This window comes from Terrapene carolina, unplaced genomic scaffold (genome assembly GCF_002925995.2).
Source record: "Terrapene carolina triunguis isolate 2854851 unplaced genomic scaffold, T_m_triunguis-2.0 Scaffold310, whole genome shotgun sequence".
In the NCBI taxonomy this organism is placed as follows: Eukaryota; Metazoa; Chordata; order Testudines; family Emydidae; genus Terrapene; species Terrapene triunguis.
In genome coordinates, this window is record NW_020664661.1 from 4,103,412 (window position 1) to 4,175,500 (window position 72,089).

Here is a 72,089-nt window from a genome sequence, read left to right on the forward strand (position 1 = left end):
TTGGGATCCTGAGGTTGAAAGGCTCTATAGAAGGGCAAAGAGCAGTGTGTGTTCTTACAGGCATTTTATTTTAGTAAGACAAAGATCCACTATCAGTCATTGGCTGACTGTTTCTTTTCTGGTTAAGATAATAACCAGAAAAGAAATTGTTGATTTTGTGCATGAGAAATGTTAAAAGCATCCATTGCTTTGAGCTGTGTGCGCCTGTTCCTTTTGTGATGTCACAGCCCCAGGGTTCTGTGGGTGGAGTTATGCAGAGGAGCAGGACCTGGCCACTTGAATGCACAGCATGAACCCTACCACAATGATTTGGAGCCCAAATCATCACATACAATCTTTTCTCCCCTTCCAAATTAATAAGAAATGTGTTCCCTCCCCCACCACATTTTTAGTTTTAAAAATCCAATTACCCTGTTTCTCAGTGGTCCCCAATCATCCATTTTGTCTTTCAATGGGTAAAATTCATTCAATGGGGGAACAAGCTCTATGCACCCCTACAAATAGGGCTTATGTGGCATCTGTGTGTAACGCCGACAGACCCTGGTCGTCAACGGGCGGGATCGAACCTGGGAACCTCTGGAGCTTAGTGCATGAGCCTCTACCGCATGAGCTAAAAGCCAACAGGCTGTTAGTTAAGGCTGTAGAGCAGGCTCATTTTACCTCTCTCTCTAAGTGGTCTCAGTGCTACTAGCTGGGACAGAACACCACACCTAGGAGATGTGTGGGTTACTTGTGCACAACGGTGAATTATATTCTTTTGTCTAGACCCTCAAGTAGTGTAAACTGCTGTCAACGCATTAGCATCAACAAAGCTGCAGTGATTTGTATAAGCTGGGGATCTGGACCTTCGAGTCCAACAGCCCTCCATGTTTTCAATGCCTGAACATCGATATCTCCCACTAATATTTCATTCATCCGAACAATTTGTCCAGCCTCTTTTTGTCAAAGCAACAAAACATAATAGACATCATTGAGTCTAATTTCCCTGAAATGTCTCATGCATATAGATCTTGCCATGAACTAGGGAATACACTTTGTTTGAACTTTGCAGCCTTCATATTCCGTGTATTAGTCATTCTCAATATGTTTCTGTTGCATTAATGGAAAAATATGGGAGCCCTCCGGTGGTAAAAATAATACCTTTAATTTCCCATAGATGATAACCAGAGACTGTAACCTAGCAGATAAAGTGCCTACTTCAGCTTTTGAAGGTACAGCCACGAGTTTAAGATTGTACTTTCATTAAATGCTCTTCACTTTATTTTATTGGTCATTTTAGATTAATTAGCTCTCATTTTTCTAAGGCAAAAATAATAATAATAATAATAATAATAATAAAAAAAAAGACAGTGGGCCAAAGTCAGAGGTGATGTAAGAGGGTGTGGGGTACAGACAGGCAAAAGGTGTGAGTGGAACAGAGCATGGACTGCTGGCAGCTGGGGCTTGCCTAAATTAAGGACATATTCATTGATGAAGGTATAGCATTGCACTGGTGCAAAAGTAAATTACTAGGCTAAATTGCAATAGTGCAAGCACCAACTCACACCAGTTCAGTGTGTCTACACTGAGGGTTTGCACAGCTTTTGCTTCACCAGTGCAAAAATACCCCAAAAAACAAACAAAAAAAACACCAAACAAGATAACCTCTGGCATAGATAAGGTTGGAAAAGGTTGAGATGGGCCGGCTAAGGCTCTGATATCAGCCAGGTGAGAAAGGGGCTGGTCATTTCATTTAAACCAGAGGTGCCCTAATGCTCCAGAGGCAGTGGTGTTAGATCACAAGGCTGCTCCTACTAAATCCAGGTAACTTAACGATCACCATGCTGCATGCCAGGATCACTCAGAATCTCCGGGCAGCAGCACCCAGAGCTCAGTTCCTGTTGATCTGCAAGTACGTCACTGAGGCAATTCACCACACAGGGCCTATGACACACCATTGAGCAGCTCTGATTCCATGCAGCGGAGGGCAGAATCTCAAGCTGGGCACCATAAAAACAAGCTAGTCAGTGACAACCTTTGAACATTTTCACCTTAAAAATGCAGTTTTACCTTGAAAAGCGATGGAAGAAGCTGTACAGGGTTCTGTGTGTTCTCTCAGTGACTCTAGATCAAATATCAGGAGGTAGCCGTGTTAGATCAAATGCAACCCATCTGCAAGTAAAAACATGGGTCTTTCTAACTGCTAGAGGAGGCATGGCCAGGCTGCTCCTAGCTTTTTTGCAATGGTGCAAACTCTTAGAGGAGCACAAGGCTCCCCCTCCCTAATCCTGAGTCGGGCTCAGCACCATCAAAGGGCGGAGTCATGGGCTATTTCAGCATCACCCCACCGCGAGTCAGAGCCTGTAACAGCCCCCACCTCTTTACAAGGCAGAACTGTGCTTTGACTAACATGCCTGTTCTTACGTGCGTGGGATACTTTGACTCTCGCACTCAAAGATTCCAGCCCCTAAACAGCTCCAGGTGCAGACCTAATGCTGAGGGGGAAGAGAACTCACCGCTAGAGCGCCCCCTTACACCAGGACATGGCCTTGCAGGGCTTGTTCTCCATGAGCACTCCGTCTGGCTGCCAGTCCAGTTCCCAGCCTCTTTAGGTCCTTCCCTGCCCTGTTGTAGACACCCAGGTCGCTTTCCCTGGAGTGCCTCTCACTCGCTGAAGTCCTCTGCTCTTCAGCCCTTCTCCCAGGTCCTGCAAGGTGCTTCTTTGACTGAGCACAGTCTCCGGCACTTTCGCCCTGGAGGCCCTTCCCCCTAGCATGTCCCCACTGCTGCCCCTCCCAGGGGACTGCAGCAGCTTTCCACAGGGACCTTCCTGCAGGCCCTACCTCCGAGCCTTCTAAGGAGCCCAGTCTGCACCCTGCAGCTCCTCTCTCCCCTGTTGAGTAATCTCAGCCCTTTTTTATACAGCCCAGGTGTCCATCAGGCGATCATCTCACCTCATTAGCCCTGCCCCCTCCGCCTGGGAGACAGCTAATTATGGCCCAGGTGGGGCAGGCCCCATTTCCCCTTAAAGGGGCCAGTCGCCCCATGACAATGACCATAGCTGATGCATACACACAGAGAAATATGCACTTGCCCACCTGGTGCCAATGGGTGCAGTGTCCCTACTTGGAAGGCAGGGTAACGTTGCTCCTTCATGGCTCCAAAGCCTCTTGATGTGCCATGGTGGGAAGGCCTATGCTGGAGAATGCACCAGGGGGATGCGCCTTGCAAACAGGGTGGGGTCAAGGCTGCTCTCCAAGGAGATCCCACCCGAATTCTGTCCATGGATCCAGCAGCATGAGCTCCCTGAAGCAGCTGAGCTTGCTGTGTTTCCAGCACAGTCCCAGTGGACTGTCAGTACGGTGAGGTGGAGCCCTTTCAGCTGGACACTAATGACTGACAGATGTCGCATCCTATAGAGCACCCTGCTATGCATCATGGTTATATGGCTATTGATGGCTGTTCCTAAGGGCCCACATCCTGAACCCCTGCTCAGAGCCTCCTCATTCGTAAACCACCTCACTGACTTCATGGGGACAGAATGGGCCCCTGTTTTCCCCCAACCCTCATGCAGGCCGACTCCCATTGAGGGACCAACGCTGAGGCAATTACCTCTTTGCGTCAGTCCTCACTTAGCCAAACTGCTCTCAAAATCAACAGGAGTTGGCCTGAGTCAGGACTGAGTAAAAGAGACATGATCTGGCCAAAGGGCAGAATCTTGCCATGTCTTGCCACCTCCTACCACCGTTTACCCACAATGCATCAGCCTAGAAACACGACTCCCTGTCTCGGAATGATGTCCCACACCTGGCTGGGAGCCTTGCTTTCCCTGCGCTGTAGTATTTCCCACATGCACCATTCTGAGCATTTCCCCATCCTGGTACCCACACGCCACTCAGGCTTCCCGACGGTGAAACCCTCTAGTTTGAGCAGACAGACAGATTACTGGTGGCCCTTGTGGGCATGGACTAATTGGGACCTTCTGGCCCTTTCTATCTCTAATTCCTGTTACTCTATGGTCTAGGGCCAAATTCTGATTGGGGCATACAGAGACTGCTCCCTCGCCACCCTACCCCCCCCCCCCCCTTCGCAGGTGCACCTAGCCCCAAAGGGGACAGGAACAAGGCAGAGCCAGGGCTCCATACCGGAGTGGAGCAGCCAGCCCACTCACCCCCTTCCACACTGGAATCCCTGGGGAGGGATTGTGCCTTGAGGGCTCCAATCTAGATCTTAGTGTCTTGTTGGGCACTGCTGGGGCCCCTGCATTTGGAGTGCTCCAAGTTTGCCTCTAACTTCATCGGAGCCCCACCGTGGCAAGAGTTCTCATCAAAACCCAGCATGCCTGGATTATGAGAGTGCCAGGAGCCAAGGACGGATGGTACGAAGGCCCCATTCTGCCTTGACATACACCCTCTCTGAGCCCATGGGAGTCAGTGAGGCGGCCTGGGGCGTAGGTAAGGGCAAGATATAGTCCTGTGTCTCCAATTCAGATTTAGTGAAAATTTTATGGAGCCAAATTTTCTCCTTGGTTACACCTGCTGTAACCCCATTAGTGCATCACTAGCCCCTACGCTACCTTCTGGGAAAAGTCATATACAAATCAGCTGACAAACGAGCAGAGAGGTGAGGGGAAGGAGCACCGGGATTAGTTGTTATCATTTCACTGCATTACCAAAAGGCAGCTACTCCCAGCCACAGAGAGCAAAACACTCCTCTCAGCTCTGCCCCGGGGATTCTGGACTCTAGTGTCCTGCCCTCCCAAGCATGTACGGATCTCTCATCTGGTAAGCAGAAAGCACAAGTCAGGATCCACTGTGCAGATTTAAGAGCACAATATTGTCCCAGTGGCAGTGGCCCTGCACTGCGTCTGTTCTCGCTGCTATTAAATAGGCTCAGCTCACCCTGACTATCTTCAGAGCCAGTTGCTTGATGCAAACACCGGAATGTTTTGCATCAAGGTTTTTCTATTGCTCACTGTGCCGGGAAAGAAATTTCTCAGAACTCCAGGGCCATTCTGAGCTGTGTGTCAGGCAAGGGAGGGAGCAGACTGGGAAAGTCTGTGCAGATTTCTGGGTTCACATTTCATCGTGCGAGCTCTATGCCCAATGCCTGGCTAATTCACTTTGGGTCCCAACCTGGTTAGTGCTGTGGATCAAGTGGTTACACAGAGAAACAAGAGGGAGCTCACATTGGTCCACATTAAAGTCCCTGAGTCAGAATGCGGGGGAAGGAAATATAGTCCTGGTATTCTACCCCAGTCCCACCCAAAATCCCAAATTCCACCCACAATTCCAGAAGACCTGGATGTTTCTGCTGAAAGAATCGGCAACTAAATAGTTTAGGTTGAGATTTAATTTGTCCTCTTTCAACTTCAGAGTTAACAGGCCATGGAGAGGAATAGGGACAGGTCACACCTGTGTTATACCCTCCTGCTCCTGATTTTGAGACATTTTCCTTCTGCTTTCTGCTATTCTGGGACCATAAAGTAGGAGGAAAGCTGGTTTAACCAGCCACCAGGGAATGGCCTCAGGTGCAGAAGGCTTAGAGCTAGTGAATGGCTCCATGCCACTCCCTCTCTTAGCCCCTAGCGTAGGGGCAGGATGGAAGTGATGCCAGGGGAGAAGGGAACCTGTCCAGTGCACCGTTGTACTCAGGCGAGTCTGAGGGCCATTGCTGCCAATCATCAGTTTGAGCATCCCGTAGGGTCATAGTACGGTCCATTGTAGACAGGACACAGCTGGTAAATTTGGATCCAGATCCAGGTTTGGATTCTGAAACTCCCAAAGTTCAGGGGTGTTTTGATCTGGTGTTTCAGATCTGGCCTGTCTCCTCCCCCATGGAAACAGTTTCACACTGTTTAACAATGTCACAGCTGCATGGTTGGGGAGCACCACCCACCTCAGAGTGGGAGGGCCCAGTGGGGTCAGAGGCCTGGGGCCACTCTGGGCATGTTTTTACAAATATTTGGGGTTTCACAACACTCTTTTGAGGCTCCCAGACCATTTCCTTCGACCTTCAAACCATCATTGGCCAAGGGATGCATAACAAAAAGTGTGTATAGAGCCTCAGCTGGCGTAAATCACCCTTGTCTTGCTCCATTGGAGCTCTGCCCTTTTACACCAGGTGCGGATCTAGAGTGTCAGGGATTGGGTCTTTCTTGGATCATCATAGAAATAATATATTTATAACTGTGCTGTAGCTCTCAGCTCAGCATTGCCCAGTTCTGTTCTCCATCTACATCCCAACAGATCTATAGTCACCTGTCAATACTGGGCCCAGGGAAATGTCCACTGTGTGAGCGCGGGGGGGGGGGGGGGGGGGGGGGGGATGTGCATTGGCAATGAACTAGGGTAGGGGAAGAAGCCCATTAACATTGGGTGCACATGGAGGGAGGTCCCCACTGATGCCAGTCCTGATGCCTGTGAGCACGAAGATCAGAGATATCCCAACACTGGACAAGAATGGGGCACCACGCTCAGAAATATCCTTTTGCCAGGGGAATGGAGAATCCCAGATCCCTTCCCGCATCTTCCTAAGAGCTAACCAAGAACCGCAAAGGAAGGCAAGCCTGTCAGAGCCATCTCTTCAGCCTTGGAAGCCCAGGAGATGCAGAAAACAGAGCTCTTCTTTTCCTGAGGCCTCACACGTCTCCTCCATCCACTCCCCACATTAAAGGCATGTTGGCTTAGATTAGCGTGTCTCCAGCCCTTTCGTTCTGCAGGCCACCTTTCTCTCAGCTCATCTTCCTTCCCTACCTGCCAGCCCCCCATGCCTCCCAGGACCTTCTCTGTCCATTCGGGAGGTCTCCATGGACAGCACTCTGAGCTGATTGGAGGGAATTCCCCAGCAATTGCCAATTCTCATCCAAAAGTCCGTCATTAGAGCCCCACTCGAGTGGTGGGAGGAGATGTGAATGTGATTGGGTTTCTCCAGGGACTGAGCTCTATCTTTCTCTAAGGCCCAGCAAGGAGGGTTTCCTACACTTCCCCAGGGGCCTGCAGCAGGGGGTAGCATGGCAGCCTACAGTATTCCAGCCTGAGATTTATTTTGTTCACCCATCTCCAAACCCTGTTTCTAAAACAGCATTAACAGCACAGCCGCCGCCGCCGCAGCAGCAGTTCCGTACAAGTCACATCAATCCCATTCCCAGGGGGGCAAACCAATTTCTCTTGTTTTTCCGCCCGTCTCTCTGGCTGAACCTCCAGCAGCCTTCAATCCCATTAATCCAAGCACTGCCGGCGATGACGAAGACTGATTTCACCGGCAAACGATCAATTTGTATCTCTCTCCCTTTTTTTTTGGTGCGGATGTACAAAATATCATGAAAAAGGTGTTAGTGGTGATGGTTCCACAGCGGTGAAATAATAGAGTAATAAGGCAATCCACTTTTGACCTTGCAGGACAGCTAATTCATCTATCCATCTATCTTAATTATTCCCTGGGTTACAAAAGAGAAACTGTACAATTCATTCATTCCATGGTGACAATTCCATTTTCCACCCCCAGTAAAGCACCATCCTTTCTCAGCATTGATCCTACCATAGGACACATCCCCCAGCCAGTCCACCCACACCAACATACTCATTCGCTTAGGGCCCTATCCAAAGGCAATGGAGATGCTCCCGTTGACCCCATGGGCTTTCTGCAGCAGATCCTTCCACATTTTCCCAAGCAAACAAGAGAAAACACCTTTATAAGTTGCATCAAAAGTAATAGCTTCAGCTCAACCCAACCAGCAGCAGCTCTGATCCGCAAACCAAACCCACCCCCTGCCCTCCAAAGCTGGATCCTCTCTATCCAACAGCCCTCATCATATGGGACTACCTGGCAGGGAAGAGAAGGGGGCAGAAAGCACCATTGGGCTTGGAGCAGAGAAGAGATGCTTCGGAGCCAGGGGAAGAGCGGGCAGATAGAACTGAAGGTAGAAAGAGGAGGGGCACAAAGATCCTTGAGTGTATAGTGAGACCACATGGTGCTCCAGGTACAGAAAAGACATAGCTCAGAGTCTGGAGATGGCACATGAAGCCCTGGGCACAAGAAAGCAGAGAGAGCCTAATTTCAGAGGGAGAGGCCTGGACGTACTGAAGAGACACAGCTGTGGCACAGAAAGGGCACACTGAACCGAGATACTGTAAAGGCATTTAGTGCTTGGGCTATTGCTCAAATAGTGTCTGCTTGGCCAGGTCCCCAACCTCCATTGCCCCCTTTCTATTGGCCCCGTTCTAGGTCCTGCCCTCTCTCTGTCGCTGCTGTATTTTAATGTGCCCATCACCTTGCTATCTGGGCACCAAATATAACATTTGCAGCTTCAAGGCCATCCTGGCAGGGCTGTGTTCTCTGCTGCCTCCTCCATCGGCTGCCCTTCTTCAGGGCTGATGTCTATGAAGAGGAGGAGAGGATTTGCTGGCAGAAATGTCATTGCTGCTATTGAGATGTAAACAGATGTGTCTTGCATGGTTCTTGGAAAGAGGCAAGGTTCATCCTAATCCCCTATGGCAGAGGAGCTCACAGCTGGGTGACCATCCCCATAGCTGCCTCATCCCCAGCACTGGTGGGGAGCTTCCTCGCAGTGGCATCATGCCAACCGTTCACAGTATGGGAGCGGAACAAAGGGAGAGATGGCACTTAATCTAACTGGGCCCTACCCCATGGAGGGCCTTGAAGGTGAGGATGAAGGCCTTGGATTGGATCTGGTACTGAATGGAGAGCCAACAGAAGGTGCCCAGTAACTGGAAAGATGTAATCTCATCCACATGTCCTGCCTAGGAGATGGGCACCTGCTTTCTGGAGAGCTGCTGCTCCGGCATGGCTCCCACTGTCAGCCCCAGACAGAAGGCATTGCAGGAGCAAAGGTGTGGATCACCGTGCCCCAGTCTGGGTCCGAGAGGAAGGGGCACCATTTTCATACCAATTGAAGATAGAAATAAGTGGCCACCTGGGCATTCAGCTGTAGAGCTGGGAGTAACTCCCTGGATGTTGCCAGATCCTCTCAGTGCTTCCCCATGCCCTCTTCAGCACCTTCATCCTGCTGGGGCTGAGGCTGAGCCAGTGTTTGCTCATCCTGGTGCTGCTTTGTGCCCCTCCCGGGGGGCGCTGAGTGACGGCTTTGCTGCCGATGAGGAGGAAACCTACAGAGATGAGTGCTGCCAATGTATGGCTGGCGTCTGAGGCCCCGCATCTCACAGTGCTCTTGTGAAGAGAAGGGAAAGAACTGAGCCCTGTGGGACTGCACAGGGAGGAACCTGCCTTAGAGGCATGAATAGAACCACCCGAGAGAGACTCCATCGACTGCTGCTAGGTTCTGCCAACGGGCTAAGAATGCCTGTGTCTGAGGCAGAAGACAGCTGCAGTGGAACTGTAGCCAGCTCTGTAGCCTTGCTGGGAGGAGTCCTGGCTGCTGGTGGACCCTTGGCAGCCTTGACTCACTCCCACTGTTTCAACTACCACTTTTCTGTGGATGATTCTCAAAGTAACATCTCAGCTCCCCAGCCTCTCCCAGTTTCATGGCTCCAGGCTCCTCTCTGACATCTCCTGACTTAGCTTCCCCCCAAGCCACTGCCTGCCTCCCTTCCACCACTCCACTCTCCTGCCCTCCACACCTGCATCCCGGTGCCGTCTCTGACTCTTCCCTCTAATTCTCCCGCCTTCCCTAATCTCTCGCATTAATGTCCATCACTCCTTCCTCTTTAATGTCACTGAAACCTACCCCTACCTTGTCCTCAGGTCCTCTGTCACCTGGGTGGTTATTCCTGGTGTCCCTGCCTCTTACCAGCCCCCTTCCGGTCTGTGTAGAAGACCCCCAGGAAAGTCACCTTCCACCCTGACCACATTGCCTCTCCCCTCCATTGGCTTCCTGTCTCTGCCCACATCAAGCTCTTCATTCTCACCTACAGTATGGGACACAACCTAATCCCACACCCACCTAGATCTCTGGTTTTACGTCCCCCACACCTGCTCCCAGCCCTCCTCAATAACCTCTCTTCCTTCATCTCCTTCTCCCACTCCAGCTTCATGCCCTGCCTCATGCTGCCCCTTATACCTGCAACAGCCCCTCTTCTGGTCTCCCAAGTCCCCTCTCTCCCTTCCCCTTAACTCACTTCTTCCAGGAGTCTTTCTTCTTTCGTTCTCCTTGTCAATAATCCCTACACGCTTCCTGTGCACTGGAATCCCATTTCTGCTCCGAAACTCTTTAGGGCAGGGAACATGGCTTCTTACTCAATGTTTGTACAGTGCCTGGTGAACATACAATGCTGTAAGGGATTAGTAGTAGTAGCAATAACCACAAATGATCATAATATTGGCAAATACAGAGAAGACAATTAACATGCTTAGTGCCGGGGACAGAGTGGGTACATAGAGAATGAAGGATACACAGAGCCTACAGTAGAGAGTTGGGACCTAGAGTCTGGAATACAGAATTAGGCAACACCATGGATGTGAATGACTCACAAATGCACATGAGATGATCTGGGGCCAGAGGGCCCAGATCACAGTGAGCAGTAAGCCAAGGGTCTCTGGTGAATACTGGAGTACTTGCTGGAACAGTGGGGCACATAGAGTTCAGTTAACAGGAATCGTGCATGGAAATGAGACACAATAGAAAAATGTATGTTAAAGCTTTGCAAGTTTTGATGGATTCAGGGGGCTAGAATTCTCTTCCCAGCTCTACCAGGCCTGATTTGGATCTAAAATACACCACTGTTAAGCAGGAGTAACTCCCTCTAGCATGAGTTCGAGATCACAGCTAGGCCCAACTTGCCAACCTCTGTAAATCCTGAGTAACCCCCTGGATTTCAACAGAGTTACTTGGATTTCATACCAGTGGAGCTGAATGCAGAAAATGGCCAAATTCTTTCCTCCTGTGTCAACGTTTCTCTATGGGGTACTGCAGTCTGGACTTTGGATTTCCAGGTGCTCTTTTCCATCATGTTAGCCTGCTTCCTGGCACTGGATATGAAGTGCAGCTAGACAGGTTAAGGCTTGCAAATAGGCTTATCGTTTACCACTCGTGTGTAGACAGCATTCCAAGCAATGTCTTTGCTCCATTTCTGCCTCTTGCTCAGTTGAAAGTTAACTTTAGGGTTTCACCCTTTGTCCGTCTCCTCTCACTGATTCTCAATAGCCTGTGAAGCAGCTCCAAACACGTTCTCTCCCAGCAACCCCATCCCCAATCTCCCTTTCATTCTCTGCACGACTACCAACTCAGACAAAAGAAGGGACGGAGAGGGGGATGCAGGAGGAAGAGAGAAATCAAAGGAGGGAGGACAGAAGGAGGCAAGGGGAATGGGCAGAAGAAAGTACTAGAGAGAATGGAAGTTTAAGAGAGAAGGAAAGAAAGAATGAGAAGGAGGAAGTGAAGGAGAGAAAGAGACGGAGGGAGAGAGGGACTGGCAATAATAAGGTCATTTGTTACAGGAGCTACTTCTAGTCTGTGTGTATGTAACACAATTTGAGCTAATTGTATAGTCCTCACTTTGGGGACGCTTCTGTCTGTCTCTGAAGCTTTTTCTAATTTCCCCCCTTAATGTACGATTTCAGAATCTTTCATTCTAATGATTTTAATGCAATCAGCAAAACTATGCATGTAATTGGCTTTGGCACGACGCTCGGGTGGAGTGGCACTCGGGGAGCGCTCCCTGAACCCAGGACTCCGGCAGGAGAATGCAAAACAGGCCCGTTTTCAATCACCGCGGCAGAAGGCAGCCGGCAACGTCTGCGAAAGGCTGCCGAAAAAAAACATTTGTCGGAAGACAATGACAAAAAAGGGGGTCTCAGCTCGGTGCTATTCAGAGACAATTTGTAAGCACGGCTGTTGAAGTCGATCCAAAGGCTCCTGAACAGCTGGAGCTCTGCAGTGATTGATAAGTGCGCCCAGGAGAACTTCATTTCTGCCTGAATGAAGACAAAAGCCCCACGATGCAGGGCGGATGGGTAATGTCAGTATCATTAAGTAGTGAGAGTGGATATGCCAGACCTTCAGATGGGGACACAGTCAGGGCTACGACGAGAGGTCAGGGCACCCTCCCCCCCCACCCCCCAGTCTCAGCACAAACACACCCTTTGCTAATTGTAATCACGGTGTAATAAAAGGCTCCCCGTCCTCTGAGTCCCACACAACGGGTTTGTCTCCGTGACTACTGGTGAGGCACTTCTTCCTGACCCAGCCAATGGTGGTTCAGAGCAAGCTGCCGGGAGTGTGGCCAATGACTCCTGCAGGGAGATTTGTGCCACCAAGCCTCCAACAACCTATGGCAAAGGGGTGGCTGCCCACGTTTCCACGCCAGAAGCACCAACCACACTCTGGAGGGCAGTCATCATTCATCTATGACTGGATGGCTCCCCCATGGCCGCCCCACCCCCACTGCCCATTAGCACCAAGGGTTCCCTAGCCCTACCCCGACACCCATAGATTTGAAGCCAAGCTAGTAAGGGGGGCAGTCAGTCAGAGTGAGATGGGGGCAGGTCCCAAGTGATCAGAACCTGACCAAGATGGTACCCAATGGGACCATGTATATATGCTTTGCACAGACCCCCATGAGCCCTAGGACCAGCCCTGCTTGAGCCATGCACCATTGCTCACAGTGTCTCTTCCTGAAGCATTGCCAAACCTCTTTGCAATATTTGGCGTTTTCCTAAAGCCCAACTCCTGGAGCCATGTGATTAGGTGAGGATCTCAGCCTGCATTTTACCAGTCAGTCTCCTGTCAGCCTTTGTTACAGAGACAAGCTTGAAAATGTGTCCCAAGCATTTTCGACAGGTTCAAAAACCAGAATGTAAAATCAAAAGTACCCAACGTTTAAAAAAAATCTCTTGATTTTTAAAAAAACAACGAGGAGTCCGGTGGCACTTTAAAGACTAACAGATTTATTTGGGCATAAGCTTTCATGGGTAAAAAACCCACTTCTTCAGATGCATGGAGTGAAAATTACAGATATAGGCAGAACTATATATTGGCACATAAATATTGGCACATATATATTTATGCCTGTATCTGTAATTTTCACTCCATGCATCTGAAGAAATGGGTTTTTTACCCAGGAAAACTTCTGCCCAAATAACTCTGTTAGTCTTTAAGGTGCCACCGGACTCCTCATTGTTTTTGTGGATACAGACTAACACGGCTACCCCTCTGATACTTGATTTTTAAAAATCTCACGATTTGGGGGCTCCCCCAAATTCATGATTTTTGAATGCTCGGGGTTGGAATACTGCTCACTCTATCAAGTCGAATTAATGCACGCTGTCCTGACCTTCAAAGGGCTCAGTGATCTGGGCCTAGGGCACTTAAAAGCCCTCCGAAGCTCCAGGGTGAGGATGATGTTTGACAACTCCACCCGTCAGGCATGATGGAACTGCACACCACAAGTGTACAGTCTGTGCAGGAGACAGCTGTTGAGGAGTCAGTCCCAGAGCATGGAACGAACTCCCCCAGGAGCTAAGAACAGCCTCAAATGTCGCCAACTGCTCACTCCAAGTGCCAGGCCAATGTCCTACACCTGCCTTCTCTAACACACACAAAGCACAGCAGGTAGAAAACAGAGATATTTTTAACATTCCATAATTTTCCCCTTAGAGAGAAAGAAAGGAGACAAATATTAGTCACATCACTTAATGCATTGCTGGAAGGTGCTCAAGGCGAGATCCTCAAAGATATTCAGGTACCTAACTCTCTTGGATTTCAAGGGGCCAGCAAATTTACTCTAATTGTGAGTTCGGCTGTAAAAAGTGAGTAAGTTCATAAATTGTCACAATAACCCTTTAATCAAAAATGTTAATGGGAACAGGAGCAAGGAAATGAGACAGAAAAACTATATTAATCCAAGCAAAACAGCCTTCTAATGTAACTCAAGGACTGTGTCAAAGTCATGCATGGTAAACAAGACAATGTGGGCCCACAAATTAACAAACCAAAGCTGGTGTGTCAAATATTAGGCCAAATTGGTGAACAAAATAATAACAGAGTGGGCTAGTCCACCCATCACTCCTTTCCGGGGCCTTAAAGAAAGAGACTTTGGGGGGGAAAGAAGAAGAACAGATGGAGGCCAATGACGCAAGCTTCACAATCATGGCTCCCACCCTCACGTTCCCCTGGAATAGCGCCGAAATATATCTGGGCCTCAGATATTAGGTGATGATGGGGGGATAAAACCCACAAAAGAATGTAGCAGAGGGTGTCTCTGCTAAGGTAGCCCATCCAGCCCATCTCCAGTGGTTTCCCTATAGGCAAACTGGGCCAAATTCTCCTCCCGGTTACTTTGGCTCTGGTGGGAGTACATGGGGATAACTGCGGGAAGAGCCACTGTCCACCCTTGGGGTTTGTCATCTTTGCTTCCCCTTGCCCCATGTCAGGCTGGCAGTGCAGGAACTAAGCAAGCAGAGAAGCAGTGTGACCCGCAGGACAGGACTTTGGCCTAGGACTTCTGTGAACTGTGCTTATCCCTAACTCCGCCACTGCCCTGCTGTGTGACCTTGGGCAGGTCACGTCCCCTCTCTGCTCCTCCACTTTCCCTCCCACTCTTCATCTGGCTTCTCTGTTAGATGGCAAGCTCTTTGGGGCAGGCCGGACGTCTTGCCCTGTGTTTGTACCTGTGCCTACCACAATGGGGCCTTGTAGAAGAGTGGACTCCCTGCTGGGGTATCCCTAGGGACTGGGCATGAGGTAGCAGCTTTTTCTGCTCTAGTGCCCCCTCCCGAGGCCATCTCAGTCCCGGGCAGTCCACCTCAGCCCCCTGGTTGTTTTAGTCCCACCCCTTTGGCGGTAACAGAAAGTCCAACAAAAAAAGTCCAGTGTCCTTACAAAAGGTCTTTGGCCCTGACTCTGTGCCGTGTGGCCCTTGCACCCCGCTCTGGGGCCTCATACCACCCTCCCCAGCAGCTGGTGGGGGGACCCAGGCCCTCCCAATACATCAGGGGCCCTATAAACAGCAGTCAAGGTCTGTTCCATCAGAATACTTGCTGCTGCCTCCCTGGACTTCTTCCTACCGTAGCCTTCTCCCAGGCCTTCTCCCCACAGGTTTTCCCTTCTTTCAGGGCAGGATTTGCAGGGCTCTCCCCTGGAATCCCCCAGCAAAATCCCAAACCAACAGTACAAACTTAAACCAACCTCTGCCCTCCTCCTCACCCTGCAAGAGCCTTCCTAGTCTCTCTGCTACCAAGACAGTAACTGCAGAGTTCCTCCATCTCTTCCTGACACCCCTTCAGCACCAGACCTCCTCTCTTTATAGCATCACCCAGCTCCTCTCCAGCTGGCCTTTATCTCTAGGTAGGCCTGGCCCACTGTCCAGGCACAACCAGGTGTGTAAATTGGCCTCTCCATCCCACATTAGCCCTTTCAGTGCCTCTGCTGGGTAGACACCCCATCACAGGCTCCAATCCGGACCGGGGCCTTTAAGCACTACAGTGATTCCATTTAAGAATCACAACAGAGCCTAGTGTAAGTAGGAGCAACCCCAGAGTTGCTCTAACTTGCACCCGCTAGAACCACCATCCTAGGGACTCTTCCAACAGCCCCCAGTCACCAGAGCTCAATGTCTTCCTGCCATGCCCCTAGCATAGCAGGAGGGACAAAGCAGGTGGCATAAAGCCCACCCAGGGATTTCCCTGTGCAGTGTGGGGGTCCCTAACTGCCACATGAGGGCATCACTCCTTCCCCTTTATGCTGCCAGCCTGGCCCAGAGGGAACTGAGCAGGGGTCTGGATCTGAGCTCAGTGATCCTGAACTGCCATGTGTCACTGGCCTCGCATTGTTTCCCTTTGGCTCAGTACCCACCATCAGTGCATGCCCTTAGGATCAGAGCTAAGAGGCCAGAGGGAGCGAGGGCCCAGATCCACCAAGGTATTTAGGTTCCTAACGTCTATCGATTTCAATGGAAGTGATCTGGGCCTGAATCTTTTATGGGGTGGTCTCTAAACACCAGTTATGTCCTGGACTCTAGGCACTAACAGTAGAAGCGGAACCTACCAGAGCATGGAAGATAAGAAGTCCTGCTTCTCCGCGAGGTTCTTTTATGACCTCCACAGTGACAGCCCAGTATCATCTCAGATTGTGAGCTCTTTGGGGGAAAGGGCATCCTTCTTGTTCTGTGTTTGTACAGCACCTAGCGCACTGGAGTCCCAGGCCATGACTAGGGCTCCTAGTTGCTATGGGAATTAATAGTAATAATCTCATCAATCCAACCCCTCCATACAGAGTGCTGCCTTAGTCAGGTCTTCCTTGCTAGCGCAGTCAAATATCCTGCTCCGCTTCTTACTGGGGATAAGAGTAAAGACGGCTGACCTCTCCACCTCCCATGAATTGACCTAAAACCCAGGAACCTTCTGCTGCAGAGACACCATATTTCCAATTTGCCAGAATCCAGACTACATCTGATTCTCTCCATAGGGCATTAGGCCAACGATCAGCAGGAAATCTGGTTTCCATTGGTTTAGTGAGGAGCTTTAGCCCAGCTGTTATTTGTAAACGTCATTTGGAAACTCAGCATCAGCACTTGAGTGTCAGCCAAACCCATCACCAAAGCGTACGCATTGTTCCCTAATCCAGCCGTCCCCAGAGCTGGCATTGGTTTATTGCTCTGACTTCAGGCTCAGTTTGTATAGCAGCCACGCAGAGCACTGCAGTGTTATTTGTTGTCAGGTGGTTGGACTTCCATATAGAACTGTCCTGGTGTGGTCCCCATCTCTCACTAACATTTGGGGAGCTCAGCAAGAGCTAGTGATCTGTTTGTTTGCAATAGTCATATAGCAATGCCCTCAGCATCTGTGAGGTAAGTATCATTAGACCCGTTTTACAATAGGGAAACTGAGGCACAGAGCAATGAAGTGACTGTCCAAGGTCATGCAGTGGTAGATCCAGGGATAGAACCCAGGGGTCCTGATTTCCAGTCCTCTCCTCTAACCATTAGACAATGCTCCCTCCATTTTTGCAGCCATACTTTGTAAAGACTTGGAGAACACCAGGATGAAGTGGGTAATCGTCTCCTAAGTTAGCGCAATGTCTTTTACTAGGGAATTGGAATGTGTGATTCCCTCACAATAATGATGATATTGGTAACACTTCATAGCAAGGATTCCATATCGAGTCACATTTTTCTGCCCTTAATTAATTTATCTGGATCTTTAACTAGGGATGAATCACTTCAGACCAAATAGCAATCAACCAGATCTTCACCCCAAACCCAGACTCAACAGGGCTGAACAGTCACTGAGGTTTCTAAACATGACAATAACCTTTTGCCTGTTACTTTTCATTTTTGTGGCTGCCTCTGAAGTTCTAGTTTCCGGCTCCTACAGGAAGTGCTCTGAATCTCACGGGAAACCTGCTTTCAGGAGATTTCCTGCCCAGCGTTGCAGACTTGGGATGATTCGGTGAAGCCATTCAAATTCACAGGAATTGGGTGTCCAATCTTCTAGGCAGCATTGCAAACCTCAGCCTTAGGTACTGGTTCAAAATGAGCCTCTCTGCATTTTTCTTCTCATCACCATCCTTCCCAGGCTTGACAATAGCTTTTCTCTATGTATTAAAAGTGAACGCACGTAGTGCACAGTGTATTGGAATCCTTATATGCCCACATCCTATAACACGTAGCACAAGTAGAGGCCCAAATTCCAGAACTGGATTCTGAACCACACCTAAACTGGTACCAGGGATTTAGTTCGGGCCCATCGCTAGTTATAAGAGCATCACCTGTTAATGGCCTAACACCGGTTCTTGGCCATTTGTCCCATATTTTAAGAGAGGCAGTGTCCCTCCTTGCTGCTTCAGTGAGCCAAGAGGGTAGCATTTGAACACTCAAGGATGGAAAGATTTCCAAACTCTTCTCCAGCCTCCCCCAGTCTCCTGTTCATGTTTTAATGTAATAACCAGTGATCACTCTTGACAGAGAGCAGCGAAGTGTCTAGTGCTTTCAGTAGGGTGAGGGCAAGGTGTTCCCCAGGGGCTGTGTTTTATAGGAGATGGTCCCTGACCTGCCTTTCGAGGTGACCCTCCCAAAGGTGATAACACCTTGTGAGTCTCCAAGCCTGACTGGCTCCTAGAGTTAAAACCCAGTGAACCTGACCGGATCAGTGATCATGTCAGAGCTCTGCTGAATTGGTCATTCCCACTCTCTCTGCCTGACCTTTCTCTTGCATGGTTCATGAAATCAGGAAAACTCTCTGACACAGAAACTGGAAGACACTCGATCTGTCTGTAACAATTTCCAGCGGCTTTGTCGGGAGCAGACACGGCACTGGGAGAATAAAAAACAAATACATTCCTCCCACGTTTGATTCTCCTCGCCTGCCGACACTCGATCATTTCTCCTTTCGCTACCACTCTTTTCTGCTGCTTTGCAGGTGCCTCCTTTCCTTTACCCTCACCAGGCAGCTGAAGACACATTGAAGTGCTGCAGGAGGGATCTCCACTCAGCCCATGAATCTGACTTTTTATTCACCAGGGATGAACCCACCCCCACACAGGGGGCTGGCTCAAAGCCTGGAGGTGGTGGGACAATCAATGGAGCAGGTGGGGTAGCAGTGTCATAGCCAGGCGTGCTATTATCCTTATTTATTCTTTGCTTTGCCCTGAGCAGGATTACACAGTTGCTGTGCTAGGTGCTGTACAAACACATGGGAACACACAGTCATGTATGTGTGTACAGCATATGCGCATGATGTCTGCACTGTATTTGTAACCCCCTCCTCTGCTTGATATCTATACTGGCCAAGTATCGGATAGGACTCATTACAGAGTTAGTGAGAGTTGCTTGTTAATCAGCTGAATGGTGAGCCATTCTGAACAACTTTCCCTTCCTCTCCCTGTCCCACTCCAAGGAGATGTTCCTAGTAGAAGGTGAACATCAAAAGATTTATGGTCGGGCCAACAGCTGGTGTGACATGCCATAGCTCCACTCCATGGCATAGCATCACTGACTATATAGATGGTCCTGTGGCCAGTTTGTGTTCAGAATGGGATGCTTATCCAAACCATTTGAACCTGGGCTTCAAATTCCCCAAGAACAGCCTTTCCCTTGAGAGATACAGTACATCTGCTTCAGACCCTGGCTCAAAGACAAGGAGAACATCTGTCCTAGAGGGTTTGGTCACAGCTGATTGCAGTCCTGTCCTGACCTGGGAAGTACGAAGATGGCTGGAGTTTTTTATGTGTCCAGGTATCTCAGGACCCTAAAGAACTTTCTCTTCTAGCAACAGGTGGCAGCTCAGAGGAAGGATTTGGACCCGCTCCCCCATCCCTGTCCCTGTGCCTGTTTGTTTCAGAGATGGGTGCCAGGTTTGGATCCAAATCCCAACGTGCAGGTGGCCAGAGCTGGGATTTTATGCAGCCCATTTTAGTGACAGAATTCAGACGGGCAGTGGGACTCCAGCTCCAAACTGTCCCAATGCCTGGTGGTGCTTGGGTCCAGAGCCCCGTAGCCCACTCCTCTGAGTGTCACATTATGCAGCGTGAGAGGGAACCCAACAGGTGAAGCTGTAAGAACCTCCCTGCCTGAGGCAGCTGATCAGAGCTGTGCCAAAGGCAGCTGCTGGTTTCCTCCTTGGGAGATAATTACGGCAGCTAGAAAATGCCACTTGCCGTGTTGCTTTTAATTCATGTCAACAGAACTGACAGCTTCAGTTACACTCATTCTAGGGCTTCAGGTAAGAGCATGGGAGTGCTGGAACTGCTCCAGCACAGCATGGATTCAAGGGCTGGGAGCCCTTAGTCTCCACCCTGCCCTGCTCTGCGGTCACCTATGCAGACTGTTCTGTTTGTTGTGCCCGGGCCATATACCATTCAGCTAGAGTCAGCAGGTTCTCCAGGTGGTGCAGGGAGGATGGATGGCCTTTCAGTCACAGCACTGGCCTGGATCTAAGAGATCTGGGCTCTATTCCCAGCTCTGCCACCGACTCGCTCTGTGACCTTGGCCGAGTCGTTTATTCTCTCCGTGCCTCGATTTCTCATCTGTAAAATGGAGTGGAACAACACTTCCATGGTCTGCCTTGTCTATTTAGACCATAAACTCTTCAGGGCAGTAGCTACCTCTCACTAGGCATTTGTACAGCCCCTGCCACAAGTAAGATTGTGTCTTCTTGCCCCAAATAACAATAATCCTGCAGGAAACTATTCCCTTTGTCCCCAACCCACAGGGAACATCCTTCTAACACAATCCACAGGCAGACAGAGCCAGCAACAATTAACTGGGTCAAAGCGATTTCTTTTCATTCACAATCCCCGGTCTCTTACATGGGTGTAAATCGGGAGCTATTCCCCTGATGACAGTAGAGTCAGAGTGGTGTAAAATCAAGCTCGGGTAAGAAAGGTGAGAATCAGGCCCTACGTATTTATATTCTCCATTAATATGTGAACATGTAGATGGCAATAGCAAAGCCCATTCTTGAGTCACGCTGATACCCCACGTTGAACTAGAGAGGGAAAGAGACAGCTCTGTAGCGTGAAAAATAAAGAAAGAAATAGTAATAAAATAATGATAATAACAGACCCTTCATAGCAGGCTCTCAGAGCACTTTACTTACCTTCATTCATTAAACTTCCCAACCCCCATGTGAGCTGGGTAAGTACCATTATCCCAGTAAAAAGGATCCAGCCCATCCCATAACCTGGACAGATTGGATTCCTATACAGGGGACTAAAACCCTTCCCATTAGCTGGATAATAACATTTCCTCCTCACTGGGCAGCACAGTCTACCTCACATCACCACCAGCCGTCTAGAACACACCTCCTTTCTGTGCATGGGCTGCGGTCTGAACCTCTGGATGGGACATATTCTCCAGGATGATTCAGTGCTTGGAATACGCTGTGCTGGGAACTAAAAAAAGGGATGCAGCTCTGTAAGCCAAGAACCGGCTATCTAGCCCTTCTGTTAGAGTAGCCTACTTTAGAAGTAGCTAGTGTAACTGCATCCTTGGCATAGACTCACCCATCACTCGGCTGTGTTATTGTCAGCATTTGAGAAAGTGTGGTTTTGTGGGAGATGGGCAGCATTTGGTGGGATAGGTTGATATCACTCAGGGACATTTGGTATGATACATCAGTGTCATACAGGGTTTCTTTAGAAAGCTACTCTGTGTTGGACAGAGCTGGGTGGGATATGTTTTTGTGAAAACACACCAAAAAATGAGATTTCAGGAGTTTTTCCCATTATGAATTTCATAATCCGAAAAGCCAAAGAAAACCTTTTGTTTCACATCATTTGAAATCTTATAATTTCGAATATTTCATGCTGATTTTAACCATGTAAAACAATTTTTTTTAATTACACTTAAATTAGCTTAAATTTCAAGTCATTTCAAACCACAAAACGGATATTTTTCATTTCGAAAATATCCAAACAAGACATTTCAACAGGTTAGTCATTTTATTTTTCCAAATTTCTTCAAGTCGAGAAATTCATCAGAATTGAACCTTTCCCATGAAAAGTTTCAGTTTGGCCAAATCTACATTTTTCTGGAAAAAAAACACCCCAAACCCATTTTGTTGAAAAATGTCCAATCGATTCTCATGCTGGTGTGCTATAGGGGGATTGTGGGAAGGAGGTTGGCACCAGAGGTCAAACTATCTAGTAAGATATATTGGTGTGTACAGGGCTACTAGATGAGCTATGCTATTATATGAGTGTATTCGGGGAGACATGGCAGTGTTATGCCAGGGTACGGAATGAGACATATTACCATGGGGTGTGCCCTCAGTATCACAAGCAGGTATTAGATGAGATACATGAGGATCTGGTAGGGTTTTAATCGCTGTTGTAAGATAAACATCTACAGCCAGATCCTCAGCTGGCATAAATCAGCCTAGGTCCACTGAAATGAGGGAGTTAGGCCCATTTACACCAGCTGGACTTACTGTCTTCTTAACATCCACAAGCTACAAACGGTTCTCGTCGCAAGTTCCTCCCCTCACCCCCCACTCCCTAACATTATGGGAAGCAAAGGAGCAGGAGAGAAACACAATGGGAAATTGTCTTGTTCTTTAGCAGTCCCCGGTTCTTTGCGGGCAGACAGCTTCACTTGACAGCAAATTGAAAAAGAAGCTGCTTTGGGTTTGTTCTGGCTCCCCCCCTTCCCTGCTTTTCCTCTCAAAGTTCGTAAGTGAAATATATCACAGGTTTGTGTCCATAAAAATGGGCCTGGTTTGATTTTAATTTTGAGAACAATTTCAGTGCCCCTTCTGAGGGAGAGGAGGAGGCGGTGGGACGGGGTCATCCATCGTGCATGGCAGACAGAATTCCAGCTGCCAAGCTCTGAAATGAGAGACTAAATGTTGATGAAGTTGGAAGAGGAAGGAGCTCCACGGCGCCTCTGAAAGTGCATTTTCGGCAGCTCTCCAGAGACAACGGGGAAAGAAGCAGGTCGGTGTCTCAGGGGAACCCACACCTCCCTCAATATTCAGAATAGTGAATATGAAACGCCAGCGGAGTTATCAATCTTACTTTGACGGCACAAGGACCTTCATTTGTTAGTGCGGGACGTGAAGGGGGCCGCTCAGATGCATTCGCTGATTCTTCAAAACACATTTAAACAGGGTGGCTTTGCTACCGCTCATTTCACCGCAATATCAACTCGGCAAGACGGGAAAGAGACACGTGTCCACACCGCAGAAAGAGGCAGGAGAGAGGCGTGGGTGGGAGGAAGCATGAAATATACTATTAGAGTGATGTACACTTGGTGTACACAATTGCAAGCATACTGTACTGATCAGCAATACTTAGGGCCAGATCCTAGCTGGGGTAATGCAGAGTAAGCGTCTCTGACGCCAGTGGAGCTAGGGCAACTTACACCAAATGACCAGCTAACCCTTAGCATTCAACACAGTGAGCCAGAGTCTCATCTATTCTATACAGATTCTTAAACTGTGCTCACTACTGTAGTATCTGAGGCCGTGGAGCAGCTCATTTCCCACTACAAATGGGCAGAGCTTCGCTGAAACCAGTGGAGCTGCACCATTTATACCAGCAGAGGTTCTGGCCTATTTTTGGTTTGGTTTGGGGTTTTTATTATCATCAGCTAATTAATCCTCACAACACTCCTGTGAGGATGATCACTACTACCATTATTCCTATTTTACACCTGGGGAAACTGAGGCATGGAACGGTAACCAGCCTGTTTTTGCAATAGGCTGTACCCCCATAGCTCTAACTGCAGTCAACTGTCACCACAGGGGCTCAGCTCTTCTGAAAATCAGGCTCAAGGTGATTCAGCCAAGGCTGCACAGCAAGTCCATGGCACAGCTGGGATTTCATCTTTAATGGAAATATAATGGAAAATAAAGATCCTGATCCAGGAACACAGAAGTCACTGGGGCCATATTATTGCTACAAATGATACTTGTAATACAGTCAGAGCAACAAGGAAGTTGGACAGAATTGCTGCTCTGTCAAGGTCTTCCTCCCCTTCCCAACCGGTGGTTAAATGTAATAGTGTTTCATGCTGCGGTCAGTCTTACAACCTTCTGATTTGTCTTGGTTCTATAGCCCACAGTCAACCCACACTTGAGGAGTTGTGCCATTTATCCCTAATTCCACATCACATACTGCACAAGCATTAGCCCCAGAGTTTGGAGAAAGATCTCAGCTAGTCCCAAACGTCAGGCATGTCCAGATGGGAGGTTTTGATTCAGGCCCTTCTCTAAGGGTATGTCTACACTACGAAATTAGGTCGAATTTATAGAAGCCGGTTTTATAGAAATCGGTTGTATACAGCCGATTGTGTGTGTCCCCACATAAAATGCTCTAAGTGCTCTAGTCGGCGGACCGCGTCCACAGTACCGAGGCTAGCGTCGACTTCCGGAGATTGCACTAAGGGTAGCTATCCCACAGTTCCCGCAGTCTCCACCGCCCATTGGAATTCTGGGTTGAGATCCCAATGCCTGAATGATGCAAAACAGTGTCGCGGGGGGTTCTGGGTACATGTCGTCAGGCCCCTCCCCCTCCGTCAGAGCAACGGCAGACAATAGATTCGCGCCTTTTTACCTGGGTTACCTGTGCAGACATCATACCACGGCAAGCATGGAGCCTGCTCAGCTCAGCTGACCGTCACCATATGTCCTCTGGGTACCGGCAGACGTGGTACTGCATTGCTACACAGCAGCAGCTAATTGCCTTTTGGCAGTAGACAGTGCAGTATGACTGGTAGCCTTCATCGGCGATCTGGGTGCTGGCAGACGTGGGGCTGGCAGACGTGGGGCTGCATTGCACATAGCAGCAGCCCCTTGCCTTTTGGTAGAAGATGGTATATTACGACTGGTATCCGTCGTCATCGTACTGCAGTGGCTGTCAATCATGGGCACCTGGGCAGACATGCTCAGTCCTATCGAACTGTCTTGATGATGATGGCTATCAGTCGTAGTATGCTATTTTCTGCCAAGCGCCCAGTATTTTCTGCCAAGCACCCAGAAGATGCCGAGGGCTATCAGTCATGCTGCACCGTCGTCTGCCAGCTTAAGATGTACAAAATAGATTTGTTCTGTATTCATTTGCTTCCCCCTCCCTCCGTGAAATCAACGGCCTGCTAAACCGAGGGTTTTGAGTTCAATCTTTGGGGGGGGCCATTCTGTGTGACAGTTGTTTGTGTTTCTCCCTGATGCACAGCCACCTTTGTTGATTTTAATTCCCTGTACCTGTACGCCATGTTGTCACTCGACCCTTCCTCCCTCCCTCCCTCCCTCCCCCGGTCCGTCAGATACTAGTTTCGCGCCTTTTTTCAGACCAGACGCCATAGCTTGCACTGGGATCATGGAGCCCGCTCAGATCACCGCGGCAATTATGAGCACTATGAACACCACGCGCATTGTCCTGGAGTATATGCAGAGCCAGGACATGCCAAAGCAAAACCAGGACCAGCCGAGGAGGCGATTGCAGTGCGGCGACGAGAGTGATGAGGAAATTGACATGGACATAGACCTCTCACAAGGCACAGGCCCCAGCAATGTGGAAATCATGGTGTTACTGGGGCAGGTTCATGCCGTGGAACGCCGATTCTGGGCCCGGGAAACAAGCACAGACTGGTGGGACCGCATCGTGCTGCAGGTGTGGGACAATTCCCAGTGGCTGCGAAACTTTCGCATGCGTAAGGGCACTTTCATGGAACTTTGTGACTTGCTTTCCCCTGCCCTGAAGCGCCAGAATACCAGGATGAGAGCAGCCCTCACAGTTGAGAAGCGAGTGGCGATAGCCCTGTGGAAGCTTGCAATGCCAGACAGCTACCGGTCAGTCGGGAATCAATTTGGAGTGGGCAAATCTACTGTGGGGGCTGCTGTGATCCAAGTTGCCAGGGCAATGAAAGACCTGGTGATATCAAGGGTAGTGACTCTGGGAAACGTGCAGGCCATAGTGGATGGCTTTGCTGCAATGGGATTCCCAAACTGTGGTGGGGCGATAGATGGAACCCATATCCCTATCTTGTCACCGGAGCACCAAGCCACCAAGTACATAAACTGCAAGGGGTACTTTTCAATGGTGCTGCAAGCCCTGGTGGATCACAAGGGACGTTTCACCAACATCAACGTGGGATGGCCGGGAAAGGTACATGATGCTCGCGTCTTCAGGCACTCTGCTCTGTTTCGAAAACTGGAGGAAGGGACTTTCTTCCCGGACCAGAAAATAACCGTTGGGGATGTTGAAATGCCTATCGTGATCCTTGGGGACCCAGCCTACCCCTTAATGCCATGGCTCATGAAGCCGTACACAGGCAGCTTAGACAGTAGTCAGGACCTGTTCAACTACAGGCTGAGCAAGTGCAAATGGTGGTGGAATGTGCATTTGGACGTTTAAAAGCGTGCTGGCGCAGCTTACTGACTCGCTCAGACCTCAGCGAAAAGAATATCCCCATTGTTATTGCTGCTTGCTGTGCGCTCCACAATATCTGTGAGAGTAAAGGGGAGACATTTATGGCGGGGTGGGAGGTTGAGGCAAATTGCCTGGCCACTGATTACGCGCAGCCAGACACCAGGGCGGTTAGAAGAGCACAGCAGGGCGCGGTGCGCATCAGAGAAGCTTTGAAAATGAGTTTTGTGACTGGTCAAGCTACGGTGTGAAACTTCTGTTTGTTTCTCCTTGATGAACCCTCCGCCCCCCCCACCCAGTTCACTCTACTTCCCTGTAAACCAACCACCCCACCCTCCCCTCCCCCCTTCGAGCACCGCTTGCAGAGGCAATAAAGTCATTGTTACTTCACATTCATGCATTCTTTATTAATTCTTCACACATCTAGGGGGATAATTGCCAAGGTAGCCCGGGATGGGTGGGGGAGGAGGGAAGGAAAAGGACACACTGCAGTTTAAAACTTTAACTCTTATTGAAGGCCAGCCTTCTGATGCTCAGGCAATCATCCGGGGTGGAGTGACAGGGTGGCTGGAGGCCCCCACACCGTGTTCTTGGGCATCTGGGTGAGGAGGCTATGGAACTTGGGGAGGAGGGCTGTTGGTTACACAGGGGCTGTAGCGGCGGTCTCTGCTCCTGCTGCCTTTCCTGCAGCTCAACCATACGCTGGAGCATATCAGTTTGATGCTCCAGCAGCCGGAGCATCGACTCTTGCCTTCTGTCTGCAAGCTGACGCCACCTATCATCTTCAGCCCGCCACTTGCTCTGTTCATCCCGCAATTCAGCCCGCCACCTCTCCTCTCGTTCATACTGTGCTTTTCTGTAGTCTGACATTGACTGCCTCCACGCATTCTGCTGTGCTCTCTCAGCATGGGAGGACATCTGGAGCTCCGTGAACATATCATCCCGCGTCCTCCGTTTTCTCCTTCTAATCTTCACTAGCCTCTGTGAAGGAGAAACATTTGCAGCTGGTGGAGGAGAAGGGAGAGGTGGTTAAAAAAGACACATTTTAGAGAACAATGGGTACACTATTTCACGTTAAATTTTGCTGTTCACATTACACAGCACATGTGCTTTTGTTACAAGGTCGCATTTTTCCTCTTATATTGAGGGCCTGCCGGTTTGGTGTGAGAGATCACTCACGCAATGCCAGGCAACAGATTTCGGCTTGCAGGCAGCCATGGTAAGACACAGTCTTTTGGCTTTTTTAACCTTCATAACATGTGGGAATGGTTTCAAACAGCAGCGCCCTCATTTCCCATACCAAGCACCTGTTGGGTTGGCCATTTAAAATGGGTTTGCAATGTAAAGGAGGGGCTGGGGTTTCCGGGTTAACATGCAGCACAAACCCAACTAACTCCCCTCCCCCCCCCCCACCCCATTCTCTGGGTTGATCACTTCACCCCTCCCCCCCACCGCGTGGCTAACAGCGGGGAATATTTCTGTTCAGCAGAGCAGGAAGGTGCACCTCTGAATGTCCCCTTAATAAAATCGCCCCATTTCAACCAGGTGACCGTGAATGATATCACTCTCCTGAGGATAACAAAGAGCGATAAGGGATGGATGTTGTCTGCATGCCAGCAAACACTGGGACCATACGCTACCATGCTTTGTTATGCAATGATTCCAGACTACGTGCTACTGGCCTGGCGTGGTAAAGTGTCCTACCATGGCGGACAGGATAAGGCAGCCCTCCCCAGAAACCTTTTGCAAAGGCTTTGGGAGTACATGAAGGAGAGTTTTCTGGAGATGTCCCTGGAGGATTTCCGCTCCATCCCCATACAAGTTAACAGACTTTTCCAGTAGCTGTACTGGCCGCGATTGCCAGGGCAAATTAATCATTAATCATTAAACACGCTTGCTTTTAAACCATGTGTAATATTTACAAAGGTACACTCACCAGAGGTCCCCTGTGTGCCCTCAGGGTCTGGGAGCACGCCTTGGGTGAGTTCGGGGGTTACTGGTTCCAGGTCCAGGGTGATAAACATATCCTGGCTGTTGGGGAAACCGGTTTCTCCGCTTCCTTGCTGCTGTGAGCTATCTACATTATCTCCATCCTCATCTTCCTCATACCCCGAACCCGCTTCCCTGTGTGTTTCTCCAGTGAGGGAGTCATAGCACACAGTTGGGGTAGTGGTGGCTGCACCCCTTAGAATGGCATGCAGCTCCTCGTAGAAGCGGCATGTTTGCGGCTCTGCCCCGGACCTTCCGTTTGCTTCTCTGGCTTTGTGGTAGGCTTGCCGTAGCTCCTTAATTTTCACGCGGCACTGCTGTGCGTCCCTGTTATGGCCTCTGTCCTTCATGGCCTTGGAGACCTTTTCTAATATTTTGCCATTTCGTTTACTGCTACAGAGTTCAGCTAGCACTGATTCATCTCCCCATATGGCGAGCAGATCCCGTACCTCCCGTTCGGTCCATGATGGAGCTCTTTTGCGATCCTGGGACTCCATCACGGTTACCTGTGCTGATGAGCTCTGCGTGGTCACCTGTGCTCTCCACGCTGAGCAAACAGGAAATGAAATTCAAACGTTCGCGGGGCTTTTCCTGTCTACCTGGTCAGTGCATCTGAGTTGAGAGTGCTGTCCAGAGCGGTCACAATGAAGCACTGTGGGGATAGCTCCCGGAGGCCAATAACGTCGAATTCCGTCCACACTACCCCAATTCCGACCCGCTAAGGCCGATTTTATCGCTAATCCCCTCGTCAGAGGTGGAGTAAAGAAACCGGTTTAAAGGGCCCTTTAAGTCGAAAGAAAGGGCTTCGTCGTGTGAACGTGTCCAGGCTTAATTCGATTTAACGCTGCTAAAGTCAACCTAAACTCGTAGTGTAGACCAGGCCTAAGATGTGCATTGTGTTGATAGCTGTTTTTTGTTGAACACCACCACTGAACCAAACACCATAGGGCCTGGCACGCCACTCGCTGGCAGCTCCTTTGACATCAGTGAGAGTACTTCCAATTCACACTGGCTAAGTGAGAGGAGGATCAGAGCCCTTGTTTCAAACATTTGTATGATACAGTGCAGGGCCAGCTCTAGCGTTTTTGCCGCCCCAAGCAGGAAAAAAAAAAAAAAGCCGCGATCGTGATCAGCGGCAATCCGGCGGCAGCTCTACTGCCGCTACTTCAACGGCGGCAATTCGGCGGCAGGTCCTTCGCTCCGAGAGGGAGTGACGGCCCCGCCGCCGAATTGCCGCCGAACAGCCGGACGTGCCGTCCCCTTCTTCATTGGCCGCCCCAGGCACCTGCTTGCTACGCTGGTGCCTGGAGCTGGCCCTGATACAGTGGTTTATGTGGGATATACTGGCCAGAGAATACAAGAGCTAGTAGTAATGGGACAAAGACCATGAGGAAGACCTCGAGTTTGAGCTGCTGAAGGAGGACAAGACAAAGGGTGGTTTCAGTTTGAAAGATGCACTTGACAAGAACAGTTGGCAATGAAGAACAAGAGCTATTGAACCCAACTAATGGAATAGGGCAAAGAAAGAAGAAATAAGATACATGGTTTGTAACAGATCCCACTCCCTGGCCAATGTGATCAGCTCAAGAGTTCCAAAGTTGGGAGCTGAAGGTTGGGCTCCCAAATCCACACATTGGCACCTAAATAACAGTGGCCTGATCTCCAGAAGTTCTCCGAATCCAGCTCTCCCGCTGAAGTCAATGAGAGCTAGCAGATCTTAGCACCATTGGAAATCAGGCCAATTTTATTTCAGTGCCTACATAACATCCTCAGCTGGTGTAAATCGGCATAACTCCACTGAATTCTATGGACCAATGCTGTTTTACACCAGCTCAGGGTCTGGTCCAAAAAGATCCTAATTTTACTCAGACAGGTTTGAAAATATTGGCCCTAATGACCAAGTTTCCCACTGAGCTAGCACATTGAAATTTGGTGCCCTCATTTACGGTGGGCTGATGTCTACAGAAAATATCCCAGATCTGTAACTTGACCTTTCAGAACTCACTGAAAAGTCATCAACGATTTCCTCTGACATCAACCAGTCAAGTGTCCTTATGTATGTACTCGGAGTAACAATTTACCAGTTATATTAATTTGTTAGTGCGAGCCAGTCATGCCAGGAACAAGACCTCCATTTCAGTCTGAGCTCATGAACTGGATTTATCAGTTTTTAGCCCAGAGCATTTTCATAACTATGTTTGTTGGATCAGCGATTACCAGAATTACATTCATTCCAATGTTACGTGCTGGTATCCAGGGACAATGAGTCAGATCCTCAATTGTTCCTCAACTGGAGTAAATCAGCATGGGTCCACTGAAGTCACTGTAGCTCTGCTGATTTACACCTGCTGAGGATCTGGCCCAGTGTATTTACTCTTGGACCTGTTTGGCCCTGGGTTGATATTGGTGTGTCAGTGGCAAATGGAGCTGATGGAATAATACAAAAGTAATTGGTGAATATTCTCATTTGGAGGTTGTGACCTAGGGACCCCCTCCATGCCAGCTGGCAGGAGGCCCCCCCATACTGTAGCTCACATCAGGCCTAACACACTCAGTACCCTCAATACAATATTGTCAGAATATGTATCTCAGAGGTGTCATGTAAGGTATCGTATGTAAACTGGTGACAAGCTGGTCCAGAAAATTTTTGTGTGAAGTATGTACGCGTGTGTACAAGGAGATCTGTATGTGTGCTGGAAGTATGCTCTTAAAATGTGTTTGGGAGGCAGTGTACACACCAAGCCTTCCCTAGACAAAGGAATGTGGATTACATGTCTGACCAGCTTGGTTACAGGCAGAGAACAATGAAAGTGCATTTACATATAAGATAAACAAAGCCAACAAGCAGCAGAGGAGACAACTTAGCAAGCGTGCCAGGGGATGGAGTCTGCACCCCCAGCAAGCCTTCCTGGTTCTTGAGGCAGAGACAATGGACTTTGGGAAATATAAGGGGAGCAATAGACATTTTAGTTATCCATCATTTTAGGGACAAGAGAGACCAGCACTCTTGGAACATGTGGAAGGTGGATCTTTCACCCATGTGGGTTGAAGACACCGAGAACTTCATGTAAGAGAGAAAACTGCTTAGGCAAAGGTTGTGTCTGTAAGGGACGGGGGCACAGGCAGTCTGACCTAGCAATCACAGCTGGGCTGGGGACTGCCCACCAGAGACAGTAATCACCAGGCAGGAGCTGGAGGAATCACAAGAGCCAGGTTCTATAAGCAAGAGTCAGAGTCAGGCCAGGATCAGAGACTGGTGATAATACCAGGTTAGAATCAAGAGGCAGGAATCAGGGTCAGAGTCAGGCTGGAGTTGGAGACTGGAGATCAAGCAAAGCCTTGCATGGCAACAGACCAAAGTCCATAGGCAGAGCCGTACCTTGGGTACGGTGAATCAGGGCGACAGCTCCGGGCCCCGGGCTTTGGGGGGCCCCACGGGCCAGTGCAATTGGCTGGCACAGTCGGTCCCAGAAGTGACGGATTCGTTACTTCCGCCCCGGACCCTGCACCTCCCTAAGGATGTCCCCGTCCATAGGATTGCCCAGACAACTTCCTGGGACAACCCTTGGGGTTAAATAAGGCACTTGGCCAATCAGAGGACTCCAGGGTACTGTCACTCTGGGTCTCTTGGGCAGTACTTCCTGCAGCGTGCTCCTTGGCCAGGGGTGCTGGAACAATGTGTATAGTGGGGGTGCTGAGAGCCATTGAACCAGACTGTAAATCCTGTATAATGAAGTTCACTTCAAGCCAGGGGTGTGGCAGCACCCATGGCACCCCTAGTTCCAGCACTTATGTCCCGAGCTGCATAGTCACATAGTGGCACTGTAGAGCTATCAGATGTCCCAGGCTCTACTGACCTGGGTGCTAGTCACTGGGTCCTTATATCAGCTTGCTAAAATTAAGTTTTAGTCACTAGAAAGCATGTTTTATTTGTAACTAGCCCTGCTTCTTTTTATTTTGCTTAGTGTCACTTAAACCTCTGTTCTTTTTTAATAAACTTATTCTTAGTTTTACCATAAACCATTTCCATGCTGTGATGATGAAATTAAGTATGAGTCCTCAAGTAAACTAACAGGCTGGTGTGTGCTCTGTCTCCTTGGAAGCAGATTTCGAGTGCCCTGTGAGAGGGACTGGACATGGCAGGAAGACGTCTCTGGGGATCCTGGGAACTGGAGTTCAATGTATGTTACCTGAAAGGCAAGGTTTAGACCAGCAGAGACTCCAGGAGTTTGCTAGTGAAGCAGACAGACTGGGTGGCAGGGCCCTGACACACTTGCTGACAGAGGCGGGTAACACGATCACTTACAGTACTGGGAGTCCTGAACAGAACGTCACAGGAGCAGGTACTGTCCATCACTATGTACATGTACAGTGCCTAGCACAATAGGGTCCTGGTCTCAGCTGGGGCCTCTGCACTCTATTGTAATAATAATAAATGAATGTGATATGTATGTTGTTATGATACTACAATAACCTGCCCAATGGGTTTTACAGTATAGTAAGGGATGTTGAATTTACCCCATTCCATTTCCAGCATATATCTGAAGAATCGTAAGCAGTGTTAGTAGGAGGATCCTCACTCCATTCCAGCTCTCTTAGGCTGGGTAAAAAGGGGTCATAAAGCAACCTCAGAGGAGCATTCCCCTGGGGCAGGCTCTGTGTGAGATACAGCTGCCTCCCGAGGACCCCCCTGCAAGCCCTGATGTAGGATGCATGCAGGTGGTGGTGCTAATGGCAGGAGGGGCATGTTGGTAGGTTCCAGGTAGCACTTCAGTTTATAGCATGGCCCAGGGAGGCTGCCATAACAGACAGGCCCCCAGGGGGCCACTCCAGGCCCTGGAGCTGCCCAATATTGCTAGGGTACAAAGGTGGTTTAAAGCCACCAAAGGTTTCCCTCCTGCTGAGCTATGAGCTCTGTGCTGTGCCTCCTGGAGCCAGCAGGCTTCCACCCCATGTGCCTTCATGAATAAGGGTAAATGATCCAGGCAAAAGCTGCCTTTTAGCAATCACCGTCTGTTCTCTTTGATTAAAATGATAAAATTAAATAACAGCATGGTGCCGGTGAGGCCAGGTTTAGTGAGTAGGACCCAGGCTTCAATAGCCACATCTAACCACAGGATGGTCCACTATCAGCTAGTACATAGCTCCCAAGTCATGGTCACATGGCCAAGGTGTACCTCGATTGATGGTGTATTATTCATTTTCCTCCTCTCCCCCGTGCACTTCAATGTGTCCGTTTGTTTCCTGACAAAGACAAATGGCATGTTTAGATCTGAATAATAAAGAAATAAAATGAATGTGTATCAAGTATCAGAGGGGTAGCCGTGTTAGTCTGAATCTGTAAAAAGCAACAGAGGGTCCTGTGGCACCTTTAAGACTAACAGAAGTATTGGGAGTATAAGCTTTCATGGGTAAATCTTGCATCTGAAGAAGTGAGGTTCTTACCCACGAAAGCTTATGCTCCCAATACTTCTGTTAGTCTTAAAGGTGCCACAGGACCCTCTGTTGCTTTGATGAATGTGTATGTAATTCTCACTCGTGTTCAGACACAGTGGAAACTACAGTTGGACGTTCCTCGTCAGTTTCAGCTCACAGAGATCTCAACAACATCCTTACCTATGTCTTGTTTCATGTGGTTCCTACAGGGCTTGGGGCCAGTTCAGGCCTGATTTGATGCAGGTTGGAGTGCCAATGCAGCAAACTCAATAATGGTGCACTCAGTGCATGACTACAAGTTCATTAGGCTTCACTCCATTTCATTTGAAACCAGAAGTGGGCATAACCTCTCTTGTGAGTTGCTCTTAAGCAAAAGAGTTTCGGGCTTTTCTCTTCAACTATGAGACCAAGAAGCTTCCTTTAAAAAAAAAAAAAAATTAAAGCCAAGGTTTTCGCAAAGCAACATGACTCCAGGAGCTGGGGCTTTAAGAAAAACACCAACAATCACGAGACTTGCAATAAAATCATGACAGCAGACCACCCTTTATACCCAGAGTTCATCTGGTCTGAGTCTGTTTTGTCTATTCAGATAGCAAACTCTCTGGGGGCAGGGATTGTCTCTTATTCCATGTCTGTACAGTGCAGAGTACAATGGATCCCTGATCTTGCTTGGGGTCTCTAGGCACAATTGTTATACAAATAAAAAGTTACAGTAATAATAATATAATAATAATACTAAATAACCGCTTCACAGCGTATGTCCTCAGCACGGGCCTAATTCTCATTTTACACAAGTGTGACTCTGTCAAAGTCAGTGGAACTATGCTGATTTACATTTGCAGAGGAGCTAGCCCACTAACTTCATTGGGATTACTCCTGCTTTACCCCAGAGGACGTAAGATCAGAATCAGTCCCTACCTATGCTCAGTGTACCTGCTCAGCGTATCTCTCACAGGCCCACACTCAGGGGATTTGCACACTGTATCTTAGCAGATTATCATTAGACTTTCTAGTGACTCTGGGAGAGCAAAGTAAATGGCAACTGTGCAAATACAGCATGCCTGCAATATGGCAAAGCCTGGGTGAGGCAGACTGCAGAAGTAGCTGTATTATTATTATGAAATTATTATTTACTATCCCAATCAGGAATGATGCTGCATCCAGCAAGGTGCTGTACAAAGACATACAAAGATGTGGTCCCCTGTGGCTTTGGCCACAGAGTAAACGACCTCTTCTCTTGCCGCTCGTTGGCTTCTCCCAGCACCTTCTTGGTTAATGGAAAAGCAGAAGGAAAGTTAAAGAGCAGCAACAGCTGCTCCGGTATCTTCCCAGATGTTCAGCTACTTCCAGCCCATTAATGGTTTGAGAAATCATTCTTCAGCACAGACTTCGCCCCCTCGCTAGCTTAGCTCAGAGCTAACATGATGCCAACAACAGAAGCGAATGTCCCTGCCACACTTAGCACCTAGAACCCTCCTGTAATTCCCTAGGCCCAAATGCAGTTGACTTGCAGTTAAGGTAAAAAAAAAAAATCCCCCACTGTGAAAGACAAAATATAAACCTGCAAGAGCCTGGACATTCCCAGGGACTGTGGGCCAGGTGTATTAATGAGAACTTTTTTACCTTATTTGCATATTTAATAAATATGAAATCTTAACTCAGTCCTTCTGGGTTTCATCTTCTAACATATTGTAGTCCTGCCAGTATGACATTCTTCTGTGGATTATAACTCAATTACCGTTATGCTCCTCAGCTGACTGCCAGGGTCAGTAATAGGGAGAATTACAACAGCTAAGTGCCAATGTCAAGATCAGTGGTATGGCTAATATTAGGGCTAAGCAGAGTGAAACTGCTCAAAGCTACAGCAGGGCAAACGGTGGTAGCTAAAGGCCAGTTAAAATAGGTCAACATTAGGACTTCTTAATAACAGCCAGTATGGAGGAGCTAGAACTAAACCAATTACAGGAGTTAATTGCAGGGGGCTATAGCCAGAAACAATTGCAAGTACTAAGAGCCAATTAAAATCACAGGGGCCAGTAAGAGAGCCAATATTAAGATTGATAACTGGTCAGTATCAGGGCCGATTTACACCAGCTGGCCCAGCAACTTTATTGTGTCCATGAAATGGCCCTCTTAGGGGGTGGCTTTGATGTTGGTGGGGATGCAGGGAATGGGACCTGGGGTGCAAGGAAGGTTTGGTTACTCTTCACGGTGGTGTTAACAGCCCTGTGTTTGTAAATGCCTGCCTGGAATGGGGTGGGAGGAGGGTCTGCATGCTATATTTACAAAGGAGTCACTTCACATGTGAAATCTAGCCTTCCGCCTCCTTGCCTTTGGGGGGGGATGATACTGGAGAACCTAGCAGCCCTGGTTCTGATCCCTTTCCACGGTTAATTACTTGTCGAAACAGCGGCACATTATGAAGAGTGCGTGAAAGGCCTTATCAGCTTGCTGAATAACCTCAGGGTTTTCACTCCATCTCTACAGCTCACACATTGTTCTTAGCACCTCGCCCCCATTCCCAGCTAACCTGCGCGATAGCATCAGCTAGACAGACATCCGTTCCTCCCGAGCCAGGCTGCTTCCTGCACAGCAAGGTGGGCAGCGAGAGCCATCAGAGGAGGGGAAATGCTACCCCCATGAAAGCATGCAAAGCATGCCTCTGCCACATTCTGATCTCTAAGCCAATTCAGAGGAGGATGTGGATGAGGAAGAGAGACTGGAGTACCAGACAATGCCACATGTGACCACAGATGGTGATTTCTCAATGGGGCAAACCTTGATTCTGTTAAAGTCAACATTAAAAATTCCATTGGCTTCAATGGGCCTGGGATTAGGACCCAAATTGTTAAGCAGCTCTTGATCATCTTATAGGAAGCTCGTTGGAAGGTGTAGGGGAGTGGTATATGCTCCATTTTCTATCTGTTTTGCTCACTCTTTGGATAGCTAGTTAGTGCCCTAGGTTAGACCCTGGAAAGTGTGGCACCCTCCCCCTCAAAAAAAAACTATTACCCATTGGCATCACATATGTTTGAGCCAGCAGAATGTTGGGCAGACTGACAATACTGTATTCACATCCTGCTCTGGGATGAAGCACGTGGCAGCTTGTAAAAGCACTAATCAATGTGAAATAGACACCTAATGCAACTGCAGCTCTTGGAGAGAGTGGAATTAGCCAGGACTCCAAGGTAATGGTCATACATTGTCTACAATGCCATTAAGCCAGCCATTAGCATCACCCTGTACTTGAAAGGCAGTGCAGTATCCAGGGCCGGCGCAACCCATTAGGGGACCTAGGCGGTCGCCTAGGGCACTAACGTTTGGGGGGCGGAGACCGTGGCGGCCGGATCTTCGGCCGCCCTGGTCGGCGGCAGCATTTCGGGGGCGGGACCTTCCGCCGCCTCTGTCGGGAGCGGCATTTCGGGGGCAGGACCTTCCACCGCCTAGGGTGGCAAAAAAGCTGGCGGCGCTCCTGGCAGTATCCCTAGCAGTGTGCTGTAGGAGGGGATCAATACTTCCTAGCACACCAATTCACCAGCACCACCTGCTTTTCTCTTGAAGATCTCTCCAAGTTCTGGCCGATGGTAGCACCACTTAGCTTCTGAACTAGGACAGGCAAACAGCGCGGGTTTGTATGGCCACAGGTCCATAAATTACCCTCCCGTTTCCTGGCTCTCTAAGACATTCCCCCGAATCCAAACTGCAAGTCCGTCTCCATGATGAAGCAGCCAGTCGAAACTCTGCCGGCTTTCCAGCACACCTCAAAGAGGCTGATGCAAATCCAAAGAGACACTGGCTTACCTGCCACGGAGCTACCTCCATGACTGCCAGCACGGCACAGGGACTGGTGAAAAATGCTGTAAATTAATTAACATCAGACCTCTTGTAGCTGTTCATTTCTGTAAACAAACATTTTAATATGCAGTAATTAATTATATCTGCCATGCTGTCCCCCTCCTCCCATTGATCTTTCTTCAGTTTTCTTCAGCGCTGCCTCATCTTTTTTCGCTTGGTAAAACAGATCACACAAGAGACAATGTGCTCCCATTAGCCTGCCAATTATGGCCTGCTTCAAAGGAGGTTGTTTTACTCTTCTTAATCAAACACTGCCTTAGTGCTTTCTGTGGCTGGCCTGGATCCCCCCTCCTTCTACCATCCCATCCCCACCCCTTATCTCTCCGTTTCTCTCTCTGCCTAATTCCCCTCCTAGCACCTGTGCAGGAGGGGAGGTCTGACCCAAAGGTTTGATTGGGGTGGCATGTCACCCTCTTGCATGCAAGGCCCATGGAAAAGGAGCGTGGCATTGGGCATGGGATCTACAGGAAACCCAAATCCCAGAGCTCCATGGCCTCCCCATGCATGGCACCTGGCCCCCGTATGATGCACAGGGCCCCACGCTCCCTTCTGTGGCCGTGCAGCTCCCCTCCCAGCCATGGCTCCACCCTCTCCAACGGGGTTTGTGTGGCTCAGGGAGATGGCAGCTGCCACGAGGCGCTTCAATAACCTACACTACAAACTGCAGCTCAGGCACCGAGGCTTCCGGGGGGGGGAATGTTGCCTGTAGTGGCACAATCCCTGCTTCCATATCCCTCACCACGAGCAGGCCAGGCCTGGTGCAGGCAGTTACACAATGAGGGGGAGAACATACTCACTTACCGACTTGTCTCCCCTGCACGGATCCCAGACTGCACATTATTGTTGATTACTATTGGTTTAGAATACACATATGCCTTAAATCTCCGGGCTGCTTTACAGAACACAGAGAACACCTGCTTTCTGCATGCCGGCCTTCTGCACAGTGTAGGGGAATTGAATATGCTCCATTCCCTATCTGTTTTGCTCACTCTCTTTGGATAGCTAGCTAGATATAACTTTAGTCTCTCTCTCTTTTTTTCCATGCTTTGGTGTCATTGTCCATCGCCTGTCTGTCCGTCCATCCACCTCCCCTGTATGTATCACAGCAACATAGAAAGGGCTGATTTGTCTCTTAGGGACACTGCGACATAGCCCCAGAATGGCCTCTTGCTTTTTAAAATTCAGATCCTTTCCACGGAACAGTTTATCCCCTGCTCTCCTGCTCTGCCCCCTCCACTCTCTGAGTCCCTTACCCCCACTCTGCTCCCCATAACCGCTTCTCCTTGTTACACCTTCGTTTATTGGCCTATGTTTCTCTGTGCTCTGTTGTGAAACAAAGAGCCACTGACACGACCCCACCACCGTGCCTAACTGTGCAGGAGGAGCTCCAGGGAAAGCCGCCTTCCTGCCCGTCATGAAGGTCTTGGGAGATGTTCTCTCAGCCCCCATGGCTGTGTAAGTCTGACATGTTTCCATGGGACCGACCAGTCAGCTGGTCTCAGAGCCTTTCCCAGGAAGAGTTTGATTTAGCAGCAGCAGAGGGCCAGGCAGCTTGTCACTGCATGTCACTCTGACAGGCCCAACAGCTACCACCTACGGTCCCATCCTCTCCTCTCCAGGCCTGCTGGGCCAGCTCAGCTCCTGCCAGCTGGAGAGCACAAATATGGCAGAAGTGCTCCACAGGAAACCTGAGGCCAGGTACCTGACAGCACTTTTAACAGGAGGATGCAAATTTGAAAGCAATGGCCTTGTCTCTGAGCCCTCCCCCCATTCACCTCAAGGGGCCCCTTTCCTAGTAAATGGGGTTCCAAGCAATACTCAAGCTGGTAGCCCCTAGTGGAATCACTGCTGTCCCAGACAGTCTCCAGCATTACAAGAAATGGCTGCAAAAAGCCTCTGTGGAACTGGATCTTCCTATGGCAACAGAGTTAATGCACCGGGAGAGGAAAGGCTCAAGATAATATGGATGATCTGACTGCCAGGGAGATCCCAGCTCACACACGTGTGTGCGCTCACATAAACACCCTCACACTTGCACAAATGCACACATACGTGAATGATTGCCCAGGAATTTACACACCAACACAAATACCTACACTCCAACTCCCAAAAAGGGATTGGCTCGTACACAAACACACACTCATGCACATCACAATACAAGCATAGGTAATCACACACATACATTTGCACACACATGCCCTATTACCCGCAACACACACACACACAAACATTCACCAACATCCTTTCACACACAACACACAAACATTAACAGATACACTCAGATTCACCAACACTCTAGTACCCACAACACACAGCCACAAATAACCAAATATACATCATTGGCAAATAGACCTGTTTGTGTCCACACACTCAGACCTACAAACATTCACACACACACATACCACATACACACACACACAGAGCTCTTCACAGATCCTCCCGTATTCTCTCTCACACACACAAACGCTCACATACACACACACACATTGTTAATTAGCAGCAGACAGACATAGCAGGGCCTTTGATCTGTGTGTGAAGGGTTAAAAAGGAGAAGCAGGTTGTGGCAGGAGTGTCCCCATAGGGAAAAAAACATGGACCAATGGTGCTCTTAGGATGTAACTATTAATTATAGAGGTGGAAAGGGCATCAGAAGAGCGGCACTGGAGTGGAAGGGGTGAAAACAGAAAAATGAGCCTCCCTCTTTCTGCTAAGCTCCCATAATCTCTCTCCACTGCCAGCCCCAGTCAGTATCACCCACTGCATCCACAGCCAGCCCAGTGACAATGGAACAGAGGAGAAGATTCCCCAGTGGTGAGCAGCCCAAGGCCCCCACGGAGGAGCCAGTGGCCCCACCGTGCCACCCGCTCTGTGCTGAGCAACACTGATACTTTTCAGGTGCTTATCCCAATGGAGCCTTAGCAGGGGGCTCATAACAGATGAGTGCCACTCCAGGCCATCGGGCAGCAGATGGAAAACAAATAGGCTGGGGATCTCAGGAGACCTGAGCGGCTCTGCAGAGGGGATGGCCAATAAAGAGCTAAACAGTATTCGGGGGGGGGGGGTTACTTTAGCTCACTGGAGCTTGGCAGTAGGGCTGGGATTCCCTCCCCCACCCCCAAATTACTCCAGCCACCTCTGAGCCTGGCCAGAACACACAACAGCGGCAGCCTCGGGTTTTCCTCCTGGGCGGGGATCTGTCTATGCACCGCAGGCCAATGACAGATCCCCATTGACTTCAATGGGCTTCCGATCAGGCCCATTTCACTAGCAAGGAGCGGTGCAGCCAGCAGAGTTGTAGGAAAGAGACTCTACTGAGCAGGCCAAGAGGCTGGGGTTATGTGCTGAAGCTCTAGAGTCTGTGCGGTAGCAGCCTAGCCCCAGTGTCCATCCCTGTGCCCTCAGTATCACCCCAGACTAGGTCCCCCCAGCAATCTGGCCCTCTTCTTCCACTTCAGCTTGTCACACTACAACCGCAAGAGGCATTCTCATTGCTGTCCCTTCACGATGACCTGAACATTCAGGCTGGGATTTCAATGGGGTCAAAAGGAGTTAGGCACAATAGCAGGTGGGTGCTCCACTCTCTTAGGCTCATTTGAAATACCAGCCTGGATTGCTTTCTAAGCAAACTCGGGTGGTAAAGATGAATGGGCAGAGGCTGCTCTAAGTTACACCCCCGCAGCCCACTGGACATCCAAGTGTGACAGGCAGGGAATTTCACCTGCTGCATCTGGTGAACCCAAAGGCAATTTCAGGATGTTTCAGGGATACATTCTCTTGCCAGCGTCACAGTGAACAGTTGCCCGGATATAGCATAGGTTCCATGCAGCGTGCTCACTGGCTGATTGTTATCCATCCAAGAAGGAGTGGGGGGAGGGGAGTATAGGGTTGGGGATGAGGATTCACTTCTCCCCTGATGGGTTTTAGTGTCAATAAGACTTTGCATTTCCATGGCATCTTCTATCCAATGGCACTTTATAAACATTGGACTAAGTTTTACTCTCTGTGTCACCCAGGCGCGCCTATTAGTTTTGGTGGAGCGGGTTCAGTCTGAGCACCAAGTAGTATTAATATCCCCATTTACACCTGGGTAAACCGAGGCATGGAGCACTTTGCCTTCTTAGCCACAATCACCCAGTGAATTAGTGGGGGCCAGGCAGAGACCCCAGGAATCCTGACTCCTAGTTCCCTTCTCTAACCACTTTATAACAGTCTCATAGCCTCCTCGAGGACAGATTATCCTTATAACTAATGGATCCGCTGCCAATATCTACCCTGTGCTAGAAAGAAGGCAAGGCTTATTGTATTCCTCTATGGCTGACAAGCTGCTGGGGAGTGAGTATCGCTGCCACCCTTAACAGGTGCTAGGCATGCTCTGGACCTTTCAAACTATGGGCCTGATCCTGAGCAGTGTCACCACACAAGTCAATGGGAGTTGTGGACACGGTGCGCCTCTCAGGATTGGGCCCCCCATTTGCAGTTTTATTATCCATTTTTCTTTTAATGTCCTGCACACTTGAGAAACTCTCTGCAAGAGTGAGGGAACAAGGGAGAAGGAGAAAGAGAGGGAGAGGGAGCTCATCACGCCCATAAAAGGGACGGATTCTGATTAGCTGAAGTTATAAAAATGATTTATACCCGCAAACATTATTTCTACTTGTATTGTTTGCCTGCGAGCGTTCACATCATGTCACGGACACTGTAGCCAGCCTTGGCTGTCCCTGGAGACAGGACAGATGGCTAACATCCCATTTGGATCAAAGAAACCCCAAATGCAGTGTCGGGGTGACCAGAAGAAAGCTTGTCGGCAGCTCAGAGCCTCATAGCAAGGTGCAACCCAGAACAGCGACAGCAGAGACCTGGGCATCAGAAAAGGGATTTTGATGTCACTTTCTTTTACTCTTGCAGTGCCAGGCTTTGCATTTTCTGATCATGGGAAGCATGCTGAGTCCTGCCCATATTGTGTGCTTTCCCCGCCTCCCCGCCAGCCCAGAGCTGGGTTTATTTCCTCATCCGTGATTATTGTAAAGAGGAGCAGAATGAAATGCAGATGCAAAACATGCTCGTAAGAATTTCCTCGCTCTCTCCCCCATCTGCCAGAGAATAGATTTTAATCTTTAATCCATGAGCAATCAGCGAACACTAGCGAATTGCAAATTACAGATGTTTTACTGTCTTTGGCATTTTTAGCTTCCCCACTGCCACTCAGTGTCTCTCTCACATCCTCCCCTCTTCTGCATTCATCGGATGCCACGCGCCATCACCAAAACCATATGACACTGTCATCATTTGGTAATTAAACCTTTACTCACTTTAAATACGCAAAGCTGGCTAGGGGAGCGGTACTTAACCCTTTCTTGACGAGCTCTGCCTGCCTGTTGGCATTGGGGAGTGGGGCGGGAGCGGCGAGGTTGAAGTCACAGCCATGTTTAGATTTGTTTCATTGAGAGCGCTGGGACGCCTGGAGATGCAAAAATAGGTGGTGATGTTCACTGTGCGCCCATCAGGATCGGGGATGTGGGCAGTCAGGCCTAGCAGTCAGAGCTGGTGTCAGCGGCCAGGAACAGTGCTGAGGGTCAGAACCCAGAGTCCGGAACTGAGCAGGGCTGGGAACAAGGAGCGATGGCAGCTGCGGGCAGAAGCGTTGAGCAGCCAGCAACCTGCTGGCGCTGCTGGGCTCAAGAGCAGGCTGGCTGGCTCCCTTCAACCAATCAGGCAGTTCTGCTGTAGCTCATCTGGGCTCAGAAGTCGGCCTGGTGACTGAACTAGCTAGTCCCAGGCCCAGCCGCAGGCCCTCATTCCTGGCTGTCCCTGCCCGCTCACCTCCACTTGTTTCTCAGGCTTCATCCATGTGTAGCACCTCTGACCAGTACAGGCCCCTCGGACAACAGCTCAAGTGGCTGCTGGGAGCCATGGGAAGACCCGTATGAAGGTCTCCAGGAAGGTGCAGTACAACTGTAGCCCACTAGTTAGTGTGTGTTATGCAGTTGCTCGGCGCCTGATCCACAGAGGCTGTGAGTTTGCTACAGCCTTTCCGCCAGCTCTCTCTTTAGTTCAAGCTGTCATGATGCCTGCTGTCAGCTGTAGAGGCCCCCGTTCAATCCCCAGTATCAGCCAACATGGCAGGCTGTCATGTTACCAGAGATGCTGCAAATGAATGTGCTTTTTCTGTTCATCTGCCCAGAATGGTGTTCCTAACTCCCCTTGGCAGACAGGGCATCTTCCATTAACACTCGAGGGTGGCAAGCTTCCAGGTGTTACGAGGTGCCCTGCTGTGACCTGAGCTGCTTTTCTGGGCTAAGGTGGATCAGCATTATGACTGCATAGATGGGAGAGCTCCAAGGAAAACCCAAGTGCTACAGGAAGAGGGATGGGTCACCTTATGGCAGCTCTGCAGCCAGAGAACAGTAGCTTTGCCCTTGGCAGCCCCTGCCTGGCTTTGCCCTGGGCAGCCCCAGGATCAGGGCAGTTGAGAAGGTGGCTTAGAGCCACGTTCCCTCCCCACCCGCAGCTGCACCACGCATGAGCTGAGCACAGCTGAGATCCTAGCACATATTCTAGTCCTTGCCTCCCCTAGCAACTGTCATTCTAAGTATGCAATAGGAGCCCGGCCTATGGAGAACTTCATAACTACTCCAACCCCCATCCCTTCGACAGGAGCTGAGCAATGGTTTCTGAGACAATGGCTCTGAGGAGCAGAACATTACTCCAGCAGGAGTCACTGTAGCACACTGTGAAGGACTGTTATGGGCTCTGAGCTCCTTGACTCTACCAGCAGGAGTTGCTGCAGAGAAGTGTGTAGGTGCGGTGGCTGGCTGTGGGGAACCTCACAGCCACTCCAGTCCCGGCCTTTCCATGCTACGGGATGATGACACAGGAGGAGGCCACATCTGGGGGAGGCTCACTGCTCTGCCAATCCCTGCCTGTCCTAGCGGAAATCCCAGGGCAATGTGGAATACGTGATGGGTGTTTGCATTATCACCCCGCTCTTGATGAATCTGGTCTTTTCCCAGCAGAGTTTGGCTTAGAGAGGGTTACATGTGGCATGAGAGAGGGGACAGTAGCCATTTCGCAGAGGATCGGTGGGCCTGTTTCCCTGTACGAAGGCTGCAACATTTGGGGAAAACAAAAACAACAGCTGACAAGAGACGGCACCACAGAGACAGTAATTGTTTCACCTCCCTCCGCTCCCCTCCCAAGAAACCACCTTTTCTATTTCAGCCAAGAGGCAGCAGTGCAGGTCCCCTCCAGCCCACAAATAGCTAGAACCTTAATCATTTTCTACAAGTTTGTCAATGTAACAAGTGTTTGCCCAAGGGGCACCTGCCTTCTTCCTTCCTTCCTTCCTTTGTTTGTTTGTTAGATGGAAGGTGCATTCCAGCCACACCCACCCACCTTCCCCTCCTATCAGTAGGCCGGGAGAAGTGATTCCATTTCCGGATAAGCAGAGATGCAAACAGGATGCAGGTGTGGGGCATAGCTATGGCTGCCAGCCTGTGCTGATCAGAGCTCCGTGTTTGTGCCCTTCGTAGGTTAGGAAGTGATGCTCTGTACTCCTCTCTCTGTCCTCTCCCTCCTTTCATCCCCCTCTTGTTCATACATGCATCAGCCGCTGCAGCACCATGCTGCAGCCCTAGGGGAGTGTAAGCCTGTGGCCACATAGTGACAATTCTTCTCCGCCCTACTTACTCCGCTCAGCTTGTGCCATGCAGAGGGGACGGAGCAGAAGGCCCTGGCTGTGCTGGAGTGAGCTGGTCACAGCCAGAACACAGAATCTGCTGCATTCTCCCTGCAAGGTCATGAAATGACTCCCAAGGACCTACAGAAACGTCAGGGACTCCAGGAGAGTGGTCTAAAAAAATTTAACAGAAAAATGCTTTTTTGTTGAACTCTAAATGTTCCACACAGATATGTCAATTTCATAAGAACACAGGAACAGCCATACTGGTCAAACCAAAGGTCCATCTAGCCCAGTGTCCTGTCTTCCGACTGTGGCCAATACCAGGTGCCCCACAGGGAATGAACAGACCAGGTAATCATCAAATGATCCATCCCCGGTTGCCCATTCCCAGCTTCTGGCAAACAGAGGTTAGGGAGGCCATCCCACAACATTTTTGACTGAAAAGTGTCAAAACCAATCATTTCGACACTCTCCTTTCATTTTGATAAGGTAAAAATGTTTCAGTTCAACATTCTGGTTTTGTTTCAACTTTGACGTGACACTAATATTAGTATTGCATATATTATATGTTATATTTAATACATTATATTACAATATATCATGATCAAAATTAAACATGTTGATGTTTTTAGGTCAACATCTTTCAGAATTTCCAGGCCAAAAAAACCTCAGAACACCCTGGGGGTAGAGAAGAATTATCCCATTTTACAGATGGGAAGCAGCAAAAGAAGGTAGAGTAAATGATTTGGCCAAGGAAGTCTGTAGCCAAGCCAGGAATTGAATCCAGGTCTCAGCACAGTTCCCAACCACTGCGTCTCGCTCTCATTACACAACATGCTTCTACCTGTGTGTGCCCTATGGGCCTTTTCAGTACTAGGGCCCTCACAGCTCACATCCTGACCATGTGCAATCCCATCCACAAACCAGGACTTCATCTCAACATACAGTCACACCGGTCTCCGCAATCCTGTAAGGGACCAGCCAAAATGGGTTGCCTATAGCAGAACTGATTTTCAATTAAAGGTGAAACCAACGTGCACTCATATCCTTGATAGATACTTAAAGAAGCTATTCAAAATGGGGGGAGGGTGGGTTTGATCTCCTGGAGGTGCAGCTTTTACTGCACAAAGAAATTGCGCAGCAAGCACACGGCTGAGATCCACATGGTGGCCTGGCCTTATGGCCCCTGCCAACTCCCAGATCGGCTACAATGCTCCCTCTTGGCTGCAGCCCTTGGCATGAAGAGGAGGGCAGCGGGGATGGGGGGGCTGCACTGCAGGGAATGTCATAGGCTCCAGCTTGGTCACAGCCAGCCACGGGTGTTAATAAAGGCTGAGAAAGTGCTGAGCATAACCCAAAACGTGGCTCCGTTTCTGTGTCGCCCTTCTCTCAGCAGGGCCGATAAAGGTTTCTGCTCTTCCGTTTGCAGCTATCAGTCTAAATCTCCATGAGTTCCCCCGGCACCACGGCAATAGCTGCAGCTCAGCCAGATTGTAAATGACCCCGGTGAGCTGCTATTCACCGAGGGGAGAGACGCTCCTCTTGATAACGTTGGCAGGTGCGGAATGCCCCAGTGAGCCTGCTTTGGCCCTGTCCATCTCCATGTCAGATTGTAAACACACTGAGAGCTCGTCTGCTTCCATCTGAGTGGCTCTGGGCTCAGCTCCAGGGCCTTGTTTACAGTATGGGAAGTGGACTTTCCAGTTTCGCTGCTGCATCAGGATGTGTAAGAGAGAGCGTCCACTCCTCTCCCCCACCCCCCGTCAGCCCTAACGGTGATTAATAAGGACATCTTTCCAGGGGGTTGCACCCATTTTTCTTAAAATACTGCCTGACAGTGGGAAGGAAGCAGAGACAACAAACCACCGCTTACACGCCAAAGGGGCCTGGGGCACCAGGTCTTGGAAACACTGTGATGCTGTTCCATACACAGACAGGGCACTGGGCTACTTCCAATGACAAATTCTGCTGTCAGCCTCGGATTTCCTCGTGCAGTCGAAGGAAGGCACCGGAATGACTCCAGAAGCTCCTTGTGTCGTGGGACCATTGTTATTCACATGTGATAACGTCTAGGAGATGACAATCCAAGCAGCAGCTTCCATGGTCTTCTTGCTTTCCCAAGAAACCCCTTAAGCTTCCAGCAGAGGGTCAAGAGGTGGCACAGGGAAGATTCCCGAGAAGATTTCTGGGGCAGGAATCCCATTTGTTCCTCAGGGGGCAGCCAAAACTATCCCAAGGACAGTGCCATCTAGGGATACCTCTGCCAACGCACCCTGCAGAGATGTCCTGCCACCAGGGCCCTTTCCCAGAGACTTCATTGGCAGAGGGATCCATCTGGCCCAGTAGTAACACTACCTAGTAATAACCTTATACTTACATTGTACCTTCTGTGCCAAGGGATGCCAAGGATATGCACATAGTAATTTTTGTTTGTTTCCCTTAAATAATGAAGGAGGCTATGGCACAGAGGATTGTCAAAGAGGGCAGATGGATATGCACAGAGTCAGAAGCAAATGGGCTGTGTCATGGGTGTGTGGCCCTGGAGCAGAAGCGAAGCATGGGAGGGAATGCGGGGTCATGTCCGTTCACCTCCCCCCCCTCCCCCGGATTTGATGCTTGGCTTGCACTGAGCATGCTGACATGGACTGAGCATGCTCAGTAATATCTGCTGAAGTTACTGCCCTCCCATTATGGGCAGGTACAAGTCGCCTCTGCCCTGGGTACATACACTCACATCCTCTTTTCAGTATTCCATGGTGATCTCTGTCCAAGGGCTGACTCACCATCACAGATTCCTGGATTTCAAGGCCACTGTGGTCATCTAGTCTAACCTCCTCTATGACACAAGCCAGGGAACTGCCCCAGAATAATTCCTAGGACAGATCTTTTAGAAACACATCCATCTTGATTTAAATTTTTTTCAGTGATGGAAAATCCACCACAACCCTGGGTAAATTGTTCTAATGATTGGTTACTCTCACTATTAAAATATACAACTTATTTCCACTCTGAATTTGTCTAGCTCCAACTTCCAGCCATTGGATCATGTTCAATCTTTCTCTGGTAGATTGAAGAGCCCATTATTAAATATTTGTTCCCAATGTAGATGTTTATAGACTGTAATTAAGTCACCCCTTAACCACATAGATGCTGGAACTAGGGGTGCTGGGGGTGCTGCCGCACTCCCTGGGTTGAAGTGGTTTCCATCATACCCAGGGTTTACAGTTTGGTTCGATGGCTCTCAGCATCCCCACCGTACAAATTGTTCCAGCACCCCTGCTTAACCTTCTCTTTGTTAAGCTAAATAGATTGAACTCCTTGAGTCTATCACTAGAAGGCAGGTTTTCCAATCCTTTAATCATTCTTTTAGCTCTTCTCTGAACCCTCTCCAATTTATCAACATCCTTCTTGAATTGTGGGCACCAGAACTGGACACAGGATTCCAGCACCGGTCACATCAGTGCCAAATACAGAGGTAACATAACCTCTCTGCTCCTACTTGAGATTCCCCTGTTCATGAATCCCGGGATCACATTAGCTCTTTTGGCCACTGGGAGCTCAAGTTCAGCTGATTATCCACCAGGACCCCCAAATCTTTTTCTGATAGAGTCCCCCATCCTGGAAGTATGACCTACATTCTTTGTTCCTAGATTTATACATTTAACTGTATTAAAACACATATTGTTTGCTTGTGCCCCCTGTACCAAGTGATCCAGATTGCTTTGTATCAGTCTGTTTCATTATTTACCACTCCCACAATTTTTGTGTCCTCTGCCTCTCCACTAACCCTTTCACTGCCTGTGTGAGATAGACACCCCACCAGGGTCTCCCAGGCCATGCAAATTACTCAGAGGCCAGGAGGTGTGAGCCAGGATTGACTAAGGTGAGTAGTTTCCCATCACCCCTCTGCTGGTTACCTGGCCATCCAAAGAGGCAGCTGTGGAGGCACAATGGCATAAGTTCCTCACTTTGCAGACATTTTCTCTGGTTGCTCACTAGTATGGTGTCCTGACCACTGGCCCCCTGGATGGTTTGGATTGCACAGGTCTCCTGCTGCTCCCCTGAACCTCGGCTACATGACATCATTCTCCAGCTGCCCTTCACACAGAGGTCCTTCCTTTTCTTCACGGTCTCTTCCACCGCCCTCCTGTGGCCCCCACTTATATCCCGGGGGCAACTGCCTCCCATGTCCTTGCATAAGGACATAGAACTGGAAGGGACCTCCTGGGTCATCGAGTCCAGTCCCCTGCCAGGGCAAGCAGCTGCCTCCTATAATCCCATTCCCAAACAAGCCACGCTTTCCTTCTGAGCCGCATTCATCCCAGTGGGGGCGGGAGGGAGGCAAGAGCACATATTCATGCACCCACATTCCCATCTCTGGCTCTCTACCCCACTTCCCTGCATGGATCTCTGAACAGCTGGATGTGCCTTAACCCACCCTGCTGCTTGGCCGGCCAGTAGGAAACTGCTCTTTCTTCCTTTTCTTTCTTTGGATGATGGGTGGGGCTCCAGCTTTGCAGCTCTAGCTCCTTTGAGGGCCGAGAGCAGCCTGCCCTAGAGAAGAACCCAGCCGGCAGGTGCTTGGAAGCATCCGATCCAGTTGGGCAGCAGCGAGTGATTGGGGTTGATGATTCCCAGCTCAGAGATACAAAGGAGGCCCCAGCCTAGGGCCAGGAGAGGGCTGGCTACGTGCTCAGATGTGGCTGCAACGGAAGGTTGTGAGAGGGCAAGCAGGCCCCTAAACTGGGGCAGAATGGCCAGAAGGCCCCCCAATCCTGGCTGGGAACAGGACTGTTATTTGATGTTATTGGTCTATGTTTCTTTTTCTTTGTGTTGAAGAATAAGCATGGCCCAGCAGCATGGGCTGCAGATTGAGCTGGGTGTGGGTCCACCAGCCCAACGTTCCTGTGGAGGTGACAGGTCAGTTCCTCACCACACTTCGCCCGAGGTCTGGCGTTTCCATTCATGCCCATTTGTCAAGAGTGGCCACTGGGCCATGCAGCTGGGGCGTGGGCGCCGCCCAGAAAGGCAGAGCACCCTCCCGGCCTGCACTGCTCTCTGACATGCCCTCCCTTACAGCATAGCTCCTTTGGGAATGACAGGCAGGGAGCCAGCAGGGGAGAAGGGGCTGGGCCTTGAACTCCCTCAGGAGCACTAAGAAAACATATGGCATGGGAGGGCTGACAGGGCTTAACAAGCAGAGAGATGACAGGGGGTTAAGTGCTGGGGACCCCTGGATCTCCAGCCACCTCCCTTCCTTTCACTGCCATATGCAACCCACTCACTTGTCGACTGCAGTTACTCCCGTAGGGCCTGATCCAGCACCCAGCCCAATCACTGAAAAGACACCCTCCCAATGAGCTCTGGGCCAGGTGCTTACAGACAGTGTTTGCCAGGCATATTTCCATTGTAGAGAAGTGCCGGGGGTGTGGGGTGGAGTGGGAGATCGGGGGAGGTGGCTGGACTTAATTATATAAAGCAAGGCTGTGAGCTAGGGAAAGGGGGTGGGAAAGATTGGGGGGCACATAACTATGTAACCTCGCTCCCTGGTCTGGGGTGGGTAACGTAGCAGGAGGAGAGGTGAAGGGCATAGTAATAATTAACAATTAGCCATTAATAATACTAATACTTAGTCCTGCCTGGAGTGCAGGGGACTGGACTAGATGCCCTCTCGAGGTCCCTTCCAGTTCTATGATTAACAAGTCAGTAGGTGCCACCAAATTCTCCTGTGTGGTATCTGAGACATCTGCTTCCTCCTACATTGGTTGGCTGGGGTTTCTCAGGTGCTACTACAAGGTAACTGTGCACAGTTCAATGGCGATCGCTGTACTTTGATGGGCACTTTTCATCGGCCAGGCACTTAGCAAATTGATATACCATTGCACACAAGGGTAGTTTCATCGGCCACTGAGATGCAGCCAGCTCTAGGGCAGTTAAAAGCACCCTGCATGGCAATGCTACAGGGTGGGTTGGAATAAGAACTACTGTAATCTCAGAACCAAGCAACCACGCAATGGGACGGTGCTGGAATAGCTGTTCATGGAAGACTGGGATTGCCTAGCTCGGGGAGTAAAGGATAGTCCTCTTTGGGGTGGTGCACAGCCTTCCTCAAGGCCACTGGGACAGCATCTGACATAGACGCCTCTTCTAGACATCGACATACCATGTCCATTCAGTGCTCACCATAGGCTGCAAGCTGAACCTTTATGCGCCGAGCCCTGTAATCTTTATTAACAACATTTGCAAGGCAGAAAGGACAAGGTGGAGGAAACACCATTCAGGTGGAATGCACCGTGACCTCGTAACATTTGTAGGAGAGCATGTAACTTATCTCGCCATGTGCTTGGGAAACGGTGCCTGCCAAGCAGTCTAATGGTGACTCATCCCAAAGTCCTGAGAATCATAGAATATCAGGGTTGGAAGGGACCTCAGGAGGTCATCTAGTCCAACCCCCTGCTCAAAGCAGGAGCAATCCCCAACTAAATCATCCCAGCCAGGGCTTTGTCAAGCCTGACCTTAAAAACCTCTAAGGAAGGAGATTCCACCACCTCCCTAGGTAACCCATTCCAGTGCTTCACCACCCTCCTAGTGAAAAAGTTTTTCCTAATATCCAATCTAAACCTCCCCCACTGCAACTTGAGACTATTACTCCTTGTTCTGTCATCTGCTACCGCTGAGAACAATCTACATCCATCCCCTTTGGATCCCCCTTTCAGGTAGTTAAAAGCAGCTATCAAACCCTCTCCCCCCCTTCTTCTCTTCTGCAGACTAAATAATCCCAGTTCCCTCAGCCTCTCCTCATAAGTCATGTGCTCCAGCCCCCTAATCATTTTTGTTGCCCTCCACTGGACTCTTTCCAGTTTTTCCACATCCTTCTTGTAGTGTGGGGCCCAAAACTGAACAGTACTCCAGATGAGGCCTCACCAATGTCGAATAGAGGGGAATGATCACGTCCCTCGATCTGCTGGCAATGCTCCTACTTATAGAGCCCAAAATGCCATTAGCCTTCTTGGCAACAAGGGAACACTGTTGACTCATATCCAGCTTCTCATCCACTGTAACTCTAGGTCCTTTTCTGCAGAACTGCTGCCTAGCCATTCGGTCCCTAGTCTGTAGCAGTGCATGGGATTCTTCCATCCTAAGTGCAGGACTCTGCACTTGTCCTTGTTGAACCTCATCAGATTTCTTTTGGCCCAATCCTCTAATTTGTCTAGGTCCCTCTGTATCCTATCCCTACCCACCAGCGTACCTACCACTCCTCCCAGTTTAGTGTCATCTGCAAACTTGCTGAGAGTGCAGTCCACGCCATCCTCCAGATCATTAATGAAGACATTGAACAAAACCAGCCCCAGGACCGACCCTTGGGGTACTCCGCTTGATACTGGCTGCCAACTAGACATGGAGCCATTGATCACTACCCTTTGAGCCCGACAATCTAGCCAGCTTTCTGTCCACCTTATATGGTGAAGAAGACCCCATCATTTCACGCTTCGCTTTGCCAGCTGCTCCTTCCCCTGGGATGCAGGCTTGGGACCTTTGCACCACTTTGCTTCAGCCTTTCACCTCTATTTTGGGGCAGTTCATTCACATTTCTCTCTTTCAGACTCCAGGGTCAGATCCTCCCTGGTGTAAGGTAGCAGAGCATCACTGACATCAATGGATGGGACCAGCCACTGATCTGGTCCCCATGCCCCAGGGGCCTGCTTCTCCACTTCCTTATGGAGCCACGTACACCAGTGCAGGGTGGATGTCAAATACTATTAAGTCAGAATAGTGACATTTTGCACCTGCTTTGCCTTAGTATAAAAAACTTCACGCATGCCAGGAAGTGGGGAATCAGATCTATGCACTGAAATCTGCTCAGCTCTCATATCAAGTCTCAATGAATTTTAAAACGAAAGGAGAAACATAAGTTGCAAAGTCCTATTGCATCACAGCTTCCCTCGGGGTGCGGGGACAGCCATCTCCAGAGAGGAGGAGCCCACTTCCAGGCAGCTGCTTTCCTTCCTCCTGCAGAGCTGACAGATCTTACTTTCTTCCCCCACTGACAGTCAGTTTGTTCAGTATCCCTCCCCACTTGGTGTGCTCCTGGGATCTGCACTCCACACACCCTGCTGCTCATGCCTCCAAGCTTCAGGTTGAGTGCCATTGGTCCAGACAATCAGGGAATGATGGGGTCCTTGTTGCTGCAGCTGTTGGTTTAAAAACAGAAGAGTAAGGGGAGACTTGGAAATATTAAACATAGCAGTGGGTGCAGATGGCCTCCATCTGGTTGTGCTCCAGGAATTGATGTGACCATGGGCAACTCCCTTCTCCACTCTATGCTCCTGTTTGCACTCCCAACCTTTGTCTGTCTTGTCCATGTAGCCTGTGAGTTCTTTGTGGCAGGGGCTGTCTCCTGGGATGTGTATGTACAGCGCCTAGCACTTCAGACCCAGATATTGGTTGGGATCTCTAGAGCTACTGTAATGCTAATAATAATTAATAACAACAGTAACCACTGCATGCCACTTAGGGGGGAAAGTCATGGAGAACTGAGGAAACACGGGGACAGGCATGACCTTCAACAACCAGCAGAGAGACAGCAAATGTTCCTGTACCTTTGTAACGGCCCTTGAAAAAGTGTCTGGCAAAATCCCCCTAGAAAACCAATGTCAGATCAGCTTGGGTAGAAGCAGCATCATGTGGACTGAAAACGGGCTGCTGGACCAGAAAGCAAGGGTCAAGTAACACAGTGGTGCACCGAGCTGGGGGAGATGCCCGTTCGGGAACTTTAGGGTTTGGTGTTCAAATAGTTATTAATGGTATGGGAAAGGGATGAATGAATGTGTGGCTGATACTAAGAGGGGAATAGTTGCAAAAGCCACTGGGGACAGATAAATAACGGGCTTGAAGACAATGGGAGTCCTACCATTGACTCCAGTGGGCCCAGTAACCCAAAGCAGCCAGAGGGTTAGAAGCATGAACAGGAAAGAACAAGAGATGGTCAGATGAAGTTAGAAACCTGCTCATGAAGAGTCTGCCAAATGAGACAGTGGTTGTCAGTTTGGCCTGTTCTTATCCCTGTGTTATTTGCTGTTCATGGACTTTCGGATAACCAGATACGGGGCCAGCAGCTCCCAGAAAGTGGGTATCGGGTGAGTCACCCAAATTCATGTGATCAACAAACTAAATGAGCTGGGCTGCAGAGCTGGGATAGACACGTGCCAGTCACGAAGCAGGAAGGGAATGGGCCTTCCCTAGCAGAGTGAACAAGAGCAACAATAATGCCGGGGGGTCTTATAGGATCAGTTCAGGAGAGCAAGTTACAAGAACTAAAGGGGTCCGATCCTGAGCTGGTGCAAACCAGCATAGTTTGTGTGATGTGTCGGCTGGCCAAGGGGGTATCAGGGAGGAAAGAGTCTCTGCAGGGCATCCAGCACAGTGAGGAGCAAGATGAGTTATTTAGGGTGTTCCACAGGGGTGACGCTAAGAGTGATGGGGCGGAAATGAGCAAAGGGGAATTTAAGCTAAATATCAGGAGAAACTTCCTGGCAGTGAGATCTCTGTGGCTGTGGAACAGCCTCCCCATGGAAGTGAAGGAAGCCTCAGGGTTTGAGTCATTTACAACTCGACTGGACAAAGCACTGGAGCATATACTGCAAAAAGCCCTGCAGTGGCCCATGGGAAAGGGGGTGATAAAATGACCTAGCAGGTCTTTTCCATCCCATTGGCAGATTAGGAGATAACAAGGTACAACTTACAAAGCATGCAGCTCTTCCATGGAGGGGAGCATTGCAGCGCATCCAAGCGAAAGCCAAACTAGTGATTAGGACGCCTGTCAGGGCCCCCAGTCCTCGCCGAGAAGTTTGGCTCATCAGCCCATGATGTGAGTTCCTTCCTTTGCCCAAGCAGCCTGCTGATTAACTAGGAATTAAGCTGGCATGAGACAAGAGCTTGTTGATGTCTCTATAATGCTTCAGTTAATAGACAAAAATAACTTTTGTGACATCTATTCTGCTTCATCTTCTGCAAACATGTCCCACACTGCTGGGCTGTCAGCCAAGGTCCTCCTGACAGTGCAGTATTATACTTGTACTGCAACAGGAAGAGATGTGTACACTCACTCGCACACCCAGCCCTGCGTACTCACACAGATCATGCACAAACACGTCCCGCTCCCACACCAAACATGTATGCACACATTCACATGCAAAGACTGAGGCACCCACACATTTGTATGCAGATACGGACTTACACACTACATGCATGTGCAAAGATCCACAGGCCAACACACACAGAACATACAAATCCACAGGGACCTACACATTCAAATCCACACCCCTGTACACACGCATGCATGTTCACAGACATACAATGATGCACACTATAGCACCCACACATTGATGCACAAGTACATAGATATACATACACATTCACACACACATATGTGCAAAGATCCACAAACATAAAGCTACACATTCCCACTCACATGCACACTGACATATAAACATCTATGGCTACACAATCACACCACACACACTAAAGACATACAAACACATATATACCTGCAAAGATGCACAAGCATCTATGCACAAACACACTCACATACGAGCATATTTACCTACACGCACATGCAGGGACATGCACACCACACACATATTCAGACATGCCTGCACAGGCTCACAGAGCGCATGCAAACCCCTAGAGAGAGACTGGCATTTTAGGAAGCACACTTACATTCATGCACATGTCCGAATGAGGATGCACTGGGAAATGAAGTGATTCCAGTCCCATGAGAGAGGAAGCAGAACTTCCCTTGCTAGGAATCTGCTCCTTGCTGCATACCCCTTCAGAGACAGATTATTGTGGCAGGAACCTGGAGTACTTTTTAAATTGAAGGTTTTTGTCACCATATTAAGCAGCAAATAATTGAATATGCGTGTGTCTAAAAGTGTTTTCCCTCCCACAAACCAGCTGTTGGGAAAAGACTGAAATGCCACCCTGTTCCTGGTACATGGTCCCTCTCCCGCTGTGTCTCGCCTGCACCTCTGTGCCCAGTGCACCATGACACCTTTCTCCCTGGGGCCTGGCACAGAACGTCACCCTGCACTTCTGGGCCTGACACTGCATGAGAGTAAATTACTAGTGTAAGCCCTGTTTTGCACCGAGTCTGTTTGCACTGGTATATGAATATAGTTCCTTCGTCTAGACAAAAGCATAGGCCTGCCAGGCCTAAAGGCCCTAGAGTGCAAGTTCAAGTTCTTTTGCTGACAAATACCTAATTTTCTCTGTCACACAGCCTGTTCTCCATGGTTGGCTCAGTGACACAAATCCAGCCATCCTCTACAGATTCCATTTCCCCTCCACTGACTCCCTATTGCACACTGGGTTCTCTGCAAACTCTCTGATGCACACTCAGTTCGCCACAGACATTCCAATGCGCGTTTACTTCACCACTGTGGTATCTGCAGATGCAAACGCTGTTCCTCTCCAAAGTGGCTGCTTCATAACCACTCCATTCACATTAAAAGCTTTAATAACTTTTTAGTTGGAAAACAAGTTCCTTCAAAAGTAGCCAATGCACCGGCTAGTAGGAAAATCTAAGGGCATGAAAAGTTTGAATTTATTAAACCCATCTGTGTTGGAATCAGGACACCCCAAAAATATGTGAGGTGCTAAGCAGAAGTCAAAACCAGGCTGCATTTTCACTAAACGCAGGTGGGCACAACTGCTTCCCACAGCGATCATTCTCTGGCTTGGCACTAAGCCCCAAGTGGGTTTAGGACAGGACCAGTGGGTTTGGGGAGAAAAAGCAGAGTATAGAATGGAACAGTTCTTACCACTTTCATTGTGGCTTGACTGTTCCATGAAAACTTAAGCTATCCCCAGAGATCCCATCCTAGTGGAGTATAGCATAGGCTTTTAGGGTTTCCCTTTCAGCTGACTCCATTGTCCATGGCTTCTACCTTCACTTGGTACCCAACAGCAGCCAGCCAACTTCTTATTTTCTTTGAAACAGCTGAAAAAGCAGGTTGGCTGGTTCTTGTGGTAACTAGGAAACCAGTAACGGGACAGAGAGCCTTGCATGATTTCATTATCACCACTCTGAGAACAACCCAGATCTACAGAAAGTGAAAACTGTTACCATCTCATGTCTGCATTTCACTGGTCTCTGTGAAAAAGGTCTCCCTCCAGACGGGGCAGGTGTCCCCATCACACAAACCAGCACCACTGATGGGCTTCCTCTACCCTGGTCTCTACAGCAAGGCCAAGGACTGCATGGGCCATCCTTATGGCTGGTCCTTCCAGGCCAGACTTCAGGACATGGATAGGGACAGCACAGGGAATTTTGCACTGTTTCTGCCTGTGGATAAATGAAAAGCATGTGCCTTCCTCATCACTGTGTTACTCCTGATTTATGCCAATAGACCGCTATTATTTATTTGTATTATTATTAATAATATCATAATCAGCCAGCAGGCAAACTTTGAATATCAGCTCTGTGCCCCAAACAAACCCCACATAGAACTAGAAGATCCCAAGTTAGGTTCGGAGTTCAGTGCATTGGTTATTAGAGTCCAAGTTCAATGCTCCAAAGCCCATTGAAATGGATGGAGAGATTCCCATTGACTACAATAGGCTCTTCCTGAATATATCAGCGATCCCTTCCTGCATCATGTCCCCCTTCCTCTCTTTACTCCTCGAGGTGACCCTGGATCGGGTCCCTTTCTGAGACAACAGGAATTGTTGGGGATCATATTTCTGCACACTCTCTTCCTCACCTTCTTCTTTCTCCTGCATCACCGTAAAATCTGCCAGTCTTGCCCCTTCCAGTGGTGCTTTCCGAAGCTGTCTGTCAACAGATCTGCTCATCTGCTCATTCTACGGCTGACACAGTCACATCCCTTCATGCAGCAGAAGTCTTCTTTGTCTTCATAGCAGAACAGGATCCCAGTGCATCCTCTGCACTGGCCCACCCTCATTCCGTTGCCCACTACTCTGTCCTGGTATTGCTCAGCTTTGCCTTGTGGCTATGTTCCCTTTTATTTCTCCATGCCTTCCAGGAGTTATTGGGGCAGGAACTGTCTTTTTGTTCTATATTTGTACAGCACCTGGCACAACAGGCTCCTGGGCCATGACCGGGGCTCCTAGGTTCTACCACAATACAAATAATAAATGATACTCATAATACATCAACAGATACTTCTGCTCTTCTCTGGAAGGCCAGGGCACCCACCTGCAGGACTGGGGCCTTAATATGAACCTTCCACTGTAACTGAATTAGCGGCATCCCCTTTATGGCAACCAAACCCTCTTGCCACCTTCTACGTTGCCCTCCTACTTTGTAACTCCAGGTTAACTACATCCCTATGTCCCTCTGCTAAACCCTCAGCCTTGTATTCTAAATACATATATTCACTGGGCTTGAGGGCAATAGCAGTCAATTATTGGCCAGGGTTTAATTTAACGTTGGTTGGGCTTTATTTATTTCAATTAAGAACATAAGAGCTGCTATACTGGTTCAGACCATGTCCCATCTTGCCCAGTATCCTGTCTCTGACAGTGGTCTGTACAGAGCTTCGGGGGAGCATACAGAACAGGGCAATTATCGAGTGATCCACCCCATCTTCCACTCCCAGCTTCTGGTAGGTAGAGGTTTAGGGTTGCCCTGAGCATGGTTGTGTCCATGGCCATCTTGACTAATAGCCATTGATGGACCTACCCTTCATGAACTTATCCAGTTCTTTTTTGACTTGCTAGTAACAATAACTAAAAGCCACTAGCCAAGAGAGAGTCATTAGCCATTGGAACAGCTTAACAGGGCTGCCAGGCATTCTCTATCACTGGCCATTTGTAAATCAAGATTGGATTGTTTCTAAAAGCGATGTTCAAGTTCAAACAGGAATTATTGTGGGGGAGGTTTCTAGCCTGTGTTTTGCAGGTGTCAGACTTGATGGTCACAGTGATCCCTTGTGGCCTTAGAATATGTGAATCTATATTAAAATCACATTCAGACAAGGCTGGCTCAGCAGCCTCCACTCATGCTGCAAAACCACCAAGAAGCAAATCCAACTCTAACCCCAGCAATATCCCACCCCCACAATCGCCCTCAGCCCCCCAGCCCCACATACACCTTCCAGTTTGTTCGGAAGATCACAGATTTGGGTCAGAGTCAAGGAGCTACCCCATAGAAGACAACCCTATAACTTCATTCAGGATCACAGCTGCTATTTTCCACTTAGCTCTAAAACTAGAGGTAAAATCCCCTGTGTTAATATGCTGGGCTATGGACTCTACTGCACTTACAGTATGATAATATACAGCCTCGCACCAGAGCCCTGAGATTTGGCCATCAGCCTCTTCCGAAGATTGTAACTCCTTGGACTACCATTCTAGGGTGAGGATATCACTGACCTGTAAGGCTGGGAATGTGAACCCTGGCACCAGATGCTGGTGTGAGGATCCTTCTGCACCCTCAGACTTGGCATTCTGGAAAGGCTCTTTCCTCTCCCCCACTCTCCCTGCCGTGTGTGTGTGTGTGTGTATGCGTGCGCGCATCACGTTGAATTAGCACAGTAAGATCCACACCTGCTTAATTCTGAGGAGTGACTTTATTAATTATTATTATTTGTTATTTGTATTATTGCAAAGCCTAGCAGGACCAGGATGCCCAGGTGCCAGGCATTGGACAAAAAGAACAAAAAGACAGTCCCTGCCCCAAAGAGCTGACAATCCCAATGTGATGTTGTCACAGACTGGCTGGCCCTTTATGGCAAGCTTGGCTCAGACTTGCCTGTGACCTACCAGCCAGCCCCCAGCTGATGGTAATATGGCAACTGAATGATAATTTGTGACCCCCATCTGTGTAAGAGTGAGGAAAAGACTATACAAACCCAGTGGAGAACTTGCTAGGAGGTTGGAAGAGACCCATGGAGAGTAGGTTTAGGTCCTGTAGGGGCAGTCCTGCGATGGGAATTGTAAGGGGCAGGGAGACCCTGGAGGTGAAGTGCTGGAGTCCTTGGGGAAGGGAGGCAGTGGGGGAATCCTGCTGGGGAAGAAGCAGTCTAAGAGGCATTCTGCAGGGCCCAGGAGTAGGGGCAAAGCAGTAGCCTTTACAGCAGCCCGAGAGGGGCAGGATAAATTATTAGCTTAGAGATTGATTTTGAACTAACAGTGGGACCTTTGTTACCCACCAGGGGACTGAACTTGTAAGTGACCTAGCCAGAGGCCCAGGCCACAGAAGACCCATCAGAGACAGACAATGGTGGGGCCAAGGATGTGGCCACCAAGGGCCATTAAAGACAAGGATCCCCTGCAACATCTTGCCATGCTCTGTGAGGACCCAGCCATAGCAGATGAATTCCTGACTGAAGTGCTTACAGGTGATCTGCAATGGGGAGGAAAAAATTGCCTTGAGCCCTTTTGCTTTCTCTAGGATGGATAAAGATGGCCTGGAAGGTTTTTTACCACAAATAAATCAATCATCTTTGGGCTTGGCTTGTTTTCCGATTCATTAATAAAGCAGGTCTCCAATGCCCTGGGAGAGTCTATGGCTTCTAGAGAACTAGTAAGACAATGGCATCACAGCAGTAGCGTAGCTAGCGGGGTGCAGGGGAAGCAGCCGCTTCTCCTGAGCACATTTTCCCCAAAGCCGCACCTTTCCAAAAGCGGCTGGAGGAGCGAGGGGGGGCGCAGGCTCGTTTCGCTGCACTCTGCCCGGAGCTTTGGCCAGGGAGCGGGTCCGGGGGTTTTGCTCCGTTCCTACCGGGGCTCCGGCCGAGGGAGCGGGGGGCCGCGGCATGCGGCCCGAAGAGCAGCTGGCAGCCGCGGCCAGAGGAGCGAGGGGGGGCACAGGCTGGTTGCCAGCAGCCATGGGGGGGACTTCCCCCCCTCCCGCCGCGGCCTGTCAGCGCGACCCGCCCACAGCCAGGCTCCGCCAGCAGCCCCGGGCAGGGCAGCGCCACCGGGCTGAGCGGGCAAGCCGGGCTGCAGCTCGCTCGGACCGCGCCTGGTGGGGCTCGCTACCTTCTGCCCCCCCTCGCAAGGGTAGGGCCAGCGCTGAGCCTGGGCTGGCACTGCACGCGGCGAGCCCCTCCGAGGCAGTGACAGTGGGGTTTGTTCTCTGCTGCTGGCTGGGCCGGGCCTAGCGGCCGGGCCCTGGAAAGAAGCAGCGGAAGGGCAGGCAGCAGACTCCCAAGCTCTCCCGGTCCCGGGGGCAGCTCCAGCTCCCTCTGCACAGAGAGCCCCAGGGAACCCAGCCCACTCCCATCCCCGGTAACACCTCCCCAAGCTCCATACCCTGTGTACTCCTCCCATGTACCCCGTGCCCCTGCCTTTCCCTCCCCTTCACCTCCCTTCGTACCCCCGTCCTCTGCCACCCTCCCTACATCCTCCCCTCCACCTCCCCTCAAGTCAACCCCCCTGTCTCCCTCCCTCCACATCCTCCCCTTCACCTCCCCTCATACTCCCATCCTCTGCCACCTCCCTCCACATCCTCCCCTTCACCTCCCCTCAAACCCCCTGTCCCCTGCTACCCTCCCTCTATATCCCTCCCCTCCACCTCCCCTCAAACCCCCTGCCCTCTGCCAGCTTCCCTCTACAGCCATGGTGGGGGGGCAGCGCGGCCGGAGGAGCAAGGGGGGGGCGCAGCATGGCCGCATTGTGGCCGGAGGAGCCAGCCAATGGGGGGGAGGTGGCCAGAGGAGGAGCCAGGGGGCGTGACCAGAGGAGGAGCCAAGGGGGGCGCCTTTTTTATGTTTGCTCCTCCTGCTCTTAGAACCTGGCTACGCCACTGCATTACAGGAAACTAAAAGCTGAGAGGGAGAAGGATTTTTCCTCAGACTATGTAAAATTCTTGGGTTTTGTGAACACCTATTGAACTCTGATGTCTATTGAGCATGTGCGAGAAAGGACATCTTTGTTAAACATTCAACACTCCCTGTGTCTCCAAGTCAGGCTACTAGAGGTCACCAAAACACTGGTGAGATCCCAAGTAGTCCTCCAGCAGAACCAGACTTCCGCACCTTCAGGACTTCTTTGTGCAGTATAAATCATCAAAAACTGGGGGAGGGGAGCCCTTGTGCATCAGATGTGCCCCTCGGCAGGCAGCAGTTCTGTGCCTCTGGCAGTAGATCCTATAGACATGGAGGGGATTTGTCAAAAAGGGGCGAGGCCAACCCAATACCCAATTCTGCACAGAAAGCTATGCAGGAAGGGCATGCCACATCATGCATACCAGTTAGGACACCTCTTGAGGCAGAGTAGACAGGTCTCACATGAGTCCTTCGCTAATGTGGAGCTGGCAGGAGCCAACTGCCAATGTGTATTTGTGCAAACGCATTAGCTGCTGCAAAAAGCCGGATGCAAACTATTGCATCCAGCAAACATGTTCTCAAGCTTCTTCTTTGCTTTATTAGTTAACTCATTAATAGACTTTAAAGCCAAAAGGGACCATCATGATCATCTAGTCTGACTTCCTGCATATTGCAGGCCACAGAACCTCACCCACCCATTCCCGCAGCAGCCCCATCACCACCTCTGGCTGAGTCACTGACGTCCTTAAATCTCCCCTCCTGACACAATGGAAAAGTGGCCTGATCTTGCCCAGGGCACTTCCCAGTCAATTAAGACATTTCATTTCATAATTCCTTATAAAATAGTAGGGTAAAAATCATGAAATCCACCATGAGCACCAGACTAAGAAACCAGACGGGGTTTGATCCAAAGACCATTTAAGTCAATGAGAGCCATTCCACTGCTAAAACTAGGCCCTTAGAAAGGAAGGATGGCCTTGTGACTTAGGCATTGTCCATCAGGACTCAGGAGAGCGAAGCTAATTCCCAGCTCTGCCACTGACTTCCTATGTGACCGTGTGCAAATCACTTGACCTCTTTTTTATGTCTCTGCTCCTCAGCAATGAAAAGGGGATAATACTCCCTTTTTATGCCTTCTCTGTTTAAACCCTGATTCAGGAAAGCCCTTAAGCACATGCTTAACTTTAAACATGTGCTAAGTCCTATTGATTTCAATGGTGCTTAAAGTTAAGTAAAGCAAAGCAAATGGTCTTAAAGTTAATCACATGCTTAAGTATTTTCCTCAGTAAGGGTCTTAGACTGCAAGCTCTGCAGAGCAAGGACTGTCTCTTATTAGGTGTTCGTGTGGTACCTAGAACAACAGAGCCTTAATCTCAGATCAAGGTGCTACTGTAATACAAATTAATAATAATAATAATAATTTGGTTCCACTAAAAGATGCTAAACCCTCTTGATTTTTTAAACAGAAATTTGCAGCTGTGCAACTCATTTGTTTAAATTAAGAGCATGAAATAAATAGCAGACACCTACAATGTTATAATTGGACTTGGAAAGATTAGATTTTTATCGGTAAATGTCAATAAATGTTGATTTCACCGTACACATACAAGCCAATGAAAAAATATTTCCATTGATAATAGCAGAAATTTACAGATACACAAAGAAAAATGCTGCTTGAGAACTTAGTAGAGTTTAATTTAAAGCTATCTACTCTACATTTTAACATGTGATGTTGCCAATTTGTATTTTAATTGCTTTAAAGCTTTAACTTTTTGAAATCAACATCAACTGTCATTAAATATTTATTGTCTGATGCCCCCAATAATTTCCCCAACTGTGAAAATTTAAATTGATAAAAAAAATGCTTAAAAATAGACATCAGTATTATCTCTCAAAATTATAATAAAATCAAGATCTGCCAAGCATAGTTATAATAAAATTAAATAAAAATAAAAATTAAAATGAGAAATCAGGAAAATTGTATATATAATTAAACTGCTTTTGTTTGTTTTGTTTTCATTTTCAGATTATACTTTGGACTCTGAATTTAAAGCAAATTATGCATATGGCCAACTAATAGCATTCTAAGTTAGGGAAATGATCTTTGCCATTCAAACTACTGAAATGACCTGTTTTGTATTTGCAAAGAAGATAGAAGCTGTTTTAATAACTAAACACACTATAGCAATATGGCCAACCCCAAGCATTTAGAAATCACAAGTCAGGCCCCCGAAAATTCATGAAATTTGCTTATTGATTATGAAATATTAAAAGAATAATAATAAAATTTGGATTATTTTTATTTACCTTCTGGTTTTTGAGATTTTAGGTTCCATTTTGGGTTACATTTTCAAGCTTTTTTCCTTTAACTACAAGGACAAGAAACACACTTTTTAATATACACGAGAGCTGGAATTCTCACATATCCACTTGGCACCAAGAGCTTTAAAAAAAACCCACCAAATATTGTGAGACTTGCAATTTAGCTGCTCTAGGAGACCGCAGCCTGAGATATAGCCCTAGCTAGTAGCTGACCCCTATTCATGCTGCTGTCATGAATATGCAAGCCATGCCTATATCGCACTCTCAGCCATGGTTTAGGCTGAGTATCAGAACAAAGTTCTGAAAGGTTAACAACCCAAGGAAATACAAACCATTTAATCAAGGTTAGAAATACATTCAGAATTCCCCATTCACCAGGGGAGGGGGCACTCAGTCTGTTATTGGGATAGAATTCTTTTTCCTGTTGGGTAGTCATTTGCCATTGCAAGTCTAATTCATCATCAGGGCACTGACAGCGTTTTGTCTGGGTGGGGTTTTATTCCTATTTAAATCTAAGGAAGTATGGGGCAGTTAATATAATAAGTTTCAACACATTATTTTCTGAAAATTCACCTCTGCTAGGCTGGTATGGTTTTCGATCCTTTACCATCCAGCTCTACTGGGGGGCTCCCCAAAGGTACTTACACACCTAAGTCCTGTTTTTAGGCACCACTGCAACCCACAAAACTCCCACTTGGCTACCACCTACCCTGTAGGCACCTAAACTTGCTCATTGCCTAAGCATTTGGAATAAATGGTCCCCAGGTGCCTGAATTTTTGCCTCTGGGCCTGCACTGCTGCCTCAGTCTAGGTATCCAGACACCTTTCTCCCACCTGTACTTTGGAGCAAGTCACAAACCAGGGAAGATGGGCTTTCAGCCACCTAACTCATGTGCAGGGCCAGGTCTGGTAGGCATGCTCAGAGGCCACCTATGAATCAGCCCCGGCACACAAGGTCACTCAATACAGTTGTGGGGAGGAAGGGGCAGGAGGTGCTAGCTCCCTTATAACCACTAGCCCAGGGATCAGGGAACTCCCCTAGATGTGGGAGGCCCCTAGTTCAAGTCTCCCTCTGCCTGATAAGGACAAGGAATCTGCCACTTCTCCAGTGAGTGTCCTAACCACTGGGTTATAGAGTCCTCCTAATGCTTTCTCTGGCCCAATGACAAGTTAATTATTTAAATAAAGCAGAACAACTTCCATGGGAGACGCATATCAGAATAGCTCCCAGCCATGTGCAAAAATGCCCCTACCCCCCAAAAAAATCCTGGAAGAGGCTCTAGTGAGACCTGCCAACTCAGGACACCCAGCAGTGCAGGAGGATTAGCTGCTCGGTCCCTCTCCCCAGCAAACCAGGGTCAGGTGAAGCTGGATAGCGCTCGGCTAGGGAAGGAAATGGGACTCCTTATTTAACACCTCACGCGGGGGGGGGGGGGAATAAACCCGATCTAGTAGAGGCAGCACGGGAGAATGGAGACTTCTGAATACCCCCCCTTCTCCCTTCGAAGGGAAGCTGAAATAAAAGGCAGAGGGAGCCTTGTGTGTGTTTTTATTATTATTATTTCTGATTAAAGAGGAATTCATTTCATCTCTGCCTCCTGCCAGGGGCTGAGGTGCCACCATTGAGGTTAACGGTGCGGAAGAATACAAAAAAATTTCATTGAGGAGGATTATAAAAGTTACTAGCTGGAACATTAACAGAAGAGTAACTTGTAAAAAATGCAATATTACAATATTCACAAGGACGGTAGAGCGTGGTAAAGCCATAAAATTCAACATTAAAATCTTCTACAGCCTAGATAACCTAGTTAACAAACATTGTATTGGAACTACTTTTCTGCAGGGCTGAGGGATACGCTTGGCCCAGGCTGGAGTGCTGGGGCCAGCAGGGAGAGTAGGTAGCTGGAGGGATGGGTGCTGGGGCTGGGTGGCCATTGGGGTCCTGGGGGGACGCTGTGGGTGCGGTCGGTGTTTCTAGCAGTGGAAAATGGCCTGATCTATGGATCCCACTTGGGCCAGGGCTCCAGCCCCACAGCATGACATCTAAGGCGTGGGGGGCAGAAGGGACACTAAGGTTGCCCCAGTTGAACCCAGTCCCTCCCGGGCTCTCCTTACCCCCCGCTTCCCCCGCGCCGTGCCTTCGGTCACAACCGCCCCCCCCTTGCATCGTTGTCTCTTTAAAGCCATTCCCCGGAGCTAATTGCACTTGTAGGGTTTGCCTAACTCGCCCAATTTACCCCTGCCCCTCCCAAAGGTTACCCCGTGTCCAAAGAAAACTTCCAGGCGGCCAGTTCGCTACTGACTGCAGGGGTTGAGGGCCTGCTGGGGTGGGTGTCTCCGGCCCCTTTGCAGTGGGCTTTTCCCCTATCGAGGGTCCCTTTCCTCGGGGGATGCCAGCACCCAGGAGAAGGCTGGGGGGCAGCGGCTCAAGGGACGGGGAATCCCCCCCCCCCCAGCTCCCTGTCCTGCTTCCCAGGGCGACGCCTCAGGCACCTCGACGTGCACAGATCTCCGGGCAGGGAGAACAAGTCACAGCTGTTGCAGGGGGGGCGCGTGCCCGAGGAGGGTCGGGAGCCAGGCCTCCGCTGGAAAGGGTCATGGGAAGGGGGAAGAGGAGACGGAGATGCGGGAATAGTAGGGGAGCGGGTAGGGCAGAGAGGGGAAGGCGATGGGGCTGCAGAGAGGGGAAGGCGATGGGGCTGGAGGGAGGGGGGGGGAGGGAACCAAGCGTGCCAGGGGATAGGAAGGTGAGGGTGGGATCTCTGTAGTGGGTCCCCGCACGACCCATACGTCACCCTCCTCCCTGGAAATGGGACTGCAGCGATTACAAAGCCAGTGTCCACTACACACGTGGAGTCGGGAAACACGGGGCTTGAGCCGTAGAACCACACGGCTCCAAGGTCTGGCAGGCAGGAGGGGCGAGCAGCTGGGGATCCGGAAGTGGCACCAGGCCTGGCTATGCTCAGCCTTGAGTTATTTTGCTGGTGGCCAGAGAGGGAAATACCATCTGAATTTGCTGGAAAGTTACTTTAAACCGAGAGGCGAGTTGTATCCGCCCTACTTGAATAGTTAGATCCACAGAAAAGTGGGATCGAGCCATTATAAAATGGATAGCCGAAGAAAGAAAGAAAGAAAGAAAGAAAGAAAGAAAGAAAAGCAGTAATGGTGGAGCGGAGTTAGCCCACAGGTGACCTGTGCATTATCTGATCAGAAATGTGCATTAGTGCCCCGGGTCACCCCAGTCCAATCTGCGCCTCTTGGTCATTTGGTTTCCCTCTTTGCAAGGAATATGGTCTTTACACAAAAATTCGTTGGTGGTTCAGTGGGGGCCCTGCACTGATGCGGAGCTGATGAACTTCTTGTCATTAGCACAGCTTGGGCAGTGATTTGTCTAATCCAGAGCAGCAAACCCAAAGCATCGATTCTTTTGATTTGTCGCCAGCCCGATGTGCCCATATAAACGACAGCCAATATATTTTGCAGCGCCGATTGAATTTTTCACGTCAAAACAGTCGAGGTGTTTTAAATGTTGCATGTAGGAGAATCAGGTTATTATATTATTGTGTTGTTATATTACCGATTTTATTAAGCGTTATAATAATAATTAACTGAGAATTAATAGGGACAGTTCTGTTGCAAATACGCCAGATTAAAGGAAAAGTACTCAGGCTGCTTCCAAAACTGTTACGGACACTCCTGAGCTGTTACGGCATCAGGCGAAACTTACTTCTCTTGCAATAGGTGGGGGGTTCATTTCCCTGTTGTCTGTTGTTTTAATGTTGCTTGTCGCTGCATCTCTCTCTCTCTCTGTTCTCTGCTCTCTCTCCATTCTCAAGGCTGTTGAGATGCAAGAAGCAGGGAGTGTGAAAGGGCCAGAAGAAAGACAGAGGAAGAAGGGGGGCGGGGGGAGAGGGAGAGAGAGAATTGCTCTGAGCTGCTATGGAGTGAAATTCAGTTCCCTGGGGAGTTAGCAGACAGTTTGTGGAGATGTTACTCCAGAGTTTCAGACTATGATAAATATGATAATTTGTATAAAATTTGAATGGGTTCTTGTTTTCAGGGAGAATGCCTCTGATGATGAATGTTCATGATTTTCAGATAGATGGCTGATAAAAAGTGTATTGAATTGTTGAAAGCGATTTTAATTTTAATTCTCTACCTGCAGATGTCTGATAATAATAATGTCTCCTAATAAAATAGGAAGGTGTCAGTTTAAGCAGCAGTATCTCGCTTCACTTCATCCTTCCCATCCCCAGACTGTGGCAACATTAACCTCTTCTTATAAAAAGGCACATAAAATTATTATAATTACAGAGTTATTAATTTTAAAAAGAGGGTTAGCAGGATTTTTTATTATTATTAATAGAGCTCGCACACTACCCCTAGAAGTAAATCCCTCTGTGAAATGATGGAACCGATTGCTAATTCTATTATTAGATATTGCCTAGGAATTGCCTTTCGGGTTTTTAATTAGAGCCATTGAAACCCAAAGAGGGTGGGGCTAATTATTTTTAACCCCCCCCTCCCTTTGTTGTTATTTAAAAGCCACTGATAATTCTCCTGCACTCAGAGTTTAGTGTCAGAAACAGATTTCCAGCAAAGGGGAAATCCGGTATAAAGATCGCTGCGTTTGTAGGTTTTTCTCCCAAGCAGCGTGTGTGGATTGCGTTAATTGGGTTCTGTGGGATCGCCTAGACAAAACTAGTTGGGCCAGGGATGCCGCTTTGCACCCGGCTCCGAGTACCTCTGATCTGGGCTGAAATTTCACATCAAAAAGTCAACCAAATAAAAAAAAAACCTCACCACAACTTTGGTAACATGAAATCAATGACCTGGCAGTTACACTCCAATTAGCGCCTCCTGCGAAGCAGCCCTGAGCCAGTGCAAGAAAATCAAACACAACACAGAACTAACATTCTTCAAAGGGTCTAGCCCCCAGTCTGGGCAGCCCAGACTCAGCCAAAAACTCTCCGGATTCCTTTAAAATAAGTTCGCTACCAAAAAATGTATTTGCGCACACACAAACACACACACAGAGAGTATTCAGCGCTATCGTATTTGGGGCTGTGGATTGAAAATGAATCCGTTTAAACCAACAAAACAAGAATCAAACCCACTCCGATCCCTGCGAGGTAGCCACCAAATAGACCACGATTTTAGTGTCCTTTGCAGGGCTATTCCCCCTCGCCCCCGAAATGCACAGACAAATTTTACATTCATCACGGGCTGAAATTTGGCGCTTGTGGTTAATTCAAAGTCGGATGATACAGGTCAAGAGCTGGAGACATCATTCAATATTGTTATTAGTATTTAGGGGACAAATCCCTGAAATAGGAGTTTCTTTGAGAAATAGGAGTGTTGTTTTAGCAACAACAAAATCATCTTGCGAAAGAGTAAAGAATAGTGCAGATCTTATCAATTCTTTATAGAAGACATCAAGTTAATATTTCATATACACATGACCAGAGAAAGAGAGATCCATATAAACACACAGAGATATATACACATATGTCTATATACATGTGTACCTTTCTATATATGTATGTGAAATATTAACTTGGTGTCTTAAAATAATTGGTTATTTACAATAATACATTTATATATTAAATGTTTTATATTTTATAGAGAATTGGTTATTTATATATTGCACTGGACACATATTTACAGGTCTATACAGAGAATCAGAGAACTGGTAATACAGCGAGTTAGAATTGATAATATAAAGAACAGTCATAGATAGTCATATAAAAAGAATTGGTAATATATAATATAGTATATATATTCTAAATTCTTTATATGACTATATAAAACAATATGCACAGAGACTAACATATGTATATGTATGTACGCGCGTATAATATATAAACACACACATATATATAAACATATATATTTATATATATTCTCGATTCTTGATATGACTATATAGAACTATATATACAGTTTTCCACTCGGAATTAGAGCAGTTGTAAGTTTCTGACTACTGTGCCATCGAGGCAATCACCAGAAGGGTTCAGTTGTCTGGTCACCCTCAGATCTGTATTCAGGGCAATTAGAGAGCAGGTACCACTTCAGAAAAATGGATATATTAAGGGGGGAAAGAGTTCAAATTATTGTAAAAAATGCACATAAACGATTCCAACAAAGTAGGGAAGCAGAAGCAGCTTGGCGTGCAAGGTTTCATATTGGAACTGCTTCTGCTTTAGACCTCGGGATTAATCAAAGAAATCGGTGCATTTGATGAGGAGTTATTCAGCAGCTGAGCTCTGGAAAACTGCATCCCTGCTCTCTTTATACATTTTATTATTTTCAATTGGGTTGAAAAATTAGGAGTGTTTAGAAAAAAGAAATACACATTTCTTCTTCCAGCGGGCTGGAAAGCTTTTATTTATATTCCTCCTCTTCTTGTCTTTCCTTCCCTTTCTATTCCCCCACCTCCCCCTTCTTCCCTGATTGTGGGGGGGTGGGGATGCATTTGAGAATGTCAAAGAGTGAACTGGATGTTCATGTCCTAACTGATACTTCTTCCTGATTCTAGCCTCCCGCTCCAGCATTTGTTGTGCTGGTTTCTATTTAGAAGCCCAACTCTCTGAGTGAGTAGCCAGATCTGCTTGGCCCCTCCATGCCAATGGGTGCCAGAGAGATGAAGATGGCACATGTCAGCTTCCTTTCAAGTTTCCTTAAACTTCTCTCTCTCTTTAAAGGCTCGGGGAATATCTCTGTGTCTGGGTGGGTGAGGAATCCCTCCACGACTCTGCAAAACTTTAGTCTCAGGACTTGCCAGCAGATTGAACTCCTGGCATGGCGAGAAATTATCCCTACAGCCAGAGGTGCCCATCACACACCGCCCTTAGCAACTTTCTCTGCTGAAATGTGCTTCCAGGGCTGGTAGCCGTTGGGCGGGTTGTTTTCTTTTTCTAATGCAGCTGGTTGTTTGTGCGGGACCGCGCTCAGAAGCTGCCCCCGTCACTTGGCTGTGCTGGGGGTGCAGCTAAGGAGATCTTGGAAAGGGACACATACGAAGAGGCGATTCCTGCCGCGCCGTTGCTAAATCCTGTCCTTGCTTGCACAGGGATCGCTTCGGAAACAGGGGAGCTTTCCTATTGATTGGCTGGAGAAAAGCAGGGATTTTTTTCCTTCCTGCTGCATGGGGGTGGGTGGAGATCTTGAGCCAATTTGTCAGTTATTAAAGGACCCTGCCTGGGCCTGGAGAGCTCAGGGGCATTTCTCATCTCAACTCCAAATAGGAGAGAAAAAAATGGCAGTCAGCTATCTGTGATCATTGACTCGAGGGCACATTTCACATCATCTCGCAAATCTGCATTTTGTATGAAGTGGCCAAAACGTGTGCTGGGTGCCTAATTTTCTCTCCCTTATAGGCGTTAAGGAGACTAATGAGAAATCGGCTTGAAATTAGCTTGTTCCTACCCCTGCAGCCTTTTCCCCCCATGGGGGAGATTGGAACCCCCCTTATATCAACTGGTTGAGAGCCGGCCGTAACAGAGTTAGGAGACAGACCTGCAACTTTCCTTTTCTCTGCAGCTCCCAGACCATAGCAGGGACACCCGGTGCTGGTCCTGGGCTAAGGTGGTTAAATTCCCCCCTGCCTCTTACAGTCTCTAGTGACGTTCTGAGCCGCCCCCTAAACACAAAAATCTTTGTCGCTCTCTGAATATGCAGAGAGGGGGTTTCACATAGCAGAGCTCAGGCAGTCCGGAGCGACCAATGAGGCTATTATTAAAATTATTTCTAATTATAATAATTTGTTTTCCTAGAGCATTTCTAATCTTCCTCCATTCAAAGCAGGCTGTCAGGGGAGGGTACATTTTATTTGGAACTTCTACAGTTCTCCACACCTCCAAATCTTCTTTCCCCCGCTGGGAGGGGAGAATGGATTTCAGTCTATTGAAACTTCAAGTGTGGTCACATAAACCACCGAGGGTGAAATCCCGGCTCCATTCAAACCAGCAGCGGGCCCGGATTTCACCCCTGCTCTTTTAGAAATCAGTTCTCTATGGAAGGTGGCTGTTTATTCAGCTCTCTATTGTTTTTTAAACTGCTACTTCTACCAAGCAGATTTTTCCTCCTTGGGTGTAAGTCCCCTTGGGCGACTGATCTCGTAGTAGCAACGGTATCAGATGCGGGGATCTCTGTGTTAGCCACCCAGTTCTGGCTCCGGAGAGAGGCAAGCTACTGAGAAATACGAGACTGTGCCCAGCAATGTCCTCTGGGGGTTATATGCAAAAGCAGAAGG